At 38.9% G+C, this 68,052-nt stretch overlaps 4 protein-coding genes and 1 pseudogene across 8 annotated transcripts in view; 2 read left to right on the plus strand and 3 right to left on the minus strand.

Moving 5' to 3' along the window:
* Positions 1-1,261: 1,261 nt before the first annotated feature.
* On the minus strand, positions 1,262-13,125 carry LOC145497116 (uncharacterized; annotated as a pseudogene). The gene is made up of 10 exons (XR_014050652.1): positions 12,135-13,125; positions 9,318-9,390; positions 7,578-8,511; positions 6,395-6,535; positions 5,458-5,648; positions 4,269-4,391; positions 3,647-3,717; positions 3,270-3,310; positions 2,568-2,664; positions 1,262-1,831 (listed from the first exon to the last, which is right to left on the minus strand). The product of XR_014050652.1 is annotated as an uncharacterized LOC145497116 (transcript).
* A 7,703-nt stretch (positions 13,126-20,828) lies between these two features.
* On the plus strand, positions 20,829-26,152 carry LOC145497230 (uncharacterized). 2 transcript variants are annotated; one of them, XM_081477045.1, is made up of 5 exons: positions 20,829-21,190; positions 22,012-22,470; positions 22,892-22,939; positions 24,499-24,612; positions 25,281-26,152. In XM_081477045.1, the coding sequence occupies exons 1-5, from the start codon at positions 21,124-21,126 to the stop codon at positions 25,397-25,399; spliced, it is 807 nt and encodes a 268-aa protein (XP_081333171.1). In that variant the 5' UTR covers positions 20,829-21,123; the 3' UTR covers positions 25,400-26,152. The 2 variants fall into 2 exon arrangements, with proteins under 2 accessions (XP_081333171.1, XP_081333172.1); XM_081477046.1 differs by lacking the exon at positions 22,892-22,939.
* A 1,775-nt stretch (positions 26,153-27,927) lies between these two features.
* Positions 27,928-38,906, plus strand: LOC145497117 (uncharacterized). Of its 2 annotated transcripts, XM_081476913.1 has the most exons (6): positions 27,928-28,007; positions 29,696-30,130; positions 33,947-33,991; positions 36,210-36,269; positions 36,401-36,460; positions 37,433-38,906. In XM_081476913.1, the coding sequence occupies exons 1-6, from the start codon at positions 27,950-27,952 to the stop codon at positions 37,576-37,578; spliced, it is 804 nt and encodes a 267-aa protein (XP_081333039.1). In that variant the 5' UTR covers positions 27,928-27,949; the 3' UTR covers positions 37,579-38,906. The 2 variants fall into 2 exon arrangements, with proteins under 2 accessions (XP_081333039.1, XP_081333040.1); XM_081476914.1 differs by lacking the exon at positions 36,401-36,460 and having other exon boundaries at positions 37,448-38,906.
* Positions 38,907-48,536: 9,630 nt separating this feature from the next.
* LOC145496923 (uncharacterized) lies at positions 48,537-60,416 on the minus strand. Its single transcript, XM_081476690.1, has 14 exons — positions 60,255-60,416; positions 59,552-59,923; positions 58,776-59,033; positions 57,470-57,793; positions 56,202-56,360; positions 55,444-55,471; positions 54,760-54,832; positions 53,006-53,945; positions 52,456-52,596; positions 51,519-51,709; positions 50,330-50,452; positions 49,708-49,778; positions 49,331-49,371; positions 48,537-48,725 (listed from the first exon to the last, which is right to left on the minus strand). Exons 1-14 carry the CDS (start codon positions 60,334-60,336, stop codon positions 48,619-48,621), a joined length of 2,910 nt encoding a protein of 969 aa, XP_081332816.1. The 5' UTR covers positions 60,337-60,416; the 3' UTR covers positions 48,537-48,618.
* Positions 60,417-65,353: 4,937 nt separating this feature from the next.
* Positions 65,354-68,052, minus strand: part of LOC145496837 (uncharacterized) — a 26,526-nt gene continuing 23,827 nt past the window's right edge. For both annotated transcript variants that reach the window (XM_081476593.1, XM_081476592.1), the window contains 3 exons: positions 67,335-67,391; positions 67,165-67,221; positions 65,354-66,452 (listed from right to left, as the gene is read on the minus strand). In XM_081476593.1, coding sequence (XP_081332719.1) covers positions 67,199-67,221; positions 67,335-67,391 — 80 coding nt within the window. In that variant the 3' untranslated portion in view covers positions 65,354-66,452; positions 67,165-67,198. The remainder of the gene's footprint in view (positions 66,453-67,164; positions 67,222-67,334; positions 67,392-68,052) is intronic.

The raw sequence follows: 68,052 nt of genomic DNA on the forward strand, positions 1-68,052 counted from the left end.
ATTTACAGTTTATTATGAAGTCCTCTGTAAGAGTTTGTGTAAACAGAAGAATCCAGTGGGTGGAAAGAATGCAGTGAATCAAGAAAGCCAAGCATTATTGTTTACATTCGGTGGAAGTTGGAGTTCAAAGTTAATCAAGATGAATATCTGTATGGCCATGAAGGACAGTACGTCTGCTTTACGAACTGCTTCTTTAACCTAAGTAAATGTAACAGCTAGCGTAAAACTAATAAATAATATTTAAAAAGGGTAATTGCTCGTTGTCACCCTTTTCTTGCGTACCTTATATCGTACTCAGGAGTTCTTTTCACTTATGCCTTGTTTGCGGACATCTCTTTGTTATTCCAGCACGTAACAACAATATTTTTTCAATTTTCAAAAAAAAAAAAAAATCCTCAGAGACAACAAAAACTGCTGAAAGAAATAATCGTGTATGGGGAGCCATGGAAAAAAAATCGAGCAAGTGCTTTGCAATATATGTCTAGCCCGCGTTTTACTGTTTTGAAAAAATCCTTACATGTCACAGCTGAAAATTGCCCAACTCCCCTCCCTCAAAAGAAAAAAAAAAAAAAAAAAATGCCATGGTCCGTCCCTTTATTGTAAAATACATTACAAAGCCAATGTCATTGTTAAAAGTTTATTGTTGTGGCTTGGGCGTATGCTCTTGCCACTAGTTTATAGGTGTTATTGAGCTCAGTACCTTAATAGTCAGCCTCCACTACTTTCGATGCTATCGAACTTATTGACATTGCACGGTGAAGCGAACTCTTATTACTTTACTGCAAGTTGTGTTCCTGAAAGTATGTTTAATTTTTTACCTTTAGTAGTTTTATAATGATTTCCTTCGTTTCGACATGCCCCGAATAAAACACAATAGCCAAACACTCGCATGTAAACAAAAACAAAGGTGTGGCTGACTGGGGTCCTTTAAGGCCCCTACTGGGGACTTAAGATTGTCGTAATGATTTTGATTTTCAGTTTCATAGTTAGAGCAAACAGACGGGGAGACTAGCCGATAACCTTTAAATTAAACGACACCTGTATTTCTTCGATACGGACTGGGGTTGGCCAGACCTACCGGAAAAGTTTTTCTTCTTAGCAGAAAACAGTTCTCTAATTATCTGGCAAATCGGCTAAACTTTTAGCAAACGGTCCATCGTAATGGCATGACTAGCCTGAATTTTAACGCGTAGAGAGGTGATCAGATTGCTTCTTTATAATACACTCTTTTTTTCATAAGAATACTGTTTTTCCGGCCGAGGTTGAATGCCTTATTTTTCTGACGATTTTAGTCTGGAAATAATCTCGTAAATATTCTTAGATTATAACGTATGACATTTTTGTTTTTGAATATACTTCGTGTCTGCATGGTGTTAAAGTAATTTTGGAGCCAGTTTGCAGGCATTAAAGCCTAATATGACGCACGTAACTTCTTGTTACTAGCGTCAAACAAATGGCTATTGCTGTTTTTGATGCTTTTTGGCTAGTTTTCCCGTTTAGAGAAAGGAATAAATTTAGACACTTTTAATTGTATTTACAAGTTTTCAACATAAAAAATTATATTCTTTTTAAAATGTTAGCCTCGGCTTTGTTCTTAAAATACTCTTAAAATTTAGCGAATTTCAGCCTCGATATTGGTATAAAATATATTTTTACAAATGATAATCAATTCCACACGCTTCCGTTGAAGACCAGTCTAACAATGGGAAGCTTGGAGATCTTTTCCTGTCGTCAGTAGTCATAAGTAAGAGTTTCTATCCAATCCTCGACTGAGCTAAATGTCGGCCGCTCGGAAGGGTTCTCATGCCAGCACTGCTTCATAAGATTATACCTACCGGAAAAAAAAACAAAAAAACACTACATTACAGCAAATCACGATATTGTTGAATATAACGCAGAAAGACACTTCTTCTTACTACATCTTTTCCAAGATGATGCCCGAAGAAAATGTTGCAGTAACATGCGATGGACATACAAGATTCCCATCCCGGAAGAGTCGCTGCGCGCGAAGGAAACTAGACTTTTATAAGTTTCAGATCCAATCCAATAGAGTGAAAAGGATTTCTGGCCCCAGCAACAGCACTTTAACGAGGAGGATTGACATCAGAGGCCCCGTTCACACTACGCAAGAGGAATTGGAAAACGGTGGTTTCACTTTGAAAACACATCAAATGTTTTCCGTCCACAGTACGCCGGAGGAATGTAAAAACGCAACAATCACCGGCCATTTTGGATTTGTGTTTGAGGAAAACTCGGTCAGGGAAATCATATGATTATCGTGACGTCATCGTTTTCGAAAAGCTCCGTTTTCAAAATGTTTCCGTTCACACGAAAACGATCGAAAAGCTGGCATTTTCAAATTCCTCCGTTTAACGAGTGTTTTCGAAAACCCCTGTTTTGGTTAAGGATTAGTGTGGACGGTAGGCCTAACCGTAGAAATAAAGCTGTGTTTTCAAATTCCTCCGATCCGGCGTAGTGTGGACGCTGCCAGAGAAGTTCTTAGCAATCACAAGGTGGGATAAGTGAGAAACACTTTCGGTAAACCGGCGATAATTCATTATACATACAAGTCTGAGCTCACGGCCGGAGTCCTTGGTAGTCTGTGACCACTTGCCACAAAGGTAAAAACTTCTTCTCCGGTCATTCCATCGTAAGGATTTTCTCCTGGAAACGTTTCAAATCGCTTATTAAGGCATTGTCGACTCTGAAGATACCGAAGAAATGAGCTCAACAGGCTCATGCTAGGGGTCTAGTTCAAGAACCGAAAAGTACAGTTGTATAAACTACATTTAAATTCTGCTTTGTACAGCATCAAGTCTAGCTTTTGAATCTCCTTAACCGCTCAAAGTACAAAAAATTACAATAAACATTTGCTTAGCTTGATCGTGAAAGCCAAGCTGTCATTAGCGGTTTTACGAGTAGGAAATTGATGCAGGTGTTTTGGTCTTGTCGGTTCCAAACTGTCGAATATTGTATTTCCTGGCCACGGAACTTAGTCGTGGGCTTCGCCTAAGCATCCGGGCCTGGATTGTCTTTCTCAATAACAGTGAGACCCCGCCTTACGGCCACCCCGTGAATGCGACCAACTCATTTTTGTGGCCCTTTGGTGACCCGGGATTGACGGGGTTCCACTGTACCATAAACTGATTCCAACGGCTTTAATTTAAGCTAAGTCTTTACTAGTGCGGGGGGCGGGGGAGGGAGGGAGGGGCTTATTCGAGAATGGGTGCTAGAAATGTTTTAAGAACCGCATACAAGAAATTACTCACCGAGAGTAAAAATCTCATACAGGACAATACCGTAACTCCACCTATGAAATGAAATGAAATGAAATAACCTTTTTCAAGCGTCAAAATACTTTAGTATACATGCTAATTGATGACACAACACGGAGCGGTTTTCAATTGAGTGTTGTAAAACCAAAACCAAAGTAATCACTCTGGCTAATCACAAAGGACACAGACGATCCAATGAACCAATCAAAACTTTAAGAAAACACATGTAACTGACGCGAAACGTGAGAAAACGTGTGCGAACGAGTCACGATTGGTTTTGATTTCACTTCTGACTGGATAGAAAGGAGGCGCGAGTTTCTCAAGCCAATCGTGTAGCCTCGAAATGCCAACCTTGATCTCTTTCAACTTACACATCACTTTTTGTGGTATGGACTTGACTTGTTAATGACTCAACTGCCATCCACTTTACAGGCATCAGGCCCTTGAATTAATGACAATAACACCAAAAATAAACAAAATAAAAGATACAAATGGCTGGTGCAGATAAAACTCGAAAAACAGTGCCGCAAAAGTTCCCGTTGTGGAATGTTTGAGGCTGAACACCCTGAAAGGAACCAAAACTGATTTTTTAATCCCTAAAAGGTACGACGAACATCCCCGTCCATTTTATATAGGAGATCCCCCGGGCGTTGTTGAATACGTTAGGGCGACAGAGTCGCAAGCCGTGCAGAAGGACTTAACCTCTACAATAATGAAATTAGGAATCAATTGCGGTGAAACCAGACAGCAATACTCTCAATGATCAGCATGGTTAACGGAAGTTCCCACAGGTCCCATGTTTTGTTCCCTTTTGAATTCTCTTCTCCTTCGTCCGTTTCCCAGATCTCGCTCGCTCACTCGTGCTTCACATTCGCCAATTAGCTTTAGGGAATTTGCTGCTAACGTTCTGCATGTTCTGAGAACTGAAATAATCTTGGGAACTTTGCCACAGTTAACCAAAGAAGATAAGCACTCACCAGCATGCGTACTTACGTTAGACCTTCTGACATAAATTTCATTTCGCCCCAGATCTCTCGCCATTCCAAAATCTGTGATTTTACATCGCAGGCCTTCACCAACTAACACGTTCCTCGCGGCCAGATCTCGGTGAATGAGCTGTAGGGAGTAAAACATTTGCCACTTTAGAAAAGAGAGAAAACAATCTGGGTGAGTCTTGTATGTTCCGCAGTGGCTTGTCATCACTGAAAACAGACTATGAGAAGCCATATTGTTCCCAGTAACTGGTTCACAAGCAACCGTGAGATGATACCCACCGCAGTTTTCGTCTTGTTTCGAACGCGACGAATTGAAAAGAATGTTATCTGGCGGTTCATTTTCAGTTCAATAAAACCCTTAATATGGCCACTTCTTGCATAACCCAATCTTCTACCGCCTCAGATTGGCATGCAGTCACTGTTCCCTCCTGAGATGTGGCCAAATTAAATTTGCAAAAGTGCATTTAGCAGTTATTTATCTTTGTACGTATTTTTATCTTACCCCTGTAAATATTTATTATCATTATTAAACCTTTAAGTCCAACGTTATAGCTAGTCTGTTATACGGTTGTGAAACATGGCGTATGACTAAAAGAGATGCGACCAAGCTAGACTTATTTCTACATAAAAGTCTGAGAAGGCTTATGAAGATCTATTGGCCTATGAAAATATCAAATGAGGAGATTCGAAAGCGGGCCAACATCAGTACCATCAGTGAGCAAATCTTCCGGCGGCGCTGGAAGTTTATCGGCCACGTTCTCAGAATGGATCCAAATAAACATACCAAGACAGCATTAACATGGACCCCAGAGGGAAGAAGAAGTCGTGGCAGACCGAAAGAGACTTGGCGGAGAACCGCAGAAAAAGAAAGAACAGCATTGGGTTTTGGCTCATGGAGCGAGGCAACAGTGGCTGCTCGTGACCGTGTGACATGGCGAAGGAGAATGTCTGGCCCTATACCCACATAGGGTTATGGTCGAAGAAGAAACAACGCTATATAAGAAGTAAATTATAAGAAATAAATTATAAATGTGCGTCTGTTAAACTTTGAGTATTGAAATAAAAGCGTCACAAATATGAGAACAGTACATAAGCGAAAGAGAAATGGAAGAAACAGGGAGCAAAAACGTATGAAAGCGATATTACTAGTAACATTCGATAGCACAAATCTCTACACTACAACAGACCTTCTGAGCCGAGATGAATTCCATTCCCCGAGCGATATCAGATGCGAATTTGTAAAGTTGTTGTGTTGGTATTTTCTGTGGAACGTCCGCACCTCTTAAGTTGTAATAATCATCTGTTTCTCCTTTGCTTTTCTTTAAATATCCCAGAAGATCCCCGTGAGGAACAAACTCCAGGATGACCAGAGGCGGCCCTGTGGGTAAAGAACCATAAAGTCATCTGTTGCTTCAAACTGACGATCTAATAACAAAACAGACGTCTCTTTCCGTGCAGAGTGGTCAACTGAGCTTACAATTCAAAACTAGCGTCATCAGCATCAATTTCCCTTTTTTAAAAAGTACCCTGCGTAGCTGGTGGGATTGTTCGCGCTGGGGCAAATTTGACGGCGGGAGAGCGTCTTGGCTGCGAGGATAATGGTACGTGAGGAGCGGCTTGTGCAGTTCGATTTAACGGTTTTGTCACTCGAGCGAACAAGAACACCGCCAGTCACGCAGGCTACTTCATTGGAATAGATTAGAAAATAGCCCAAAGAAAATACGCGCGCTGATTGGTTGAGAATTTACATTTTGGTGATGAAAGTAAACAAGTTGTTTTCTTGTTTTTGTCGCGGTGGTTACTAACAGACATAGAAAACATGTTCTCCGTGTTTCTATTGGGTGATAGAAACACTGGTGAAAGTTTTGGAGAACTCGAAAAAGTCGTGGGAGCATTCGCCTGTCGACTCGTGTTGAGCATTTCTCGCTCTCCTAAACTTCCACTTGTGTTTGTATGACTCGATAGAAACGCGTATGGAACATGTTTTCTATTTTTTAAGCATTACCTAATTGTATGACCTCTCCTCAGATTTTAGCGACTTAAAATTCCTCTTTAAAAATGATGATTATGACTATTATTAACCATTATAACAGTTATAATAATTTCAATGGTTTACAAACTCACTAAATTCTTTTCTTCCTTTACATCGAATGACGTCCTTAGTAAAACAGCCCAGCCATTGAATCACGTTTGGATGAGGTTTAAGTTTCTTCAGCAAGTCCAGCTCAGACAAGAGATCCCTGAGATCTGATTTCGACGAATTTTCTGTAACAGATGTATCATAAGTGCGGACATTAATATTACTACAGTAGAACACCGCCTTACAGCCACCTCGTTAATACGGCCACCTCGCTATATAAAATAGCCACTTTATTCTGGCCCAAGCAAAAGCTCAGTTAGTCATTTTCTTATGCAAAGAATTCCTTTAAAACGGCTACACTTTACAATTTTGCTGCACGTATTGTATTGGGACTGCGTAAGTACGACCATATCTCACAAGGCATCAAATCCTTGAATTGGCTGCAGGTCAGCGATAGACTCTACATAAATGACGCTGTGATGACTTTCAAATGTATTCATAATCTTGTTCCAGACTACTTGATTGATAAATTCATTTTCCGATCTCAAATCGCTACAAGAAACACCAGACAGAGTAATGACTTAAACATTCCACGTTGCCGACTGGCTACCGGACAAAGATCATTTGCATATCGCGGAGCAAAAATCTGGAATGAGCTAAGTGACGATTTGAAAAGTTTACCTTCTGTGAAAGCTTTTAAGGGACACTTGACCAAACATATTTTAACTGTTAATAATGTAAATTCTTAATATTCAATTTTAAACTTTGTAAATTTTTAAATCTTTAATACTGTAATTAATTTTAGACTCCTTACCCAGTTTGTTTATTCATTTTAATTGACGTATTTTTATCTTTTTTATTCCTTTTGTAACTGAAAAGCCCCTTTGGGGAGTTGCAAATAAAGTATGTATGTATGTATGTATGTATACGGCTAGATTTTGTTGCCGGTTGGTGATAAAGTGACCGCTATAACGAAGTGGCCGTAAAGGGGTGACCGTAAGGCTTCGTTCCACTATTCTAGGTGATATAAATATCTTTCCTTAATTTCTCTGGAAACCATGAAATAACTAATGAATAGTTGTAAATAAACAGACATTGATTTGACAAAACTCATTACTTTAATTTTAAGTCAGTTAAAAGTTTATAACTGACTTAAATATATCTTAATATTTTATATGTCTCCGAGTTGATGCTATTTCTACAATAATTTAATGTTATCTTAGTTACCTTTTAACATTTTAACAGCTACAGCGGACCACTCTTTGTCACCCGCCACGTCAAACGCAGCGCCCTTTCACACTTGACCAAACGAACCACCGCCGATCCTTTCAAACAAGGATAGCTGATCACGTGACACTTACCAATTAGTGTTAGAGAGCACTGGCGTGTATGGTGACTTGATCCCGTCAGGACGTCGCAAGGAGTTCTGGTAAGGAGTTTCATTCTGATATCCGTGCTCCTGTATGTGACGGGTTCTCGTTTTAGGAATGACGTGATTTGATTGGTTGGCAGAGTTGAGGCTTGCGCAGTGTTGAGCTACCTCTGTGTCATGTAAGGGATTTGATTCTGAGAGTGTTCCAGTTAAAGTCGAATGCTTGCATTGAAACAAGTTGCCGGTTTCTCTTCTTCTCAAACTTTTGACTCTTGGTTTAGGTTGAGGGCGCTTGGGGGGTTGGGTTTGAGCTTTTCCATGGCGCATGCCTGTGTTAATGGTTTCGCCTTGCATATTATCAGGGTCCACTGGTTGAAGATAACCGTCCATTTCAGGTATCTGGATTTTCCTGCATTCTTGATTTACCTCTCGCACAACACCAAATGCACTAACCTCTTCCGTTTCCGTGGCAATTTTCGTCTTCGCAGGATGCCTTCTTTCGTGGATGACAGGCTTGTGGATCTTTTGATTCTGTTGACTCCTTTTACCACTCCTGTGAGGAGCAAACGTCGAGAGTGCCTCGTGAGACGTACAGTCAGGAGTTGTTGTGTTCAATTCAGATTGGGCTGCTGTTAATAAAAAGCATTCTCCTGTTCTTGATTGGTTGGAATCCCGTTGCGTGTTTCTCACTGAGGCTGTCAGTTCTTGTAAAATCGACGGTGATTCTGGGATACTTAATTTAGATTCCACTAGTGTTACGGATCCACTTTCATAGGCAGTACCTTGAATCTGCAAAACATTACGACTCCAGTCATCGGTAAGACGCTGACTGGTCTCAAAGAGGGCCAAGTGCGACACGCTTTGCATTTTAACAGAGGCGTCAAAAAAGGCGCGAAACGAGTACAAATATCCCATGCTATAATCCATCAAATATTTTCGCCCGCACGCGACTGGTCTAAACGCGTCACGTGACTGAATATGCCCCTGCTTAAATTTGGGAATATCTGAGTGGCTTTTCCCCTTTGTGGCGAAAACATTTGAAGGATAATAAACACAATAGCCCCAGTTGACTTTACTGAAAATATGCTACGATATTTGTTCTCAGACATCATCTGTTCCTCGATGCTCACAGTTTTCTTCGAGCTTCACTCGCGGAAAACTGTGAGCTTCGAGGAACATGTAAGGACAAATATCCGAGCATATTGGTTATAAATCCCGCACGAGCTCCTACCACATCTAGTGACAAATGATTAACCAGAAAGTTTTCACTTTTAAATATTACCAATCTGTAAAGTGTTGAAGTAACTAAACAAGAGCGAATGAAAGGATCAGAGAGTTGATCTCCCATACAGGCCTTATTCCCAAGGTAGTCTCTTTCAAGTTATTTTAAGACATTGCATCCAGTTCCTCCGCGGATAATGTTACCGCGCGCGTTGCGTGGATGTTTCGTCGAAGATGCAAGTACGCGCAAAGCTTCTCGGGCTGTTCACGTGACCTAATTTCACGTCACAGGATTGGCTATTTCTGGACTCTCCTGGGATTTCTAAAGCTGGGGTGTTATCTAAAAAGAACTCTTGATTTGAAACTTGACTTACCGCCACAGAAACGACATCCTCTTTTGATGTGAACGAATAAGTGTGAGGGACAGAATACATAAATGGAGTTATCCTGTGATAACAAAACAAATTCCAACTCATAATTTGCTACTTAGCTTGTATCTGTTTATGTCTGATTATTTCAAGAGGTTGGCCGAGAATTCACACCAGAGCAAAGGTCAAAAACATCTGGCTTCTATGAAATGGCACCATATTAAAAAAAATTGCTCTGAGATACCTCTCTCTACCTCAAGCGATCAACTGCTGTTGCTTTATGTGTCAACTATTGGGTTTGATTTGCTAACATGGCTACAGACTTTCCTATTAAAGAGGGTCACCTCCATCGAGATATTACACGCCTACACTACCTGAGAGGACCAATAACAGTAGTGGACAAGCTAATCAAGATTTTCAAAGTATTGGACTGGTTATGGGGATGCTACCGATCTCACATCTCCGTGGTTTGACCAAACCAGGACGGAAGAGCTGCCATTCGATGAAGTTAGGTGTGCGGATGCGTACATGAGATTTTTGGCCAAACATGTGCTCTTAAAGGAGTTACGTCACGGTTTGTGCATTTTGAAAATCTTAGCCTAAATATTTTAAGCTCGTCGTTTGTAATCCGTGTCAATTTTCTCTATCTTTAACTATCCTTGTTCTTGACGACCAGTCCATACCCTTTCACGTTTTGGTGCCCTGTTTGATCTGGAAGAAACGGACAGAAGTTATTCATTACACTTGATGTCAAACCTAGGTGGTCGCGCACGGGAGGTGGTCGCTTACGAGAACTTAGACCATACTGTCCATACTGCATGGGTCAAAATTTTGCCTCATTAGCATATATGGGAACTTTACAGACTTTCCTCATGCGTCAATGACGATCTAAAACCAGGTAATAACTCTTAGTAACCACAAAAATAAACTTTCATGGTTCGCTCCTGATAAACTACCTAATAAGGCTTACCGGTAAGGAACGATTCTCACGATACTGGTCGAGATTGCTCCACTCCTTGAACAAGTGGGCTAGCTGGATATTATATCTGTAAATTGTTTTTCCCACTTACTTTTGCATGTAATTATTTGTTATTTATTGCTGTAAGTGCAGGTCCTCATCAGCATTTGCTGCCATTTGTTGACCTGCTTTACCAAATAAAGAATGCATATATGTGGGGATTCACCGTTGAGCCAGGAGTGATCACGATTATAACAAACGCCGCCGGGCAAATTGTTTAAACAGTGTGACAAAATATTTCATTTATAAGGTGGCTCAAAACAGTTTCCACCACTGAGATTTTGATGGGTGGTTACAACCACTCTTTATCTCTAGGTGCTACAATTATGGTATCAAAACACTGCCCAGTGTGTGCCACCTTAAATGTTGGAAAATTTAAGGTGGCTCTGAACCCGACCTACAGAATTTTTTAAACTTTGCCAAAAGTTGCGTTTTATCATGCTTATTAAAAGTTGATAATATAAAAAAAATGCAGAGTTCTGTTTTTGAATTATACGACCCTAAAGCTGTAATTAAGGGTGTTTTTAGGAGGTCATGCTGGGTTGCTATGGTAACCTATTGTGTCACGAAAATGACAACAACGTGTTCACCAATGATTGGGCAGTTTTTTGATACCATGATAGTAACATCAAGTGATAAAGAGTGGTAATAACGACCCATCAAAATTTAAGTCCTGGAAACTGTTTTAAGCCACCTTATTAAGTCATCAAGAAGTACTTTTTTCCGTTGTTCAAACCCTCGTTAATTGTATTCATTGACACTTGCTCTTTTTTGATTTTGTTTCCAAAATCTATTCTACTCTGACATAAACTTTTTTATTTCCACCCTGGAAACCGCAGAAAAGAATAAGTCAATTAATTTTCACCGGAAGTATGAACTTTGGGAGCTCAGATTTTTCGGGAAAATTGTAACTCATTTTTTCATATAAACAACATGCACGCGCGATATCCGTTGTTAATTACGTTTTGCCGAAGAAAAACTGTTAAAGTTTATGTCTATTAAGGACACACACTTGGTTCTCAGTGACCTTACTTTGGCAGTCTGGTCTTTGATGATGCTGGTAAACGGGCAAACGCCTTCGTGTTGTTTCGCTGCCCGCTTGCAATCATATACGTTTGTAATAATTAACTCTTCCCATATGCAGTAGGCAACACGACAAGTACGTCTTGATCATACTTTCAACTGCTGTTTCCTGCTCCCTATTTAGTTTGAAATTTAACCAGAAATAGACTGGAACTTTGTTAAAACATCAGTAATGCGCGCACTCAACTCTTCCTCTGACTCCAAATGTGGACGACTTGTTTTTTATTGTGCGGTAAATGACCTACTCCATGGGGGTTTAATCGCCCGTTATCAAAGACTCCCCTGTCCCCGCCCCGATCGCTTCGCTCTCTGAATTCTTCTGTTTCGCGCTTGCCGAAAATTTTTTCCGTCCTCGCCGGGAGCCTGTTCGCAGGCTAGAGATCAGGGCGCCTCTTCAACAGACTGGTGAGCCTGCTCGCAGGCTAAGTTCGACTTGAGTTTAGAGAGTTAAAATTGCACGCTGTTTTCACCAGGAAAAACAAGCAATTTTCTCGCCAACATGACGGAAATTCACGCCAAATACCTCGCGATATGGCATAACTTGTCCTGGTAAATGCCGCAGCCAATCACATTGTGCGTAGTGACAAAAGCCTGCCAAAGAGTCGGGCAATAGTATTTACCAGGCGCTCGCATCGCGGTTTTGTAAATATACAAAAATTTTCGAGTTTTTAGTGTTGTGAGTGGTGTTCTCGAAAATAGGGCATGATAAAGATTGAACCCACCTTTTGACGTTTTTCCCGCAGTGAAGTGGACAGGGTACCTCTGTCAAACAGCAAGTTGTTTCCTTGTGGCTTTCTTCGTTTGCCCTTCTAAAGACGATTCCACATCCACACACCACGTCTGCCATTAGGCATGTCGCTTTGTGGGCGTCTCTATCCTTACGTTTTACGGCGATGCGGCACTGCTTGCAACTGATTTCAATTTCTTGACAAAGTTCTATATAATCTCTTGCCGAATGTAACGGGAATGTCCCCTGACACCATTTACATTGCCCGTCAACCATACTCAGAAAATTGTTGGCCAAATGGTTTTTACAAAAGGCTTTCACAGGGTCTCGACACTTCTCACATTTTATCTGCTTTCCTGAATTTTCTGACTTAAAAATGTTGACACAGAATCCACAAAAGGTATGCCCAAAAGGTATAACCAATTCAGCGTCTAACAACGGATTCCTGCTGTAAAAGGAAAAAAGAAAACATGAAATGTCGGGAAATCACTGGATACCGGCGTTCAGTTTTCTATTTCACCGATTATCCATTCTCCCTGCACCATTCGGATTTAACTTACCAAACATCACACAGGTACTGCTCTTGAATTTGTTCGTCGAAAGTGATGTGGTTGAAGACAATTTTTAACGGAGAGAGATCCATGCTTGTGCGTTTCCCAATGTCTCGACCTTTTTCAGGTTTTCTCGAAGACCGAATGTAAAATGATTCCCTGTCAATCATGTCACATTCCGTCCGATAACAGAGTGACATTTTACAGCTAGGTGTTTGTACGGAGCACTCTTTTTAGTGCCGCACTCTTTATCGCCCTGGCGCCGCCTTTTTTTTCCCGCCCAGTGCACTTTTTCTTTACCCTGGTCTGACTTTTAACCAGCGTAACTCTTTTTTTACAATTGCGTGACTTTTTTTGTTCTAACAAGAACGTTTTTTTTTTTTAAGACCTCCCTTTTGTGAACGAAATTACCGAAAGCGGCGAGGCTTTTTTTAAAATGGGTCTTATATTAATTGCTTCACGTAAAAAATGGTTGGTTTGACCGGTGGCTCCCAGCCAAATTCACTTCAGTGAAAGGGATTTTCTTGTGGTCATGAAACAAGCTGCAAGTGCATTTGTCTATAGACAAGGCATATAATATTGAAAATATAATTAAAAAGCTATTTACAATAATAATAAAACTATAAGAAAAATATAAAAAAATAGTTTCTATGGAAGGAGCAGTCCCCAACTGAAGACCAGGTACAGAGATGGTCTATGTCAAAGATAGAACTTAACAGTGAAAAATAAAAGTTGATGACAAAGGTCTTGAAAGTTGAACACTAGAAAAACAAGAAAAGGGAGCAACAGGGCAAGTCGATTGAAATAATAAGCCCGAAATTTAATCGTTTTACACAAAGTAGTTTTTGGCGTAATACTGTGGTTTTGCGTTAAGCGTGTACGCCCCTGTCTTACGAAGGTATTGTAGTCATGAATATTTAAATTTATGAGTCCTTAACGGGCCTTGCAAAAAACACTAGGTCTTTGACTTCTCTATAATAAATTTATGGTAGTAGCGTAGCGGTCAGATCGGTAACGATACTTGTAGGAGGTGTCCCTAAGGCCTGCTCCAAACGTAGTGCTACTACCGTGCCAAGCTCAAATGACTGAATTTGGCCCGACAGTGGCATGACAAAAAAACGGCAGTGGTTTCAAACTTCGAATTTAATTCAGTCGCCCCGAGGATCGGAAAAAGTTTGCTCTGCTGCAGACCATTTGAAATGCTAGAAAGTAATGGCAGATGATACAGCATATCATGCATTCAATTCGGCACGGCAAGAGCACGCCCTTTGATGTCAAGTCGCGTTACTGCCGTGCAGCACGGCAAGGCCTGCTGTGCTAAGTAGTCGTGCCGAACTCAATTCAGCCTGCCGAACTGAGTGGTTTTAAACGTCGCGCTACTGTCGTGCTTAAGTCGAATTTAATTATTGAATTTGGTTCGGCACGGCAGTAGCACGTTTGGAATAGGCCTCTGGTTTTCAAAATCCATCTTGTTGCTCGCCTTTGTACGCTCTCGATTTTGTCTTTTTTTGCTTGACATGAAAAGGAGACCACACCTGTGAGGCACAGGAAAATTTGAAACTTGACCAAGGACAGGTACAAGGAAAAAGTTGTAGGTTAAAAAAGTTAAAAGTTGTAATTTAATTAATGTGACTTTCGTTTTTTACTGACGTGTGAGTAAATTTGATCGTCTTGACGATACGTTGATTCAGTAGCTCGTCAATTCGAAATCTGAGAGATCTTTGCTGTATGGTTGAATCCTGTGATTTCAGTGCTTTCTGATCGACACCGCGTATAAGTATAATTCTCCGTTCCTTGCTTTTCTCAGTATGTATAACGCACTTTGGAATTCCTTCCCATTTAGAATGATATCAAGACATGAATGAAATATTTGGATATACGAGATTCACTTTTTCAGTTTTCAGTTTTTTTTTTTTTCTGATTGTTTAACATCATTTGTTTGAGTTTATTTTTAACTTAATATAAGATTAGATATTTTCAAAGAGTATTGCTACACTTGAAATTTGTTAATGGCGTAATATTTGTAAACATCAGTTTTAAGCTTTTGAGGTTCCAGCTTCCAGCAACACGGGATCTGTGGAAAATACGGCGGCCCGCTTGTTTTAGCCAAAATGTAAATTTTTTTTCTCTTCTTCCTCGAAATTTCAACTTGGCAGCGAGGCCTAGCGAACAAGAACAAAGGAAATTGAATGACCGATCTATTTTATCGCCTTCGCTCTACCTGCCGTGAGATGGCTTCTGTCCTTGTTTTTGGGTGAAGTTCGCAGTTTGGGAAAAAAATTGTTGAAAATGCTTCGCAGACATCTGTTCTGGAAAACTTCTTCTTTGTGACTGATGGTCTTCGTCATCCTCCAACCAATTTTAATGTGTAATAAAATGATCAAGGTGGTATGGTACCGTAAAATGGACCAAAAAGTTTGTTTAATTATGTTGAAGAAAGATCAATTGTGTGCTATTGCACTCAACAAGAGAAAATAAATTTTGAAAGTTTTACTCAAAATGGTGTTTTATAGTATTGACGCCAAAACGTCCTGCTCTTTTACATAACAAGATTTGACTGTCAAATAAGCACATCGTGCAAGTTTCTGTTTTGTTTTGTGCAATGAACCTAAATTTTGACAGTTAACTCTTACTTTCAGTGCTTTTTACAGGCTTTATTTGGAAGTAACAGTCGGTACAAAAGAAAACCGGTGAGAAAAATGCACCTTAAGTTTCTTTCACGAAAAATTAAGGATTTAACAAGTCACAAATAGCGGGGTGTGGGGGGAGGGGAGGGGAAGCAGATTGGATCTCGGGGGAGGGGGTGCAATGGTTGTTCCGCAGTTGTGGAAAATATTCCTTTTCATAAGGGAAATGAATGAGCCTGTGATGGCAATTCGAGGCAACACTTTTCACAACTAATTACACCAATCGAGTTGCACATGTCTTTAAAGTTTTTTTTCTAAATAGTTTCGTTCATATATGTTAAAAGTAATCTATATTTTTGGTCACGTTCTTATAATAAACAGCCGTTTCTATGGCCGTTGCTACGTGAAAAAAACTTATACCACTGTGTACTTTCCTTAAATTTCACACTCACCTAGAAGAAAATTCGGCAAGATCGTTTCAAAATGTTTTTGTCAAGTTCTCAAGGGTCTTAAATCTTGTATTTCCAAGAAATTGAATTTTTCAGGAACATCGCCATATCTTAGGGTACCATAGCCCCTTAAGGCGTTGTTCTTGAGTAATCTTGAAAGGTCTGATTGTGGTTTTCTGGTTGATGCTCCTCGAGCTACACGATCACCGAAGCGAGGCTAAAACCTTGCATCCCTTAAAAGTGCGAGTTTGTATTTCTTGCTCTCAATCTCCGCCGGTAGACTCCTTTAATTAAAGGTAAGTAAAGTGTTCAGCCTCTTCGATCGCTTTACAGTTCTAAGTGTTTGCTTCCCTGGTCCTGATATTTTTCCTGCGGTGCGTTTGCTCAGCAAACGACCAATTACAGATAAAGGAAATGAAAATATTATTTTACCTTCACAACTTTTGTAAGACTTATGATATTGAACTGTAATCGTTTTGTTTTAATTAGTTGGTACACGACCCCACAAGCTGAAAGCGTATCGTGTTTAAGTTAAAGCATTAGAGCACTTTTTCCGTGTTTACATAGCCTCATGTAAACACGAGGGAGGTCGAGAGAATTCGAGAGAGTTATGCAAAACCATAAGGTCATTTAACTGAGTTCATATATGGCAGGTGTCCTGCATACTGCTAGGATCAACGCTATCGAAGTCATCGTGAGTAGTGATAAGTTAATAAAGATGGTGAATTTTAAGCTCGGTAATGACATGTGCCCGGTATTCGGGAGGTCATGGGTTCGATTCCTGTCGGGGACTCAGAATTTTTCTTTGTCCCACGCTCGTGTCATGTTGATTAATTCACCTTCACATTTCATTACCGAGCTTAAAATTCACCATCTTTATTAACTTATTACTACTCACGATGACTTCGATAGCGTTGATCCTAGCAGTATGCAGGACACCTGTCATATATGAACTCAGTTAAATGACCTTGCTCTCCATGAGTTCTCGTAGCTCAGCGGATAGAGCGCCCGCCCGGTGTGCGGGAGGTCATGGGTTCGATTCCTGTCGGGGACCAGAATTCTTCTTTGTCCCACGCTCGTGTCATGTTGATTAATTCACCTTCACATTATGAAAATTATTGCTAATTATTACTATAACTGCTGATTTTTGATTAAACTAAAGCGATCTTGTCACCTGTTTCAAATATGAATTTATAAATGTATGTTGGCTAATTTTCATAATATTGACAGTGGTATACAATGTACAGAGTTGCCTTGTGACCAAGCTTTCTTTGTATCACTGCAGTGTATCAATTTTTATTTTTTGTCCTTAATTCTGTCTGAATTTATATCGAAAAATAATCAGTTTATAGCACTGTGAAATGTGGCCCATACTGCTTTAACTTCAATAGGCATATCACCACTTTTTTGATTTTCATGAACACTTGGCCATTCAATTTGACCGTCACTGACAAAGACACCCTTAATCTCTAAAGGTACACCCCCAGTTTGCAAGGAGGAAATTTGTAAATATGATACAAGGTTTTCCATGCCTTCAGTGTAAAGCAAAGTGCGCTAAGTATCGATGGTAAATAATAGCAGTAAGAGACATTCCTACACATTGCTTACCAGCATTTTCACCAAATACTTCATCTCCTTGACTGAAATCAGCAGACACAGTTCTTGTAGGGTCCACTATATTGAATATTGCAGGCCCTGGATTTTCCTCCACATCATTTGCCAACGTTAACAACAATGGTATGTAGACATTGTAGTACATAAATTGGGTAAACCAAAACACTACCTCATTCCACATTTCGCATTGTCCAACAACTTGTTTCAATGTTGGTAAATAGAAGACATTCATGTAAAACATCATTAGCATTACATTCCAAATACAATCCTTGAAATGCGACAAAGCATCTTTTCTTTTAAGGAAATTGTCATGAGAGCTAATTCTTGATCGGTGGGTCTAAAATACTGTTAGCTGGTCACTGGTCACTGGTCACTGGTAACTGGTCACTGGTAACTGGTAACTGGTGACTGGTAACTGGTGACTGGTAACTGGCAACTGGTGACTGGTGACTGAAGACTGGTGACTGGTGACTGGTAACTGGTGACTGCAGGTGACTGGTGACTGGTGACTGATAATTGTTGACTGGTAACTGTTGACTGGTGACTGGTGACTGGTGTCTGATAGATTAGATATTCTGAAATGTCCCTTACTACCGATACAGTACACTAAGCACCGATGCAATAAACTTAGTGTATCTTAGTACACTTATAGAAAAGATTATTTGTCCACACGCGCATTGTGAAGTGAAGTTAAATTTTCATCCATGATTCCTTCTTTTGTCACTCTTTCAACTTATTCTTTCAACAACAAAATTTAATATTCAAAGGTAAATGGTAGTGGGTGGCAGGTAGTGGGTGGTCATATTTCATATTCAGTTTTACTTGTTTGTTTACTGTTTATGTTAAAGTATTTCAAAATCAATAGATCACGTTTCAGATTAATCAATTTTTTATAACTAGTATAGAATTACAGGTTTACGTTTATCAACTACTGATTCTATTATACGGAATAATTTCTTAGCCCCAATAAGATATAATGTGAACTACACAATCGTTTTTAGTTATCTTAGGTTCGTTTTCACCAGCTGTGTTCTCATTCAGAGGATATCTGCTTGTCGGATGAGTAACGTCCAAATGTCAGACGTCGTGGGTCATAGTCTGGTTAATGTGAAAATATCTTGTAAGTCGTTTTAGATACATGTATTAATTGCTGTCAACGGTTGGTTGGGGTCTATTGTTATGAATTGCAAAAGAGAATGTTTATTGATTTATATTCTTTTTTGTTGGAATTAAAGTTTTTGTAAATTGATTGGCATTAATGCGTTTTGGTCCCCCTACCTAACCAAATTCCAGTGACCAGTGACCAGTCATCAGTCACCAGCTATCAGTTAATACTTAACAGTGACCAGCTACCAGTTATTAGTTACCAGTTACCAGTTACCAGTTACCAGTTACCAGTTACCCGCGATCAGCTACCAGTATTTTAGACCCGCCAATTCTCGATCGGTATTGTCCAACAGAGATTCCCATATTACTTACTTCTGACGAAATCGTGGGCTAGCAGACTCTTGTCAACGTACTGTGTGTGGATGGTTTGTCCAATTCGATTCAACAGCAACAACAGCATTAGGGCAACACAAGCACTGCAGGAGAGTCTCTTGCTTTCAAATGCGTTCAGAGGCTCTCAAATGCGTTCAGACACTTTCAGATATTCTCAGATGTTCTCAAGCAGGTCTGCTGAGCAGATTCAAGCCGTTAAATGTTGGCTTCCGAGAGTCAATAATGACTCCTAAGTTTCAATGTGGCGCATTAACCAACACCAAAGGTCCAGACCGTGAAGTGTTGGCCTGTGAGAGCACAACTCCTCGCTGTGATATCCGCACTTAGAAGACAAGCCGACTGTAGGAAAGCCGGCATGTGAAATCCAAGCAACAAAGATGAACGAATAACTAGATAAAAAACGATCTTCGACAACGTGTTACACTCATAAATACAAAATGGCCGCTGAAGCTTTGAAGCTTACTTAACTTAGCCGAACGTAGGCTACTGTATGATCCTCACAAGTGATTTTCAACCAACTGGAATTTCCATAATTAAGCTTACTTTGTTGTCTACCTGGTAAATACATGCCGAGTTCATAAACATTGAAGGTTTCACAAGCAAATCGAGGGAATTGAAATAGCAAACGGCTAGACGGCATAGTGGGTTGTCAAGCGTGACTTTCTAGGAAAAGGTTCAAAAAAGACCGTTCAAGATCATACATAATTAGCATTTTCCGGTGTTTCATTTAGCCGTCATGATTTCGAGGCTCCTCTGCAAAAATTCGATCGAGAACTCCTCGCTGAAATATCTTTTGAATCCTCTTGAACCAACTGCTGTTCAAAACTACTTGGATACTTTGTTTACATGTGGAATCAAGAGGTTCTCAAACTAACCGGCTTAACTGAGACAAGTTCAGTGTTGCGTTTCTACTCATCTTAAGACTAAATTTAGTTCCGACTGAAGCTGAAATAACGTTTGTCCATGGGACTCTTGTATCGTAGTTTCGTTGTACTCTTCGCTCTAGTGAGTAGTAACTTACCACCATCCATTTTCACCTCAGGTAAGAAAAATTCACTTTGATTATTATTTAGGGGGACATAATGGGGGTTCTGAACACCGCAAGAAAATTCGGCTTTAATACTGCATTATCGCAAATGACATCACAAAATACCGCAACACTTCAATCGGCCGGGTCAAAATTCAATGTCATACCGAAACCACTACTCTGTATGTCCCGTTTAGAGCAAATAACACGGAGATAGCGACTAGGAATTTGTAATTTTCGATTTAGACGAAATAAGCAAAATAAGTAACATCCATTCGCGTGTTTGCTAATTATTAACTAAAAATAACTTACCCTTTTCCAATGGGAAACTGGAAAAGGCATCGGAAAACGTTGAAGAACCTGGAGGATAATTTTTAATGCCGTCCAAAATGTTAAAAAACCGCATCCCGCAGGCTCGGAGAATACCGCAATACCGCAATTCAAAATTAAAATTACCGAAATACGGCAAGAAAAATTGTCGAATACCGCAATACCGCAAACCCTAATGTCGCCCTCATTGTTGACTTGGCCACTTGTCCGGGGCGGGGCGGGGGGGGAGGTACTTTGGGAATTTCTGGGTGGGGATGTGCCGCTGGGACCCTGGAACACTTAGCCTATACCAGAGCTAGTTCAGCTGAATTTTGCTACCCCGAATTTTGCGACACTGTTGAGGCTGATTTGCGTATATTTAAACTCGCCGATTTGATTTTTTTGTATTTTTGAGAGGCAATTCCTGGTTTCCTTAGTCTTGATAAAATCTTCAACCAACTGGTCAGTTCTGTGAAAAATGATACCCTATTTTAGGCCCAAACGCTCTGATTTATACACCCTATCCTAGAGTAAACTGCTTGAAAACCATACCCTTCACAGCGACACATACGTACCTGTATAGCCCGTATATGGCAGTACCCCCTCCCCCCCTCCGCGCAGGGTCACTGGGCACTTCCGCTCTCTTTACTGCAGGGCTGTTTACTGTGGCCTGTTGCAATTTGCTGAAATATTTTGCCTTCAACGTGACAATGTAATACACCTTATACATTTGTATACATCAGTATACAAAAGTCCCCTTTGTCGGTCCACGCTCCCCTACCCCCTCCCTCAGTTCCACTAACAGACACGTGCTCGGAACTCTAAAATTTTATTGGACAACATTGTTGCACAAGTACAGCACACCCACGAGCCTGCAGCACACCGAAGTGCGTGTCTACCTGCGATTATGGGAATTCAAAGATGTTTTTACCAGTTTTTTTTGGTTCTTATGGCGTGGATGTTGATCTCTAAAGGTAAGTGTTTGTAGCAACTGGAATTGAAACAGCTACAAGTAGGATGAGACGAAATAGTAGCTATGTCAGCAGTTTGTAACTTATCGAGTGACTTTTTTCACCTTACAATCGTATGCGTTTCTATGAAGTGTCATCTCTTAACCTAGACATCCCATCGTTTCCCCATGAACGTTAATTTCACTCTGACTTCATGTGAATGTGTAGCGAGGTGAAATTCGAATGTTCTGCAGCTTGTGAGTGTGATGGTTAACAGTTTCATCCAGTGAAAATAAATGAGGAACGTTTGACAGCTTGGCTTGACTACCTGTAAATAAAAAAATGTATGACGTTTAGATTTAATTCATTTTAATAAGACATATACAGTGGAAACGACTAGATTTCATACTGATGGTTCCAGATAGCGCCCGCATTTCGAGTCATCAAGACACGGGTAACATGTGTCTCGAACGAATTCTCTGAAACCAAACAAGGATCGTTAACCTCTAACAAGTGTTTCAGCTTTGTACGTTATTTTAGAAAGTCGAACCTTTTTTAAGGCCTTGTATTAAGCGGCCAATTTCCAATGTAAGTACAGGTTCGACTGTGTTAGATTTACAAGCCTAAGGTTTAGTTTTCAGTCTATACGATATGCTAATTTGTGGGGCGAATGGTGACAGTTAATTCCTACTCTTTTGAGCCTTAAATTAATCAATTTTTTTCAAAAAAAAAATTTTTATTACAATTATTTTATTTTATTTAAAAAATCATCAGGCAGTTGTGGTCTTGATCATGTATTTGAATCTTAAATTGTAGCTTGAAACTTGCTGTTTTATATCTTTCAGGTCAAGCTACAGAAGAATTGCGGGATTATGAAATTATATATGTTCCTAAAGGAACAAATTACCCTCTGATCATAAGCAGCAACACGCCACTGACCAAGACACATTGTGGCCACCTTGAAGCACATGTGCTTCTGATGAAAGAGGGGAATGTTTCTCCTAGTAGATTGGCTTCGATCCCTCTACAAGAATTGAAAACAGACTCCATTATTACAGGGGTGATAACCAACCACACCAAAGGGAAGTTTCAGCTAGGAAAGGTTTCTCTCCTGTGCATTGTGAATAGGACAAGTACAAACCATGATGAGTTCAATCTTCATTTAAAGCTTGAGATTGTGATTCCTGAAGCAGCTACAGTCCATCCATTATTTGATAAAGTTGATTTGGTGGTGAGATGCCTGAAAGGAAATAACGTCATAAGACATGAAGCTGGGCACTATCGCCTGGTGTACAATGAAACAAGTAAGTTCCAATAATCAGCAGAGCAATATCTGTTCGAGTAACATTTACTAGCTTGGTAATATCTGTAGTGACATGAGTATGTCTCTTGAACATTAAACAGTCAATCTGCATATATATACATGTAAATCGATCCTGCGGTCAGCTCAGTGGGTTGTTTTTGTTTTTTGTTTTTTTCCAGAAAGTTTACATATAATTGTAATTTCCCAGCATTCATTAGCATCCAATAGACATTTTTACCGATGTCACACAATATCAACAATTCTTCGTAATTTTCATTGAAAAAAATCAATCTCTTGCATAAAAGATTAGCCCTAATCTCCATTATCTACAGATGGGGTAAAAATTGCCTGTAGTGAGCAGTTTAGTCCTTAAAGCTTTTAAAATAATGACTAAATATTAATTATACTTAAATCTCTCGCAGAAAAGATCAGTCCCACTGAAAGGCTTACCAAATCTCCATTATCTACAGGTGGGGCAACAAATTTCTGCTTTCTTAAGTATATGTCAGTTAATCATCAGTTGGTAGTATTATATTCTTGATCATGCAGTATTTGTATACATTTGCAAATCTAATCTCCTAGAAAATGGGGACAGTCTTGACTACTCTTAACTTTGCTGCAATTTATGCATTTGTTTTAACTGGCTTGATTAGTAGAGTGAGACATTTAATCTACGTCCACGAGAAACATCCACCAAAGCTGCAGCAATTGGCTTGCTGGCAAAGCAAAATTTTTAATTCATTGTTCCAAAATAGCATGTATTTCAAGCAGTGCATATTTATTATTTAAACTAATTTTAACCATTAAAGATAATTAGCATGAAATCTTTTTCCTTAATTTAGTCCTAGTTTTAGTTTTTAATTTTTATTACCTTACTTGAGGCCATTCTGTAAACCACTTTGTGATGTTGTTGCAAGGCTTCTTCATTTAAAGAGTAATTCATTATTGCTATTATTTCTCTCTGTCTGTCACGTTTGTGGGATATTTTAAACAGGTGTAAGTCCCTTTGATCAAGTCCCAGTGTAACCAAATGAAAATAAACTGATCTTACATGGGTAACAATTCAGTAATTACTCTCATGTAGTGGAATCATGGGACACAAACAAGGTCACGTGACAGAGCACATGGAACTAAGTCGAGATCGAACGAGAGAACCGAGATCTTCTTCATGCGTTCCACGAGTATCGAGTATTGTCAGAACTTCCTGTTTATTGTTCAGAATATAAGTTGCGTTTCTTGACATTTTGTCTTTATGTCAGCTAATTCCCCCAACAACGTAATGTCTGCACTCGGAGGGGGGGGGGGGGGGGGGGCTGGCTACTCCCTTTCATAGGTTATATAGGCATGTGTGGTCCTAAAGGGTATGGTTTTTCAGCTGTTTTAGTCATCAATAGGTTATCGATTTTGGTCATAAATACAGTATGGTTTTTGTACTTTAGTTTTGAAAGGGTATGTTCTTAAGAAGAAGCTACTTTTACATCATTATTAAAAAGAATATCAACAATTAAATTAAGGAAGCCCTTCACAGATTATGTTAAACGACAATTTAACATTGATCTGAACTAGCTAGGGAACTAATTATAAGGCAGTTATGAAACACTGTTTTTTATTTAAGGGTCACTCACTTACTCAATCCTGCAATGCCCAGTGGCACATAGGGTATCAAATTTTTGGGTGGGGAAAATCACAGATTTTGGTCATAAATAGGGTAAGGATTTTGGGAAGCGGGCCACCCACCCTCACCCAATTTTTATGGGAGTAATTTTTTTGTGCTAATATATTAATTTATGACAGGAAATAATGACCTGCTGAACGAAATACCAATGATTAAGAATTAGTAATCTGAAACCCATCTAAATGGACACTGATAAACTTGCACTCAGTTAACATAATTATACCAATTGCTAGTAAATTAGGATCAAAACACCTTAAATTGGACATGTTGGCTTTTCTCAACTCTAAATATTCAACTAATAATAGATACAGTACATGCTGAGAACAAATGTTAAAATATACATTTCATTTGTAGGTCAGAGTTCACCTTTAAATAGCATTGGCTTTACACAGGCATCACAAAGTCTTGGCTTGCCAGCAACTCCAAGTCCTGACACAGGTCCTTCACAGGAGAAGGAAAATCTTCCAGGTACAGATCATGTACAAAAATAATGTTTTGTCTTGTGGAATGTATTGATCAACTGTCCTACACTGCAGCTTGGATCATCATTTTAAAGTCAAACTTTAAAATAAAAAGTTGTCCATTGCTATAGCTTATTTGCCAAGTTTTGCCAAGTTTCGGGTTTTAATTCATTTTTCAAAATCTTTGATGATACATACATATCACTGTTATAACTGGCCTCCAGGCAACTCAAAGACATTTTCTATTAGGAGGAATACCTGTCACAATTGTCATGGATCAAAACTCACTAACTCCCTAGCTAATAACTCAGGGCACACAAAACTCACTCACAAAATTAATTCCCTAGCTACGGAAACAACTACAACTATTGAACTTTTGACTCACATGTGATCAATATGTAAATAGTGTACCCAATTAGTTTTTTTTAAGTTAAATACTATTGATGCTTAAACAAAGTCTTTCATTCATCCATTCATCCATCCATCCAATTCCATCCATCCACCCACCCACCCATCCTTGGTGTTTGGGTGTGCGGGCACACATGCAGTGTGCTGTATTTAGCGCGATTTATGTAGCTGGCGAAACGCTACTGAGAAAAAGCATTATTTACCTTAATACAGTATATAATATATAAGTGCAATTCAGTTTTAATCTGTATTTCAATCTTTTCATAGATGGGAAGAGAAAAACGGATGGACGTCTTGCCTTGTATTTTGTCCTCGCAGCTGTATTTATAAGCTTGATGTGGCTTAGTATTCGACTAATATTATCAATGAGGTCTGCAGTCAGTTAATTGCCACATGACTACTTCTGTAAAAGAAATTACATTTTCTTGCTGAATCCTACAGGTAAAGAAAAATATTTTTCTATCAAAGCGCAAGATGTTTCAATTTGACGTCAACTTTCTTTATAAGACAGTGTTCAGTACGTATAGGCTGCTATTTTTCATAATTTGTGATTTTTGGAAACTTGAGGATTCTCAACCAAGCTAAATTTCATATTGTTTTTCAACATGTTCTCAGACTTAACCAACACTTTGCCTGTCGTTTCACTTGTAATTTGTTTTGAAAACCCAGGCATTTTAAAGAAAAAATGGAAAACAATTGCTGAGCAACTGGGACTGTTGATGGCCAGTTTTACATGTAACAAAACTAGAGATTACATTTTGTTGTGGATTTTATAATTAAGCTTTTAAAGTTATTCTCTTATTTATTAAAGTTTGAAGCAACTGTTTGGCAGTTGAGTAATTAAAAAAAAATAAGACATGTCAGTATTTCATTTCATTCAGATAGGAATACTAGTTGTATTAATTGCAGTTAAGTCATCTTAATTGAATTGTGAAACAAGCACTCGTGAAAAAGTACCTAAGTTATGTATATTAATTATGGCGGTTGAACGGGTTCTATTTATACTTCAAGCATTCTGCTTTTCTATAGAATATGCTTTTAAAACCTTCATAATAAGTTTGTACTGTAATTAAAATTAAAGATTCTGTAAAATAGAAACTATTTTAAAATATATCATATGCAGTTTTCATAAACTGCGAGTCTCACAGCTTTTGTTGTGTCATCACAATGTGACATTTGCTTCATGTGGTACCACATATCTGACCCTATTCGCTTAAAAATGCCCACAGACAGCTCAAAAACAGTCCCAGCATTCTGACCACCCCCCTGGCTAGGAGATTGGCCATCACGTATGCACGTGGCACATGCCTCTCCAGCAGCTAGGGTGCCATGTGAATACAGAACCCTCAAACAAGGTTCAACAACTGAGCAAAGTGCCCAGCAACACAGTCAATTTCAAGGTTATTTGGCATGTTAAAGTCTAGATTGTGTGAAGTGAAGGTCTCAGTAAAAGACACCCTCCACTCCACCCTGCAATTGACCGCTGGCCGCCAGCAAACCACCAGCAGATAGACCAGTGCCTCAGCGCCATGTCCTCAGCCCAGCCTTAATGGAGGCCTCCCGGTCCAGCTCCCTCCCCCCCCCCCCCACCCTCCCCCTCCTCTCCCGCTAGGTTTAGAGTCACTGGACTTCCTGCTTTAAGCTGGCATGTTCTTGTGAAATCGCTCAGATATGTATGTTCAAGATCAATCAATAACTTTATTAAGTAAATCACTTTATTAAAGCAAAGACCCTCTACAAATTGAGGACACTTAACCCTTTACCCCCTAAGGCAAACCGCAGTTTTTCCCAAATCGGCAAATGAAGACACTCTGCCTGTGTACAATATGCCATTTGAAAGCCACTAATCAGCTTATTTAAGAATTGACATCAGCAATTATGAAGGAGGTGGACATTTTGAGAGAGATTGCTTTAAAATGGGAAAATGAACGACTTCAAAAATGTATCAATCTTCTACTATATTAGGTATACCCCTGAACTATAGCTTATTTAGCAGCTCTTTAATTCGCTGTTCGCTATTCGCGACTATTCGCTATTCGCTCTTCAGGTTTTCCAGGCACCCGAAGCGCTAGCTCCCGGGAAAGCTTCATTGAAGACTTGCCTATATCCAAGTGTTTTTTTTTTGTTTTTTTTTTTTAATGTAAAAAATACTTAACGCCCTCAAACCAGAGTTGGACACTACCCTAATTGCATTGTGGGTTAAAAGTTGAAGTAGGAGCATATCATCGATCTACCTCTGTTCGAAGTCAATACCTTTTCATGAATTTTAACCGGGAAAAATCCAGATACAAAGAGCTCCGTGACCTGGAAATTTTGTCTTCTGTTCGTTATCGGGTCGTTAGCTGGTGACCTTTCCCCAGATCGTTTGATTTCCGATGGAAGTAGCTCATTCGCAATGGGTTCCAAGGGTCCTTTACAGGTTTACTCAAAGAAATCTACAGAATCATGAAACTCGAGTCGGGCATTTCGCAGCTCCGTGATTCTAACCTGGGTTTGGATATCCCTTGTCTACTGTACAAAGGAGCTTACGGTTGTGCAGAAAAGCTTTACCGTGTTGTTCAAACAACCAGGTAAGTATTTCTTTATTTCGTTCTGGCGTACATGCATTGCCATCGGAAGTGACTCGAGGTGAGAAAAAAACGTTTTCTAAATTCTTGTTCTCGTTTTCTACATGTTTATAATTTACTTGAAATAATTTCCCAGCGCCCAAACCATGGTGTCAAGCTAGTGATGGTGTTCGATGAATTAAACTGGAAGCCGAATATTCATATTCACGAACGAAAGTTGAATATCGAAAGCCATATGCAGGAAAAGGAGAGAGAGAGACTGGGATCGGGGCGGCGAGGTTACCAGCTCTACAAGACGTTCACGTGGTTGGACTCGCGAGGACTGATACGCATAATATTCAGAACTCTGATGCGTTAGGAGTCTTCAAGATGGAGCTCTCCTGTTTTTTCACTGGCACACTTACCATGGCGCTAACGATTTGTGCAGGTAGGGCAATTGTTTTTGGGTAGCTACTGCAATTGAAATAATTGATCTTTACACTACGGGATTAAACTCGTGAACATGTCAGCTTGTTACATGTACAAGCGGGTGTGTACAAACTGTAGTCTTTGCATGTAGAATAGGAAAACCTTCTACACCACATGCATTTACATCGACCGAAAAAACGGTTTAAAACGTATTCATAGTTTTGATGTAAGTTATCAAGTATTTTATTTACCTGAAAATTGTATCTTTTTCTGTGAGATTTCTATTCTGAACTAATCATACCTACAAAATTTTCAGGTGCAAACTTCATGTGTATTCAAATGACAGGTTATTTCATTTAGTGCACACCTTGGCTTGACTACAAGTAAATCATAAATTTTGAACATTGTACTGTACTGTCTTTGTACTGCAAAACAGTAAAAAAAGACTATTGTTATATAGCTGGCATTTTTCCCGCTACAGTGCGCCCATTCATTGGTTAGTTCATGGTCACATGACATCTGACAATGAACTGTTTCCTGCCAAATGCCACAAGCGGGTAACAGTGCGAAACCTATGCCGTCAAACGGTGAACAGTTCACTGTTGCCTGTGAGTTATTGACCACTGTTGCACGTCATTTGTCAATAAAGTGATTATTTGTTTTCCACCGGTTTGACCCATTTTTTTTGCTTATAACAAATCACTTAATGACTGGTCCCTTGGCAAACAGTGAATTATGTTTCCCTCCATACGTGTGCGGGCACTTGCGGACTTGGGGGGCAGTGACCTTCTTGCCCGAAACATTTATGCAATGCCCGAATGCATAAAAGTACCTTCACAATTCCAACATCTAATGAAACTGCTATAATTCCAAAAATAATTATATTTAAAACTTGCATACTCACTCAATCAATTATACTCTATCAACAGTCTTAATCCCAGGAAAATCTCAGTAAAACTTATTAAAAGAAAAAGTTCTGTAAAATATAACTGAATAGAAATTTTATTTACCAGTTTTGGAAATCACGCCAACATCTTTATTTTGGAATGTTTTCTCTTAAGTGTTGTTGCCCAAATCATAAGGCGTTTTGTCTGAATAATCACATAATTTTCAAAGCTGGGGCATCTGCAGTCCCCCTTGCCCTCCCCCCCCCTCTCCTCCAGCTTGTACGCCTATGTTTCCTTCAAATCTCAATGTTTGAGACTCTCAGGAAACAAAATTCACTGTGCCCCTCGGGACCAGACATTAAGAGTTAAATATTTTACTGAACACATCTTCTCAGTCTGTACTGGAATATCCTCTTATTTCTCTTTGATTCATGACCCATGTGAAAAAAAAACTTTGTCCCACAGTACAGACCTATAAATCATTTGACTAAGACTTACCTAATTATGTAATTTTGTAAATGATTTCCAGAAAATTGTATCAATTTCACTTGGAGAGGAAATTCCAAGGTAGTGGGGGATCACAATAATTTTTGATGTCTACGTGTTTACATGATATTAAAATGAATTAAGTTTATTAATTTCTCGAAAAAATTAAAAATCAGTGAAAATGTTCCGTCAACAATGTAAAGCATTAATCAATTTTTTTTAAGTGTTAAATTGTAGCTAAATTAATTAGCTTACAGCTTTTTTAAGTAACTGCAAGGTCCTTAAAGGAACCAACTGTAATTATATTTAATACTTGCTGTTTTCTAACTTTCAGGTGAACTAATGGCAGAAGTCCTGTTGTTTCGAGGAAACAAATTCACAGCCTCAAACAACTTCACTCTACCAGGAGATAGACCAAACTGTAGTCAGGAGATTAAGATCTTTTCTAACCTGACTGGCAACTTGCCTCGACGGCTAGTGTCTTGTCCCGATTCAAAGTTATGGACAACTGATGTTTATAGTAGTGGAATAATTAACTCTGAAACAGAGATGAACTACAGTTTAGAACATGTCTCCTTGAACTGTAGCCACCGGATTATTTCTGGCTATAATCACCAGTCTGAGATTGAATGGCAGGCCAGTTTGCAAATTACTGCACTTATGGCTGATCCTGGACCACCATTTGATGAGATTCGTTTCGAAATAATATGTTCGTGTATGGACTGCAGTGGGCTCAAATTCAGGCAAGCTGAGGTGTATCTCGTAAAACGTAAGTTCTAAATATTACTGAAGAGTAGAAATCAAACAATTTATTAGCCAGTTTGGTTAACATTTGCTGCTAACTGCTACTGACAAAAATTGATATTGTAGCAATGTATGAATATCTCATCTCAGGCTAGTAGGCTAATTATATATCAGTTATAATCCATCAAATATTTTGCTTGCATGCGATAATGGTCTAAACGCACCACATGATCATGACTGCTTATGCCCCAGCTAAGACTAAAGAATATCTGAGTGATAATCCCCAGTTTTCATGTTGTGATAAATATTTGAAGGATAATAAAGACATTAGCCTCCATTTGACTTTAAAATATGCACCGATATTTGTCCTTGGAGATTATCTGTTCCTTGGAGATTATCTGTTCTTTAGAGCTCACATTTTTCCTTGAACTCCGCTCTCGGAAAACTGTTTGCTTCGCTGAACAGACAACATCTGTGGACAAATATCCAAACTTCTTTTCGTGCCAAATGGAGGTTATTGTTTACATATGTGTGCATATTCCAGAGATCAGACTTTCATCATCAATAGGCAGTTTTTAAGGCTAATCTTAAGACTTATCTTTTTAAGCGCGCATTTGATTTGTAGTTTTTACTTTTTATTTGTAGCCTAATTGTATTATATAGCGTATTTAATTCTTAGGATTTTAACTTTTAGGATTTAACATTTTAGGTTTTTAAAGGATTAGGATTTTAATTTTAGGATTTTAAACTTAGGATTTTAATTTTAAAGTATTGTAAAGCGCCATGGACAATTAGTGGAAAATGGTGCTAAATAAATGTATGTTTATTTATTTATTTATTTATTTATTTATGTATTTATTTATTTATTTATTTATATCACCATAACCTGCCCACCTCATGCAATGCTATGAAAAACGATGCAGATTGACATGGGGCAGGGATTGGCAAGGGAAAACAGGCAAATGAGCCTATGGCCCATAGGATTGGAAAGTTATGGGCCATTTATAAGAAGTTTGGGTCATTAGGGTAAATAAATTGGCCATAAAAAAATTTGGCAAACTATACGTATTTCTTGATTACAGTTGTTTTATACTTTTTACTTGTACAGTCACAGAATATGGGTAACCCTAAAACACTGACCCCTGGTCCGTGGACCCCCACTATGGACCGGGTCTGCGGACTGCCTATAGACCAGTCCACGGACTACCCCTACAGACCCCCTCTACGGACCACCCCCAAAATAGTATAAAAATAAGAAATAAATACTTCATTTATGGGTTGTCTAATAGGATACTCATGTCAGCAAAATTTCGAGTATTACACTGTGCAAATGTAATTAACACCCTTCACCCCGCCCCCCCCCCCAAAAAAAAAACCACAGCCTAAAAGCTTTTTTCAGCGTAAGGAGATGCCAATGGCAAAAGAAGGAAAATTGTTACCTTCCATTCGTGGCTCAATCTGGCCAGGCAAGATGTGTTTTTAGGTTGTTCAAGCTTGCTTGTATCTGTAATTATGAAGCCTGGAACGAGCTCACAAATCCACAGGAGAATGGACTGAACAAAATGGTGGAGGGGAAAGAGCACAAACTTCGAGGCTTCCCAGAGGCTTCCTGGAGGCTTCCTGGAAGCTTCCATGGTCATTCATATACGATATGGCCACAGCAAAGGGAATGGCAACGTGTAATGATATAACTTGCGCCCAACTTAGCCTGAAACTAAGAATGTTACATTTGCAAAATGCAATGCTCGGAATTTCGCTGACACGGTCTATTAGACAACCCATTACTGAAATATTGATTTCTTATTTTTATTCTATTTGGGGGGGGGGGGGGATCCGTAGAGGGGGTCTGTAGGGGTAGTCCGTGGGCCGGTCCATAGGTAGTCCGTGGACGTGGTCTGTAGTGGGAGTCCGCGGACCGGGGGTGAGTGTTTTGGGATTACCCCACAGAATATAGCTAATACAAATTATGTAACCTTTCATTGAGGTTAAACTATACATTCTGAACTGGAACTGATTAGACCTGACACACCGAGTCTGACATTAACATCACTCAGACAAGCTCAATTTTAGATTTTAAGGGTGACAAGTAAAGTTGCCTTTACAGTTGAAGGCTTTTGTGCAAAAAGGGTGTATATAGCTTTTTGGGCCAATTTTTGTTTTTTGCAGCATTGCGCTAATTTTTCGCAGACCGACTTGTTTTGACATGGAAAGCATCGTTGCATAATTGTTTTTGTTGATTTGCACTTTGTTTTTGAGAAATAACATATGCAAAAAACTCAGTTTTCCAGCAGCATCTTTTGCAGCAAATCTTTCGAGGGTGGATTTCAATGCGACGCAAACTTAAACAGTTACTTTTAGCAGCCTCAACAGCACGTTTTTTTAAAATCCTATTTAGGTGTTTTATTTTTGAAAGAAGTAGAGACACAGACCAGAAAAAAAGTTCAACCGATCTTGTATCGAACCGGTGTCACAACAAAACAAACTTGTATCCGGCCCGTTCAGCTCCATATTTGCTTGCGCTAATGAATCAACAGCAACAGATTAGTGTAATTATATGAATAATAAAACTTGTATCAGTTCGAACAACTAGCAGCAAATGCCAGGCTTTGGTGACTTTATCATTTAGCAAAACAAAAGGTTTCTTTTGTTTTTTGTTCAACAAATTAAATATCTCCAAAGATGCTCTTGGAAAACTGAGTTTTTTGCATAGTATATTATGTTATTTCTCAAAAATCTGGGGACAAAAACAGAACAAATGCTTTTATAACCTCGATTAAAGAGCAAAGGCATCGTGATTTCTTGCATGTTTATTTGTCATTACAATGAAAATTTCACAAATCATGAAAATCCTTTTCACAAAGTAGTGTATTTTTACAAGCTGTTTCGCAGCTAGGGCACATCGCAAGCCCGGTAGGTGCTTTCAGAATGTGTCATTTCGTAGCCTTATGCGCCACATGCACATGGCACACAGCCTTTCCAATCCCTGTGGGGGGTAGATTGTTAGTTGCCACATCAGGGCTATAGCCAGAAAGAAATTAGGACTTAAGGCAATGTCCATGAAAAAACTGTGACTGAGACAATGATGTCCATGGTTTAATTCTCTTTGTGGGTATTTAGGATCTTAATGATGTCTAATATGTAAACAACAAACATGAAGAAAGGCTGAGGTTAAATTGCCTCCTCGACTGGTTTGCCTGTTACTACTGAGAGCTTAAAAACAAGCAAAAAGAGAAGGAATCTCATGTCTTGCTGCAGGATAACAGTCCCACGGGGAGACTCCCTTATAAAAAAAAGGGACGGGAGTACTTGTTGGAAATTTTGAAAAGATCCCCTCAGAGGTACCAAGATCCTGTTTTGCAGTCCTAAGAGGCCTAGGTATCATTTGTAAATCAACACATTTTCCTAACTTTGAGTGATAAAGATGATCATAATGCTTCTAATACCTTTTACTTGTAAAGTTGATTGTCAAAATTAATACCTCCTGTCATTTTTTTTTTTTCTGGCTCACTGCCCTTAATTAAGGTAGCGCAAAGGCTCCCGCTATGCCCTTTTGAGGCTGAACACCCTGAGAGGTACCAAAACCACTTTTTTAACTCCTAGAAGGTACATCGAGCACCCCTGACCTTTTTAAATGGAATTCCCTTCTCCCCTGGGGGTAACACCCACCCCACCCATCTGGAAATTTGCACATGACATCTCATGCAGTTAAGTTTCACACTTTCCCCCTACCCACTGGAATTTCAAATAACCCTCTGGGAGATGGCTTATGGTTATTGCTTGGAACCACTCATTCCAGAAGATTCAATACTCAGTACATATTTTGCCTTAAATTACTTGACAGAGGCTGAGTCAAACAAGACTTCATCAACTCAGAAACCCGCAACAGGTAATGACTTCTCATGTTTTAATCCTTCAGGTTTTTTTTGAATCAAACAGTTTTTATTTCAGTTGTAATCCCTAATGCAATGAATCATACAGCACCTTCTGTATATATTATAATTTTCTATCAGCTGTAGGCTACGTTCGTTTGTTATTTTATTGGAACTTGTCTTAACTTAAGTTTTTATCTAATTTCAGACAGCTTCAATGTAAATCAGTGCCGTTTAACTGTTTGAATTCTGTGGTTAAAAGAGTTCATTCATTCAGTCACTCACTCACCTCACTCACCTCACTCACTCATTTCATTCGTTCAAACAAGTAGCGCTCACTCTGATCACCGTAAAAGAAATTCATGATCAAAATTTCTAAACTCAAAAGTAAAAAAGCACCTGGTATGGACACTCTTCTAAATGAAATGATCAAACATGGACGGTATTATCTCATACCTTCTCTAGAAACACTGTTCAATGACATCTTCGAAACTGGCACCTTCCCAACTGAATGGAACATAGGTGTCAAAAAACCAAAAAATTAATATACAAAAAGGAAGGTGACAAGAAATGCCCAGCCAATTACAGAGGAATCACTTTGACCAGCTGCTCAGGAAAACTGCATAGTTTATTTATTCTCTGCTAACTATAATCCACATACACCAAACAGCACAAAAAGCTTTATGTTGGTTTCAGTGATTATGAAAGAACTTTTGATAGTGTATGGCAATGCAAAATGATCCATAAATTTAACACTGCATGGTAAAATATGAAATTTGTTAAGTACTAATTGTCGTCATCATCAAATTACATCAATTTGATCATAGGGTCGGTAGTTGACTGACTTATTAGGTGTCTTTATCATATTCATATTCTTGGTATTGGACTGGAACTACATTGTAGCTAATGCAATGGAGGCTCAATCAGGGAATTATCATTAAAAAGAGATTAATGTAGTAGTACATCTAGAAGAAGGACTTTATTGACATTGATAAAATTAATGTCATTTAAGCATTTGACAAGAGTCCCGCATATAAACCTCAGTTGCAGCAAGCAGTTCATGTCCAATACCGAGAATACAAATATACCTGCCTTTCTCTCTTCCAACTTGTGGCCTAATTGTCCCTAAGATGTTCTTCAATGGTGGAAAGTGTCAATCTAGTTATTATAGCTAGAGAAGAAAAGAATTCTTGAGGCCTTGGAAATTCTGTGCCAGTCCCCATGGATTCATGGGTCGGGGACATGGATCGGGATTCTTTTAATTGATTTCATATTTTCATTTAAATCCTCATTATACTATGCATATAGATTTTGTTTCATTTCTTAAAGGTCAGATTTTGAGAGAATATCAAAATATTGAAAAATTCGTAAATATTTTTCTGAAAAAAAGCATGATTTCAAAAAAGGAATGCATAGCTATGTTTCCAACGTTGGCTTTAATTGAAATTAGTCGAAAAAGGCTGGATTGAATGAAAAACCGCATTTCCTTTGGCATTTAAAGGAACCGGAAGTGTGCCAGATATATTTTGGAAGTTACCCTATCAGAGCGTGCACAATTTACACTACCAGCGCATTTCGGTAAGATCAAACAAGGCCACATGGAGTTTTTCTTTTTCTATTGCTCTTGTTTTTCTGTCTTTCTCTTATTTTGTCTTTGCCTGTACTTTTTTCACTTTGCATTTTGTGAAAAACAAAGAACAACATCTAAAATTCAAGCAAATTTGCAAGTTATTGAGTTGTTTTTATTTTTTGCTCTCAGGCTGACCTAAATAACCGGAAGTGAAATTTCACCTCCCTAGTAACATGCGTGAGCTCACGCATACATGTAGATCGGTTAATGGGTCCTTAAGCTCCTTAAGTATCAATAATATATGTAAATGATAACCAGTCAAAACTAGTTCGTAATGCTTGTAACAAGCATTTTCATTAATCATTTTCTAAATAGTTGAATAGTAAGCTTATTGCATATTAATTTAATAATATAAATATAGATGTGGCCCACCTTAAGATTGGTCTAGACTGCCTGCGGGTTCATCTGTCATTATATTTAAGTTTCTTACTTAATTATTTTTAATAATAAAGTATAGATGTAACACAACTCATTAACCTAAAATTCATTTAAATTATTGAAAAGGGAATAATTAAAAGTTTTGTTGTTGTGTTGTTGTTGTGAAATAAGAATTTTGCCACCTTTAATAAATAAATGTTGATTCCATTCCACCATATCAATTTCAGCTGGTATAACAGCACCAACAAATTCAACTGTGACATCAAGGTTAAAGCCAGATCCTGATGGTGAGTTCATTAGCGCTGGCACTGTAACTAATTAAAAAAGATATCATTATAATGACATTTAGGTAAGTGAGAGTTTTAGGGATGAGCTAGTCACCACTAACATAATGTTGCTAATTTAAAATCAATTTCAGTTGGTACACCTTCAAATTCAACTGTGGCACCAATTGCAAGTTTGAAGCCATATCCTGATGGTTAGTACATAAATACTGTTGGCAGTAACTTAAATTAATATAGATTTAGCCAAGCCCAAAAGCAGAGGTACTGATTACAATAAATTAACCTTGCTTGAGCCTGCAATCCAATTGAAAACCAGTGCTTACTCAGTGGTAAACTTACAAAAAATTATGTGATGTCCATGAGGTCATGACCTATAGTTATCTGTCTTTGAAGGGATGCATAAACAAAAAGCACCTAAGTGACCACTGATATACTGCTACATGTACATTATGTACACTCTCTGTGTAAATTTTAAATATTGCCTTAATGTGCAAATCGACCTTCTATGAAAAAAGGAGAATTTATCATGGGTTCAACCCCGGGGGATGGGGGTGGGGGGGTGGGGGGTACTCCCAGAAAAGTTGGGTGGGGATATGTGCAGCCCACTTCTCAAAACCCTTACCCTATTTATGACCAAAATCTGTGATTTTCCTACCCTATCTACATGTATGACCTGGCCAAAAATTCAATACCCTATTTATGACCGTTGTGGCTGGCGCAGTTGCCTTAAACTTAAGTTATGAAGGGCTTTTGTTGAAGTTGTTATTGAAAACGAACAAAAAGTAGCTTCTTGTAAGAAACATACCCAATTAAAGACTAGAGTGCTAAAACCATACTCTATTTATAACCAAAATGGCCAAAATCGATACCCTATTATATTTATGACTAAAATGGCTGAAAAACCCTACCCTGTGAGGTTGCACATACCTAAGTACATAGCCCATATAAGGGAGTACCCCTCCCCCCCCTCCGGGGTTCAACAGAAATAGAGGAGAGAAAATCTCTGGAATCAGGGTAACCTCCAGAAAAGAAACTTCATTTGTAATAGGTAACCCTGAAGTCAGAGATGTTAATTTTGTTTTCTTATATATACTTTTTTTAAACACTGCAATTTTGTAGAATTTAATTAACTCAAAGATTTGTTTTAATATCATATGTTCTTTCAGCTGGCAAACTTGAAGTGGGCTTGATCGTCAGTCTTGTGGTGGGTATCCTGCTGGCACTAGTACTGATCGCAGCTCTGTTTGCTTACCTGTACAAAAAAAGAGCGAGAAGGACAGCCACTGAACAACAGTTGCCAACCCAGCCATGACAATACCTGTAATGGGAGTAATGAGATTAGGACAAAAGAAACTGCTATGTAGAGAATGCATCCTCTGATGTCCTGGATTGTGCAATAATTTTCTTGCTTTTGGTAGACAATAGTTTTTATTGTCAAAGGTCATGTGAACTTGGAGTAGCCAAAGTACTCAGCATTAATATGCTAGTTTTTAAAGTTTTCAAGACGGTTTTCTCTAGCTTTTACCAACCTGAAAATTGAATGCCCAGGATTTTTTTACACAGAAATAATTTTACATAATTAGTTATGTATGTATTTACAATCTATCAAATATTTTCCCTCATATGCGATTGGTCTAAATGTGTCACATGACTAAATATGCCCCAGCTAAAATTGGGGAATGTTTAAGTGATTAGTAAATATAAAATTCCCCAATTTTCAAAACTGTGCATGTGTGTTGCGAAAAATATTTGACGGATAATAAACACAATAGCCTCCAGTTAGCTTGAAAATATACTCGGATATTTGTCCTTGGACATTCTCTGTTCCTAATGAACCTCAGAGATTTCCTCGAGCTATGCTCTCGGCAAACTGTTCGCTTCTCAGAACACATGTCTCTGGACAAATATCTGAGCATATTTTTGCACCAAATGGAGGCCATAAAGTTTATAATAATATATTTATTATTTTTCTCGATCCCAACTATTTAAATAATCAGTGTAGGTAATCACATGAATGTGAGGACAATTAAGGATTTACACTATGAGGGATATCTGAAAAATCTCTTAAAATTGCACCTTAACAGGCCAATGTAATTTGAAAGATTTCCTTATATAATGTGAGTAGTGAAAATCCATTATTGTTCGTCTGAGTTTTCATATGATTACTCACATACTATGACTGAGAAAATTACACTGCTGTGTTTAAAACTTGCTGACAAATTAGCCTCCTCTCAGCAAATCACTAAGTAATTTTTTCATTCATATAATACTTTTTTTATCCAGTTTGCTTAATTAGTTGTTGTTAATATGTGCATATTAGTGTTCCAGAAAATGCAAGTACCCACTTCACAGAGCAGTTATCAACGGCCAAAATTATGGTAGGAAAGTAAGAGATGTAATTGGAATTGGGCTGGGTTGGGGTTGAAAAACCGAAAACCCTCTCTGTGGGGAAATATAGGTATTTTCTGGAGCAAAAAAATTTCCCCTAGAGTCAGTGTTTTCGGGTTACCCCATGAATTGAACTTTTATACATGAAGTAGACTACTTTTCATTGACTTCAGAACTGCTTGTTTCTTGGTCATGCTCGGATGAGTTTTCGTCACATGACATCGTTTTGCATACTAAATGAGACGTAAAGGCGTCTCCCCCCTGCGAAATAAATTCCCAGTAGTCTGGGAATTCCTAGGAATTCCAAGTTATTCCAAGACATGCAAATTGTGCTTTATCCAAGACCTTGGAATTTCTGGGAATATTTGGGAATAGTGGAAGTATGACTGGGAATTATTGGGAATTCCTGGGGATTCCAAGTTATTCCAAGCCATGCAAATTATGCTTAATCCAAGACCTTGGAATTTCTGGGAATATTTGGGAATAGTGAAAAGTATGACTGGGAATTATTGGGAATAATCCTTGGAACTCCTATTATTTCCCAGAGTGCTTTAAAAAATGTGTTTGGAATATCTAGGAGTTTTGGGGAATAGCTAAAACACATGAAATATTGTTGGAAATTTCTATAACTTTCCAAAGTGTCAAAATTAAAGATGAACTCAGTGCATGAATCAATTTCCGTACATTAGTAAAAATCAACACGATCATTTCTCTGTAGTTCCATCCTTTTTTATTGTTGTCAAGCTCCAAGGTAATTATTTCCAAAGAAATGTACATTAATTCCAGTTTAAGTCTGACAACTCAACATAAAACTATAGCACTGATAACATTGCTTTTTAGATCCAACATGATTTGTTAGTGTATATGTGCCCATATGGACCCTTAAATCAAACACCCAGAGTTTAACTGATAGAAAAATGGATGCTCTTAGATTTGATAAATAGATTAAGCAAAAAATTCCTGTCAGCATAAATGAATATATATTATTTACAATTCCAATAAAACCAAATGTATATATATGCATGTATATATTTAATATAATTGTAGATTCACACACATACCCATCACAGCCCACTGTTGAACAATTTTTGACTTGATCCTTTTTGAATTTAGGAAAAAGAGGAAGACATCTCTCTCAGATGTCATAAATGAAAAGCTCACAGTTTCCACACACCTGCTGTACATTTGTAAAACTGTACTGTGACATTCTCTGGACAAATTACCCGTAGTTTCATTAAAACAAGGATATCTCTAGCAGCCTCTCATTGTCATACAATGTCTTGAAATTAAGGCCAGAATAGCCGTACAGGCATATTCTTTGGCAGAAAATGTCTTTTTCTTAGGAACCATTAGTTTCACTTTCATCAGGGGAGTCAAGTGAATGGCCATCAGTGTCAGAGTTCTCAAATTCTTCAGAGGAGTCAGAACTAGAAACTTCAACATCATTATCTGAATCACTGTCTGTGGACAAATCTGAGTTGTTGTGTATTACATCAGTTGGTATTTCTGTAGTCTTTTCAGGTATATGCAACTCCATTTCATCAAATGCTTCTGTGAAGCTTCAATTCTTGCATAAAGGTTGACTCCACAATCCATCAAAGTCATCCACAACATTTTTGCCAACAGCCATCTCACTCAGGTGAGCCGAAGACTCTGAGGTGTTCTGTTCATGGTGCTGGAAATGATCTCCAGCAAAAAGTGATGCAAGAGAGGGAGATGACATCAACAGGCTTGTGAAGACTGCTTTAAGCAATTTTTGTGGTCGAATCTTGTAGATTTTGGTATGGGCATAGTGGGATCATCAATATGTTTCTTGTATTTTCTTGTCCTTGCGGTCACTTTAATTCATAACACAACAAAATCAAACGAATCAAAAAGATTGAGTCAGTGGGAAACAAATAAATAACTGACACAAATAAATGACAATGCAAATAAAAAAAACCTACATCTTGATGTATTGAAAAGACTATAGATCTCATATCATGTTAATCCTTATAAATAATTGAAAGGAAAAAATGACAAGCATTGCAAATTTATACTTGCTGCATTGTGCTGACTGGGTGTTGAAACATGTGGGCTCTCAAAATAGATTTGGTGGACTAATACAACAAGCTTAAGCTTATTTCGCAGAATTTATCTCGTTTCCTTAAGTCGATTTGAAACTTTTCAGGTGAATTTCGGCTTTTGGGGTTTTTAAATAGCACACAATGCATCGCTTAGTTTGATTTATTTACAATTATAGCTTATCATAACAGAAAATCCCTATAAAATTGGATTCCTTACCTTTGCAGTGAACTTGATTTAAGTGCCTCACGATCCTTTGTTATCTTGACAACCGTCGAGAACAGATCAACCAGTTAAAGTACGTTCCATTTTCCTCCTTGATTTCTTCGTAAAAAGTCTGTGTAGTTTTTTCCTTTTGAAGCAAGACCCATCTTTCAAAAGACCACCAAAATCGCGTGGAAAGGGAAACAGACTTGCCATCGAAAGCGACTGGTCCGGCAGCCTCGTTGCCAGTCTCTCTCTCCTTCTTCTCCAGTTCCATTCTCTCCTCAACTGATCAACGGAACCAATCACAGCACGCCAATTTTCACCTGACTATCCTCGTGACTGAACCTGACAAAGATCGCGTTATTCATTCTCTTTTGGCGCCCATCTTTGAATTCAGCGTTAACGGTTGATCGCTCGTGCGTTTTAGTAGATTTCACTTCCAAAATTATATCAAAATGGTTTTTGCTGCGGTCCTGTGACCAGAAGAAAACAGGGTGAGTGTCATTAACGAAAAACAAGTTATTATTGGCGAAGATTTGGAGCTAAAGGAAAGTCTTACTGTGGATGTTTCAACGGGGAAAAATTCAAAGGGCAGATTAGCCGTATACAAAATTATTTGGTGAGTAATCGAATTCAAGTAACCTTATATTATACAAAGTAAATTCTTGTATTTAGACAGAAGCTTTTCAATGAACTTTTTCATCACGAATCATACACGAGTGGGTCACTCAGTCATGGTATGAAATTAATTCTGGCTAAAGCAAAGTTGAAACAATTTAGGTTGCCCAGTCAGTGGGTGCCTAAACAATTTGATTTGCGAATAACAAGTAGTTTCTCTCGCCACACTTGTTCAAACGAAACAAATATAGCAGTTCTCTCTGATCCCAGTCAAAGTTCTTCACAAAAACTCCCGACGAGGCAGCCACATTGTGCATGAGTTTGATACGTGTCTCCTGTGTGTTTCAGCCTGACTGTATGGCAATCCGTGTTGATCTTCAATTTTTGTCCATCCGTATATTCCTTTGTGTTTACTCTATTATTTAAATGTTCCTTTAATGTTTTAAGTGTCTTTTTTAATATTTCTAATGTCTAAATTTGGCTAAAAACCGTGGTATATATATCCTCCAATTCGAGAGTTGTTGATACACTGACAGAAGAAGGAAAACCTTTATTTAATCAACTGTGAGCTCAAGATTTATGTAACATATTTATCAATAGTATACAAGCACCTTCACAATTATCAAGTCTTCTCTTTTAACATTTCAACCAGCTTACAGTCAGGTCTTAATTAGCTGCATGTATTAAACTGTGAGCACATAAACATTTGGATCTCAGTCTTACAGTACCTCATATATATCGCAATGTAATGTATTTTTTTGTTAATTTGTTTTAGGTGTCATACAACAAAGATGACGATTAAGAGGCTAGCTGTTGACACCCTAATTAGAGGGCAACAAAAGAAGCTGCAGAATCAACAGAAATAACTGAACAGCAGCTAAGTTTGCCCAAACTCAGCCTTTTTTAATTTTAAGGAGTGTTTCAGTTTTGTTCTTACCATTGATTCCTTACAATCATGAAAATCCAGATTTGTTCCACATAATAACAATAATTTAAGCTACAATCTTGTGAATGGAAAATTGTTGGATTTCTAAACCAAAAAAGTAAGTAAATTATCTGAAAGAGTTCTCTTTTTATCAAACATGTAAAAGTTTGACCATCATATCTGTTTTCAGTTTTGCTTTTGATTCTTGATGTAATGAAAAAGAAACAGGATAGTTAATCTTATGTATAAATTCATGAAAGCAAATGTAATAAACCATTGATTTAAAACCTGTTTGATGTGATATCAGTGACTTTATTTGTTATTTTAATGTCGGGCATTAATCATCAAAATTTTGTCTGACCTACAAATGATACAAAATTCCCAGTTTTTCTCAGATTTTCCAAAAAATTCCAACCTATTCTCAAAAAATCCTACAAATTCCAAGTTATTCTCAGAAATTCCTAGGAATTTTTGGGAATTTTAAGGAATTTTCAAGGTGAGTATATTTCAGTTAGAATTCCTAGGAATTCCTAGGAATTCCAAGTCAGCTCTATGTAAACTTGGAATTCCTAGGAATTCCTAGGAATTCCGAGTCCGAATTACCGTGAAAATTCACACCTTAGATTCCTAGGAATTCTTAGGAAATTCCTAGGAATTCCTAGGAATTCTTAAAGTTACCTCACAAGGGCCGGTTCCGCTATACCAAAATCTAAAATTTTAGGCGAAAAACTGAGGATTTTAAAAGTGATTTAATAAATAGTGGTAATTGAACTTCGTGGAGTGCAATTTTGGTCTGAAATTATACTTGTGATTTCAAATCGAACTCGCGCTGCGCGTTCGTTTGATTTTGAAATCATGCATATGATTTCAGACCAAATTGTACTCCACTCTGTTCAATTACCATTATATATTGTTATAATATGAATGTAAGAAGCATCAGTAATGGTATTATATCGTAAGTAGTGTAAGTATTAGTATCGTAAGTTAGGAAATTAATCGTATTGTTTTGTAGAGTAAGTTGTGCACATCTGTAATTGCATCATATTGGTAAGTGGTATAAGTAGTGTAAGTAGTTGTATGACTGTTGTAAATAGTTATCACTGTTGTAATTAGTAGTTGTATTACAGTGTTGTAAGTAGTGTGAATCACAATTAAAGTATTAAAAACAAACAAACAAAAAAACAGACAGACAGATAGTGGCCAGAAATGTTCTAACCACCCCCTGGCTAGGAGATTGTCCATTGCGTATGCAATTGGCATGGGCCTATCCAGCAGCGTGCCATGTCAACACACAACCCTCAAACAATGTTCAATAGCTGAGCCAAGTGCCCAGCAACACAGTCAATAGCAAGGTTATTTGGCATTGAAAAGTTTAGCTAAGTGAAGATGTCAGTAAGACACCCTCCCCTTTCCCCTGCCCTCGACAGCCCCCCACCCCCTCCTCCCTAGGTTTATGGCCACTGGCTAGACCTGGACGGCCTGGGTTCGGGCTTCGTCCGAATCCAGGCGAAAACCTAGCAAGCAATTGCTTTTGCGAAATCGCTCAGATATATATGTACAAGATCAATCAATAACTTTATTGAAGTGTGGAGCCCATCTAACCGAGGGTAAAGACCCTCTACTAATTAAGGACATTTGAAGAAAAAAAAGAAATTACAAAAATGATATTGAAACACTGGTACCTAATTATCAATTAAATCTAGAAATTCAGCAGTGCAATTCCAGTTTTCTGATTGTCTCACGACTCCCGGCTTGTAGCCGAGAATTGAACGTCATCGAAATTGGACGGGCGATTCATCGATTTTTGCGACCTGTAATTTTACACTGAAAAGATTGATAAAAAGCATGAAGTCATTGAATGTAAAAAACATTTTCCTCTATCAACTATAGTACAAAAAAGCATTAAAAGCAAACCAAACTTAATTAAACAAAACCTTCTAGACCCAAAAACCTACCCAAAGTGACTGGAACCTGATTTACGGCTCAGGACCCATTAAGCTTGTTACTTGGTGTAACACTGGATTCCACCGGGGTAGGACTTCCAAACCAGCGGCATTTTGTCACCGTATTTGTCCTTCGTTCAGCGACGTTATCGGTTATGAGCTCAATGTCTTGTCAAGCTTTTAAAATTCTTGGTCAATTTGACTCCTTACGGGAATATGATGTCAGGGTGACGCTCCGCACCAGGGGGGACTTCCAAATAAAAAGAACGGGGGTGCTCGTCGTACCTATTAGGAGTTTAAAAGGATTTTGGTACCTCTTAGGGTGTTCAACCCTCAAAATTTCCACAGTGGAAGCTTTTGCGGTACCTTTTAGGGTATTGAGCCGAAAAAATATGACAGGACATAGTGTGTTAGTTTAGAAATGAGTACCACTTAGCGGGGGGGGGGGGGGGGATTTCAAGCCACGCCCACAAAACAGGATCTTAGTACCTCTTTTAGGGGTTCTCTTCAAAATTTCCGACGAGCACCCCCGCACCGGCCTCTTGTCAGATAGTCGTTTTTGGTTTGTCGTAACTTTCTTGATACTGAGCGAAATCTATTATTAACTTATTTTCTCTCGCTTGCTTTCTTCGCGTGTTCCACTTAACTTCCACAGAGAACAACGCTCCGACGATTTGCCGTCCTTTAACGCAATCGCTTTGTTTAGGTGGAGCTGAATAGTCTGCATCATCTGTAGGAGGGCTAAGTTAATGTTCGCGACAATGAATAACTAAAACAATTATTCATTCGCACTTGTTGGATATGAGGTGATTTTATTTTTATAGCAATGTACATGGGCAGTGCGCTGAAAAAGGAATCCTCAATTCACTTTTATCGCAGGAGTATCTCAATGGTGTCCGGGGATGCATCCCCCTTCCATAGAAACGACGAGGGTACTCGTTGTTCCTAATTTCCATGGTATATAGCCTGCGAACAGGCTCCCCGGCGAGGGCGAGAAAAAAATGCGACGAGAGGAAGCGAGCGGGGCGTAACGGGGGAGACCTTGGACATTCTCTTAATACCGCCTTTCCATGATACCAGAAGTGATATCATGATCCGATTGGCTAAATCGCTGATTGTGACAGCTTTGAGTTAAATGTTCGACAGATCTTAACGACGGCTTGTAAATTTGCATATGATTTTTGCCGTTACCGAGAAAGGTACCGTCTGCTTTGAGAAATTCTTTACAATGTTATGAGGATCAGAATTACTTTTAGTGTATCTGTCACGCAATCCCAGACTTTTCTAGAATTATCTTACAATCTGCAATATTCCAGAAATTTCTTTGATGTGACTCAGCAGTTTCCACAAATAGTACACCTTGTAACAAATTATAGATAACAACAGAACAGTCTAGATGCTTAGAGTAAAAGAAAGAATAAAAGCAGGCTTGTAAGTAATACAAGATACACTCTCTCCTTATTTGCCCGAGAGCTTACCCTCGTGGCCGCTTGTGATTCAACTTTATGCTGTGGATACGATACTGTGAGGAAGCTATAATCAACTGCGATCACTATGGTGAAGCTATGACTTCGATAATTCTGCCCTTGCTATATCCGAGGAGAAGAAAGAGAAGCAAGAGATGGTAGCCGAAAAGGGAAAAAGACATAGAATTTACAGTTTATTATGAAGTCCTCTGTAAGAGTTTGTGTAAACAGAAGAATCCAGTGGGTGGAAAGAATGCAGTGAATCAAGAAAGCCAAGCATTATTGTTTACATTCGGTGGAAGTTGGAGTTCAAAGTTAATCAAGATGAATATCTGTATGGCCATGAAGGACAGTACGTCTGCTTTACGAACTGCTTCTTTAACCGAAGTAAATGTAACAGCTAGCGTAAAACTAATAAATAATATTTAAAAAGGGTAATTGCTCGTTGTCACCCTTTTCTTGCGTACCTTATATCGTACTCAGGAGTTCTTTTCACTTATGCCTTGTTTGCGGACATCTCTTTGTTATTCCAGCACGTAACAACAATATTTTTTCAATTTTCAAAAAAAAAAAAAAATCCTCAGAGACAACAAAAACTGCTGAAAGAAATAATCGTGTATGGGGAGCCATGGAAAAAAAATCGAGCAAGTGCTTTGCAATATATGTCTAGCCCGCGTTTTACTGTTTTGAAAAAATCCTTACATGTCACAGCTGAAAATTGCCCAACTCCCCTCCCTCAAAAGAAAAAAAAAAAAAAAAATGCCATGGTCCGTCCCTTTATTGTAAAATACATTACAAAGCCAATGTCATTGTTAAAAGTTTATTGTTGTGGCTTGGGCGTATGCTCTTGCCACTAGTTTATAGGTGTTATTGAGCTCAGTACCTTAATAGTCAGCCTCCACTACTTTCGATGCTATCGAACTTATTGACATTGCACGGTGAAGCGAACTCTTATTACTTTACTGCAAGTTGTGTTCCTGAAAGTATGTTTAATTTTTTACCTTTAGTAGTTTTATAATGATTTCCTTCGTTTCGACATGCTCCGAATAAAACACAATAGCCAAACACTCGCATGTAAACAAAAACAAAGGTGTGGCTGACTGGGGTCCTTTAAGGCCCCTACTGGGGACTTAAGATTGTCGTAATGATTTTGATTTTCAGTTTCATAGTTAGAGCAAACAGACGGGGAGACTAGCCGATAACCTTTAAATTAAACGACACCTGTATTTCTTCGATACGGACTGGGGTTGGCCAGACCTACCGGAAAAGTTTTTCTTCTTAGCAGAAAACAGTTCTCTAATTATCTGGCAAATCGGCTAAACTTTTAGCAAACGGTCCATCGTAATGGCATGACTAGCCTGAATTTTAACGCGTAGAGAGGTGATCAGATTGCTTCTTTGTAATACACTCTTTTTTTCATAAGAATACTGTTTTTCCGGCCGAGGTTGAATGCCTTATTTTTCTGACGATTTTAGTCTGGAAATAATCTCGTAAATATTCTTAGATTATAACGTATGACATTTTTGTTTTTGAATATACTTCGTGTCTGCATGGTGTTAAAGTAATTTTGGAGCCAGTTTGCAGGCATTAAAGCCTAATATGACGCACGTAACTTCTTGTTACTAGCGTCAAACAAATGGCTATTGCTGTTTTTGATGCTTTTTGGCTAGTTTTCCCGTTTAGAGAAAGGAATAAATTTAGACACTTTTAATTGTATTTACAAGTTTTCAACATAAAAAATTATATTCTTTTTAAAATGTTAGCCTCGGCTTTGTTCTTAAAATACTCTTAAAATTTAGCGAATTTCAGCCTCGATATTGGTATAAAATATATTTTTACAAATGATAATCAATTCCACACGCTTCCGTTGAAGACCAGTCTAACAATGGGAAGCTTGGAGATCTTTTCCCGTCGTCAGTAGTCATAAGTAAGAGTTTCTATCCAATCCTCGACTGAGCTAAATGTCGGCCGCTCGGAAGGGTTCTCATGCCAGCACTGCTTCATAAGATTATACCTACCGGAAAAAAAAAACAAAAAAACACTACATTACAGCAAATCACGATATTGTTGAATATAACGCAGAAAGACACTTCTTCTTACTACATCTTCTCCAAGATGATGCCCGAAGAAAATGTTGCAGTAACATGCGATGGACATACAAGATTCCCATCCCGGAAGAGTCGCTGCGCGCGAAGGAAACTAGACTTTTATAAGTTTCAGATCCAATCCAATAGAGTGAAAAGGATTTCTGGCCCCAGCAACAGCACTTTAACGAGGAGGATTGACATCAGAGGCCCCGTTCACACTACGCAAGAGGAATTGGAAAACGGTGGTTTCACTTTGAAAACACATCAAATGTTTTCCGTCCACAGTACGCCGGAGGAATGTAAAAACGCAACAATCACCGGCCATTTTGGATTTGTGTTTGAGGAAAACTCGGTCGGGGAAATCATATGATTATCGTGACGTCATCGTTTTCGAAAAGCTCCGTTTTCAAAATGTTTCCGTTCACACGAAAACGATCGAAAAGCTGGCATTTTCAAATTCCTCCGTTTAACGAGTGTTTTCGAAAACCCCTGTTTTGGTTAAGGATTAGTGTGGACGGTAGGCCTAACCGTAGAAATAAAGCTGTGTTTTCAAATTCCTCCGATCCGGCGTAGTGTGGACGCTGCCAGAGAAGTTCTTAGCAATCACAAGGTGGGATAAGTGAGAAACACTTTCGGTAAACCGGCGATAATTCATTATACATACAAGTCTGAGCTCACGGCCGGAGTCCTTGGTAGTCTGTGACCACTTGCCACAAAGGTAAAAACTTCTTCTCCGGTCATTCCATCGTAAGGATTTTCTCCTGGAAACGTTTCAAATCGCTTATTAAGGCATTGTCGACTCTGAAGATACAGAAGAAATGAGCTCAACAGGCTCATGCTAGGGGTCTAGTTCAAGAACCGAAAAGTACAGTTGTATAAACTACATTTAAATTCTGCTTTGTACAGCATCAAGTCTAGCTTTTGAACCTCCTTAACCGCTCAAAGTACAAAAAATTACAATAAACATTTGCTTAGCTTGATCGTGAAAGCCAAGCTGTCATTAGCGGTTTTACGAGTAGGAAATTGATGCAGATGTTTTGGTCTTGTCGGTTCCAAACTGTCGAATATTGTATTTCCTGGCCACGGAACTTAGTCGTGGGCTTCGCCTAAGCATCCGGGGCTGGATTGTCTTTCTCAATAACAGTGAGACCCCGCCTTACGGCCACCCCGTGAATGCGACCAACTCATTTTTGTGGCCCTTTGGTGACCCGGGATTGACGGGGTTCCACTGTACCATAAACTGATTCCAACGGCTTTAATTTAAGCTAAGTCTTTACTAGTGCGGGGGGCGGGGGAGGGAGGGAGGGGCTTATTCGAGAATGGGTGCTAGAAATGTTTTAAGAACCGCATACAAGAAATTACTCACCGAGAGTAAAAATCTCATACAGGACAATACCGTAACTCCACCTATGAAATGAAATGAAATGAAATAACCTTTTTCAAGCGTCAAAATACTTTAGTATACATGCTAATTGATGACACAACACGGAGCGGTTTTCAATTGAGTGTTGTAAAACCAAAACCAAAGTAATCACTCTGGCTAATCACAAAGGACACAGACGATCCAATGAACCAATCAAAACTTTAAGAAAACACATGTAACTGACGCGAAACGTGAGAAAACGTGTGCGAACGAGTCACGATTGGTTTTGATTTCACTTCTGACTGGATAGAAAGGAGGCGCGAGTTTCTCAAGCCAATCGTGTAGCCTCGAAATGCCAACCTTGATCTCTTTCAACTTACACATCACTTTTTGTGGTATGGACTTGACTTGTTAATGACTCAACTGCCATCCACTTTACAGGCATCAGGCCCTTGAATTAATGACAATAACACCAAAAATAAACAAAATAAAAGATACAAATGGCTGGTGCAGATAAAACTCGAAAAACAGTGCCGCAAAAGTTCCCGTTGTGGAATGTTTGAGGCTGAACACCCTGAGAGGAACCAAAACTGATTTTTTAATCCCTAAAAGGTACGACGAACATCCCCGTCCATTTTATATAGGAGATCCCCCGGGCGTTGTTGAATACGTTAGGGCGACAGAGTCGCAAGCCGTGCAGAAGGACTTAACCTCTACAATAATGAAATTAGGAATCAATTGCGGTGAAACCAGACAGCAATACTCTCAATGATCAGCATGGTTAACGGAAGTTCCCACAGGTCCCATGTTTTGTTCCCTTTTGAATTCTCTTCTCCTTCGTCCGTTTCCCAGATCTCGCTCGCTCACTCGTGCTTCACATTCGCCAATTAGCTTTAGGGAATTTGCTGCTAACGTTCTGCATGTTCTGAGAACTGAAATAATCTTGGGAACTTTGCCACAGTTAACCAAAGAAGATAAGCACTCACCAGCATGCGTACTTACGTTAGACCTTCTGACATAAATTTCATTTCGCCCCAGATCTCTCGCCATTCCAAAATCTGTGATTTTACATCGCAGGCCTTCACCAACTAACACGTTCCTCGCGGCCAGATCTCGGTGAATGAGCTGTAGGGAGTAAAACATTTGCCACTTTAGAAAAGAGAGAAAACAATCTGGGTGAGTCTTGTATGTTCCGCAGTGGCTTGTCATCACTGAAAACAGACTATGAGAAGCCATATTGTTCCCAGTAACTGGTTCACAAGCAACCGTGAGATGATACCCACCGCAGTTTTCGTCTTGTTTCGAACGCGACGAATTGAAAAGAATGTTATCTGGCGGTTCATTTTCAGTTCAATAAAACCCTTAATATGGCCACTTCTTGCATAACCCAATCTTCTACCGCCTCAGATTGGCATGCAGTCACTGTTCCCTCCTGAGATGTGGCCAAATTAAATTTGCAAAAGTACATTTAGCAGTTATTTATCTTTGTACGTATTTTTATCTTACCCCTGTAAATATTTATTATCATTATTAAACCTTTAAGTCCAACGTTATAGCTAGTCTGTTATACGGTTGTGAAACATGGCGTATGACTAAAAGAGATGCGACCAAGCTAGACTTATTTCTACATAAAAGTCTGAGAAGGCTTATGAAGATCTATTGGCCTATGAAAATATCAAATGAGGAGATTCGAAAGCGGGCCAACATCAGTACCATCAGTGAGCAAATCTTCCGGCGGCGCTGGAAGTTTATCGGCCACGTTCTCAGAATGGATCCAAATAAACATACCAAGACAGCATTAACATGGACCCCAGAGGGAAGAAGAAGTCGTGGCAGAACGAAAGAGACTTGGCGGAGAACCGCAGAAAAAGAAAGAACAGCATTGGGTTTTGGCTCATGGAGCGAGGCAACAGTGGCTGCTCGTGACCGTGTGACATGGCGAAGGAGAATGTCTGGCCCTATACCCACATAGGGTTATGGTCGAAGAAGAAACAACGCTATATAAGAAGTAAATTATAAGAAATAAATTATAAATGTGCGTCTGTTAAACTTTGAGTATTGAAATAAATGCGTCACAAATATGAGAACAGTACATAAGCGAAAGAGAAATGGAAGAAACAGGGAGCAAAAACGTATGAAAGCGATATTACTAGTAACATTCGATAGCACAAATCTCTACACTACAATAGACCTTCTGAGCCGAGATGAATTCCATCCCCCGAGCGATATCAGATGCGAATTTGTAAAGTTGTTGTGTTGGTATTTTCTGTGGAACGTCCGCACCTCTTAAGTTGTAATAATCATCTGTTTCTCCTTTGCTTTTCTTTAAATATCCCAGAAGATCCCCGTGAGGAACAAACTCCAGGATGACCAGAGGCGGCCCTGTGGGTAAAGAACTATAAAGTCATCTGTTGCTTCAAACTGACGATCTAATAACAAAACAGACGTCTCTTTCCGTGCAGGGAGGTCAACTGAGCTTACAATTCAAAAGTAGCGTCATCACCATCAATTTCCCTTTTTTTAAAGTACCCTGCGTAGCTGGTGGGATTGTTCGCGCTGGGGCAAATTTGGCGGCGGGAGAGCGTCTTGGCTGCGAGGATAATGGTACGTGAGGAGCGGCTTGTGCAGCTCGATTTAACGGTTTTGTCACTCGAGCGAACAAGAACACTGCCAGTCACGCAGGCTACTTCATTGGAATAGATTAGAAAATAGCCCAAAGAAAATACGCGCTCTGATTGGTTGAGAATTTACATTTTGGAGATGAAAGTAAACAAGTTGTTTTCTTGTTTTCGTCGCGGTGGTTACTAACAGACATAGAAAACATGTTCTCCGTGTTTCTATTGGGTGACAGAAACACTAGTGAAAGTTTTGGAGAACTCGAAAAAGTCGTGGGAGCATTCGCCTGTCGACTTGTGTTGAGCATTTCTCGCTCTCCTAAACTTCCACTTGTGTTTGTATGACTCGATAGAAACGCGTACGGAACATGTTTTCTATTTTTTTAAGTATTACCTAATTGTATGACCTCTCCTCAGATTTTAGCGACTTAAAATTTCTCTTTAAAAATGATGATTATGACTATTATTGACCATTATAACCGTTATAATAATTTCAATGGTTTACAAACTCACTAAATTCTTTTCTTCCTTTATATCGAATGACGTCCTTAGTAAAACAGCCCAGCAATTGAATCACGTTTGGATGAGGTTTAAGTTTCTTCAGCAAGTCCAGTTCAGACAAGAGATCCCTGAGATCTGATTTCGACGAATTTTCTGTAACAGATGTATCATAAGTGCGGACATTAATATTACCACAGTAGAACACCGCCTTACAGCCACCTCGTTATATATAACAGCCACTTTATTCTGGCCCAAGCAAAAGCTCAGTTAGTCATTGTAGCTGGTTGGTGATAAAGTGACCGCTATAACGAAGTGGGGTAAAGGGGTGACCGTAAGGCTGCGTTTCACTATTCTAGGTGATATAAATATTTTCCCTTAATTTCTCTGGAAACCATGAAATAACTAATGAATAGTTGTAAATAAACAGACATTGATTTGACAAAACGCATTACTTTAATTTTAAGTCAGTTAAAAGTTTATAACTGAGTTAAATATATCTTAATATTTTATATGTCTCCGAGTTGATGCTATTTCTACAATAATTTAATGTTATTTTAGTTACCTTTTAACATTTTAACAGCTACAGCGGACCACTCTTTGTCACCCGCCATGTCAAACGCAGCGCCCTTCCACACTTGACCAAACGAACCACCACCGATCCTTTCAAATAAGGATAGCTGATCACGTGACACTTCCCAATTGGTGTCAGAGAGCACTGGCGTGTATGGTGACTTGATCTCGCCAGGGGGCCGCAATGAGTTCTGGTAAGAAGTTTCATTCTGATATCCGTGCTCCTGTAAGTGACGGGTTCTCGTTTTAGGAATGACGTGATTTGATTGGTCAGCAGGGTTGACGCTTGCGCAGTGTTGAGCTACCTCTTTGTCATGTAAGGGATTTGAGAGTGTATCTGAGAGTGTTCCAGTTAACGTCGAATGCTTGCATTGAAACAAGTTGCCGGTTTCTCCTCTTCTCAAACTTTTGACTCTTGGTTTAGGTTGAGGGCGCTTGGGGGGTTGGGTTTGAGCTTTTCCATGGCGCATGCCTGTGTTAATGGTTTCGCCTTGTATGTTATCAGGGTCCGCTGGTTGAAGATAACCGTCCGTTTCAGGTATCTGGATTTTCCTGCATTCTTGATTTACCTCTCGCACAACACCAAGTGCACTAACCTCTTCCGTTTCCATGGCAATTTTCGTCTTTGCAGGATACCTTCTTTCGTAGATTACAGGCTTGTGGATCTTTTGATTCTGTTGACTCCTTTTACCACTCCTGTGAGGAGTAAACGTCGAGAGTGCCTCGTGAGACCTACAGTCAGGAGTTGTTGTGTTTAATTCAGATTGGGCTGCTGTTAATAAAAAGCATTCTCCTGTTCTTGATTGGTTGGAACCCCGTTGCGTGTTTCTCACTGATGCTGTCAGTTCTTGTAAAATCGAAGGTGATTCTGGGATACTTAATTTAGATTCCACTAGTGTTACGGATCCACTTTCATAGGCAGTACCTTGAATCTGCAAAAAATTACGACTCCAGTCAGCGGTAAGACGCTGACTGGTCTGAAAGAGGGCCACGCGCGACACGCTTTGCATTTTAACAGAGGCGTCAAAAAAGACGCGAAACGAGTACAAATATCCCACGTTATAATCCATCAAATATTTTCGCCCGCACGCGATTGGTCTAAACGCGTCACGTGACTGAATGTGCCCCAGCTTAAATTTGGGAATATCTGAGTGGCTTTTCCCCTTTGTGGCGAAAACATTTGAAGGATAATAAACACAATAGCCTCAGTTGACTTTACTGAAAATATGCTACGATATTTGTTCTCGGACATCATCTGTTCCTCGATGCTCACAGTTTTCTTCGAGCTTCACTCACGGAAAACTGTGAGCTTCGAGGAACATATAAGGTCCAAGGACAAATATCCGAGTATATTGGTTATAAATCCCGCACGAGCTCCTACCACATCTAGTGACAAATGATTAACCAGAAAGTTTTCACTTTTAAATATTACCAATCTGTAAAGTGTTGAAGTAACTAAACAAGAGCGAATGAAAGGATCAGAGAGTTGATCTCCCATACAGGCCTTATTCCCAAGGTAGTCTCTTTCAAGTTATTTTAAGACATTGCATCCAGTTCCTCCGCGGAAAATGTTACCGCGCGCGTTGCGTGGATGTTTTCGTCGAAGATGCAAGTACGCGCAAAGCTTCTCGGGCTGTTCACGTGACCAAATTTCACGTCACAGGATTGGCTATTTCTGGACTCTCCTGGGATTTCTAAAGCTGTGGTGTTATCTAAAAAGAACTCTTGATTTGAAACTTGACTTACCGCCACAGAAACGACATCCTCTTCTGATGTGAACGAATAAGTGTGAGGGGCAGAATACATAAATGGAGTTATCCTGTGATAACAAAACAAATTCCAACTCATAATTTGCTACTTAGCTTATATCTGTTTATGTCTGATTATTTCAAGAGGTTCGCCGAGAATTCACACCAGAGCAAAAGTCAAAAACATCTGGCTTCTATGAAATGGCAGCATATTAAAAAAATTGTTCTGAGATACCTCTCTCTACCTCAAGCGATCGACTGGCTGTTGCTTTATGTGTCAGCAATTGGGTTTGATTTGCTAACATGGCTACAGACTTTCCTATTAAAGAGGCGTACCTCCATCCAGATATTACACGCCCAAACTACCTGAGAGGACCAATGACAGTAATGGACAAGCTAATTAAGATTTCAAAGTATTGGACTGGTTATGGCGATGCCACCGATCTCACATCTCCGTGGTTTGACCAAACCAGGACGACACAGCTGCCATTCGATAAAGTTAGGTGTGCACATGCGCACATGAGATTTTTGGCCAAATTTGTGTGACCATTGCTTTTAAAGGAGCTACGTCATGGTTTGGGCATCTTGAAAATCTTAGCCTAAATTTTTTAAGTTCGTCGTTTGTAATCCGTGTAAATTTTCTCCATCTTAACCATCTTTGCATTTGACGAACAGTACATACCCTTTTACGTTTTGGTGCCCTGTTTGATCTGGAAGAAACGGACAAAAGTTATTGATTACACTTCATGTCAAGCCTAGGTGGTCGCGCACGGGAGGTGGTCGCTTACGAGAACTTAGACCATACCGTCCATACTGAAGGGGTCAAAAGTTTGCCTCATAAGCAAATGGTAACTGTACAGACTTACTTCATGCATCAATGCCCATCTAAAACCATTTAACAGCTCTTATTAGCCACAAAAATAAGCTTTCATTTGTTCGCTCCTGATAAACTACTTAATAAGGTTTACCGGTAAGGAACAATTCTCACGATACTGGTTGAGATTGCTCCACTCTTTGAACAAGTGGGCTAGCTGGATATTACATCTGTAAACTGTTTTTCCCACTTACTTTTGCGTGTAGTTATTTGTTATGTACTGTTGTTAGAGCAAGTCCTCATCAGCATTTGCTGCCATTTATTGACCTGCTTTACCAAATAAAGAATGCATGTATGTAGTGGTTCACCGTTGAGCCAGGAGTGATCAGGATTATAACGAACGCTGCCGGGCAAATTGTTTACACAGTGTGACAAAATATTTCATTTAAGTAATCAAGAAGTAACTTTTTCCGTTGTCCAGACCCTCGTTAATAGTATTCATTGACAATTGCTCTTTTTTGATTTGTTTCCAAAATCTATTCTACTCTGACGTTAACGGGAAAATATCCAAAGACGGTTCTCCTATGGCATTACAGATATTTACTTACTCAAATATTTTCCCTTACTTCTTTTACGTTGTCTTCGTACAAAATGAATCACCACCACTGACATCAGTATGCACAAAAACGCACTAACGGCTCCCCAGATGATGACTTCCTTCCCTGTGAAATCAGACTTTTGGTTGCTGTCAAACGGTGTGACTGAAGGTCTATGCTCAGTCGAAACTGTAAACAAAAACGAAAGTGTCCTGAATAAAAGAAAAAAGCAGCATGTCTCACCACTATATTCTAGTGAGACATTACATCTTTCCCACTCCCCTGAGGCAATTTGGCAATGTTACTGATTCTAAAGCCCGAAACGTTACCTAACCTGGGGTGGGTGGGTATGGAGGGTCACCCTCTACCTCGGGCATCGCTTGCATCTATTGGATGTATGTGAAATGAGCGAGGAGCAGGCTATAGAGAAAACTTAAGATGAAAAGTTGAGAAGTTTCCACTTTTCGGTCGTCATATTACTAACTATAACGATATACGATCGACAGTTTTTTAAAACGATCGATTTTTTACTTGCATCACTAAGATGTGAATATTTGTAGGTACATATGCACATGTAGATCTTTGTTTTACCAAATCCTTGTTAAGTTAATATTGAATGATTTTTACGTTCTTGAATTGAGTCGAGAGTAATCATACACATAGCTCTTGCTAACCGAGTTCGAGGTCCGTATTTGTAAGTTACGGACTAAGTGTTTTCCTCATCGATTTATGACTGATGCAAGCGCGAAGCGCGCGGATATCATAAATCGAAGGGGAAAAACGAGGATCCTTAACTTACAGTGTGGACCGAGAAGACGAGGTTAGTACGATATTTATTATATCTCTACTGTGTGTCTGACGGGTTTGGGAACGATTTCTATTTACGCGGAACGGCTTTAAATTTCTGACGCACCTCGAAAGCAAAGCAAGTCAATTTTAAATCGTTTTTAAGTTGTTAGCACGCTTTAATACACAACGTAGAGGAAAGTTTTGAACTTTTACTTGCTATAAAAGTTAAGAGCACTTGGCGATAAATCACGAAACAGTTGGGAAACAAAACAACAAAACAAAATTAACTTTCAAATTTTAGCGGGCCGTACAGGAGAATACGGCCCGCTAAATTGACCAATCACAGCGAGCGTACTAACTAAGAGATATAACAATAAGAATGAAGTTTTCTCTCATTACTTTTCTCGTTATCTGAGGAGTTAATTCCTCTTGATTTTTTATGCGTCTTGGACGTGGCAAACGGTCAGTAAACGTTAAACATTGAAACATAGAGAACAATGGTATCCTACCAGCGCTATCTGGAAAATCGGTTGATATGGACAACATTTTGTCTCTTTCCAACAAACTCTCCCCCCATCGATTCCAAGCTGTTACAGCGAACAAGTAAGACCTGTCAGTGGTAAGTTCTTTGCGGTACACAAGACCAGTAACATTCTCGCGTAACCATGGTTTCTCACGTGCCACTCTGTCCTTGGTCACGTGCTCAACTCGGTGCCAGACTGTGTATAACGTCACCCAGACTCCTATACTGTAAACCGCTGACCATTGTAGCGTCCAGTTGGCGTAGCGAACAACCTTGTTTGTGTTCAGTATTGTTGGGCTCTCGGGGAGAACTTAACGGTAAAAAAGGAAGTTACAATGAAGTTCGTCTAAAGTAAATTGAATGAAATTCCATCTAATTTTGTTTTAATCATATCGAAATGTTTTCTTTTTCATTTACAGAAACGTCAGACAAAGCTCGACCCATTTTCTTTTACTTCAGTTATTTCATTATATTTACTCATTTCAATTACACAGATTGAAGTGATAATAGTAATAAAAAGATAAAATTTACAACTGAATAATTACAGAGGTTTGTACGGAATCTATTGCCTCTATCGACAAGTTGGTCGAGGGAAAGCACGCCATTTACCAAAGCATACATTTCTCGGGAGGCCTACTTATTTTTATTAAAAACTGGATCATTGAATAATGTAATTCCGGAGTTTTCATTGACTTAGCCATCATAGGTTATGAGCCAGTATGCCACGCTCTACAAATATACACCTTATTCCAAAATGGCCGCCATTTTAGTATTCTTTTGTTTACTTGAAAACGAGCCCTTGTTGCCTCGTTTAAGGGAAATATTCTTTTGAATTTCGAGTTTTTAAAAGAACGAGGTAAAAAGGGTTAATTTGCAAGTAAACGAAAGAATACTTAAATGGCGGCCATTTTGGAATAACGTGTATGGAAAGCGTACGCGTGATCTTTTTGAGGCGTTGTTATTTCTGTTTCCTTTTAGTTTTCTATATTTTGGGGGCGTGTTTAATAAAACAATTATTCCACTCTCGCTTGTTGGATATGAGATGATTATAATCAATTCGGCGTTACGTGCCTCATTGGCTCTCTACCATCTCATATCCAACGCGTGCTCGTGGAATAATTGTATAATTATACTTAAAATTTGCGAGGAAAACCTAGAGTATACATAATTATGTATTTTCTTACAAGGGATTATTGCTCGCATTGGCTTCTTCCTGTTTAAGGGGTGGATTACAGCAACAAGATTCCAGGACTCAAGGATAGAGAACAAACGTAGTCAACGTAGCAACGTACCTTTGAGGACAACAGTCTTCTCATCTTTTCCTGCAGAATTATTAGCGACACAGAAGAACTCGCCCCAGTCCTTATCTGTGATGTTCTTCAGTGTCAACACCGATTCGGAAATACCATTAGTCAAGACTTTGTTCCCCTTGTACCACGTGACGTTAACAGGAGAAATACTACTGGCCGTGCAATTAAGGCTGACATTTTGTCCCATCCCGACCAGGGGTGGAGTAGTAACATAGGTGATTCTCGGAAGATCCACAATGGCTAAAAACCAAATTTTTAAAAGCTTGAATTTCGTATATTCGATTAACTATTTTTAATCAGTCAATATAATTTTTTTATTTTCTAGTCTGGTTCTCCGACAAAGAAGTTCGGCCATTTTCTGCTGAGTATACGGAAGTCCTAGCCAAATAAGATTTCTCTTTCCAGTGGAGTCTCTACCACGTGAAAGAATTGAACTTTCTCCGTAAATTAAAGAGGCCCTATCAGGGGGTGGGGAGCGGGGGGAAGGGGTCTGAGTATCCCACATCTTGTTAATTTTTGACCTAAATATCCTGTGTCCTGTTAATTCCAGCTGCAAAAATTAGCGGTTTTCCTACTCGATATCCCGTTTTAACCCGTGATCTAAATATCAAATATCCCAATAATTTTGCCCCAAATACCCTGTATCCCGTACGTTTTTTTTACCTCATATCCCGTATCCCGAATACCCCTAACAGGGCCTCGCTACAATGTGAGGCTACAATTATTACAAGCTGACCGGGGTGATTTACACTACTTACGTTTGGCCTCGACTTGAAGCCGCACTATGTCGGTCAGCATGTCATACTCGTACCCAAAATCTACTTGTATGCCAAATGTTTTCTTGCCGTCTGCGGGTTGCACGTTGTAAAGCACAAACACGGCAAGGGAAGCTGTCAAGTTTCCTGCCCAACCCAGTGATAAACCATAGTCTTTTCTCACCCTAGGAACGCCATTTTTATTGACCTCCGCTAGTTCCGTCTTCAGATAGCCAGGTCTTTTAAAAATACCAAATAACACGTGGCGTAGTGTAAGATGACTCGGCTGATAGTAGCGCCATGTTAAAGAAACATTATCGCCAATGAAGACCTTGGTCGGCTTATCTGGTGTAGAAATGATTTTCTGCCGATCTCCTGTTGGATAAAGCTCGGAAAACTAAGCTTTTACAAAGCGAAAGTAAAGTCAAGGAAGTTGGAACTATAGCCTTTCCGAAATAAAACTGACCAAGAACAAAATAAATTGAGAAGGGAAGCTCACTTACAGCTTTGTATACTAATGTATACAAATGTATAAGCTTAATTACATCGTCACATTGAGGGCAAAATATTTCAACGAAAATACGTCGGGCCGCAGTAAACAACCCTGCAGTACAGAAAGCGGAAGTGCTCAGTTTCCAAGTGTTTTATCAATGTTTAAATCTAGCGCTGGTTTAAGTCAATAATAATCAAAGTAAATTATTCTTACCTGAGGTAAAAATGGATGATGGGAAGTTACTACTCACAACTAGAGCTAAGACTACAACGAAACTACGATACCAGAGTCCCATGGACAAATGTTATTTCGGCTTCAGTTGGAACTAAATTTAGTCTTGCAGTGAGTAGAAACGCTACACTGAACTTGTCTCAATTAGGCTGGTTTTTAAACAGTTTGAGAGCCTCTTGATTCCAAATGTAAACAAAGTATCCAAGTAGTAGAAACTAAGTAGTTCGAGCAGTTGGTGCACAGAAGATTCAATAGATATTTCAGCGAGGAGCTCTCGATCGATTTTTTGCAGAGGAAATCGGCTGACGGCTAACTGAAACACCGGAAAATGCTGCATATTTATGAGCTTGTAACGATCTTTTTTGAACCTTTTCCTAGAAAGTCACGCTTGACAACCCACTGTACCGTCTAGCTGTTTGCTGTTTCGATTCCTCGATTTGCTTTCGAAACCTTCGATGTTTATGTACTCCGCAGGTATTTAGACAACAAAGTATGGAAATTTCAGTTGAAAACCACTGATGAGGATCAGACAATAGCCCTTTTCACCGTTAGATTTTGTTTTTCATTTGCATTTTTAATAGTGTAACCCAACGTGAATGCGAGGCAATTCTGTTCGGGATAAAACTTGTTATAAAATACCCGAAATTGCTTCACATCCATGCTAGATTATAATGTGTTGCAAATGAGAAAAGTTCCGGAAAATCCGTTCGGAAATTTCAGCTGCACCATCTTTAGAGGTATACTTTGTTTTCCTACCGGAACAGAACGTTATTAATGGTGGTCGCTGAACGACCGAAACATGATGACGTCAAATGTGTTGCGTTAACAGTTTATCTGTGTACCAAAAGCAAAAGCCAAAAGAAATACTCTTACATTAGACTTCTACCATTCCATTGGCAATTAACAACTTATCACTCACGATCAGTACATTAGGTATCTGCTGTAAAGAAAGTAAACGATCCCTGATTTTACCATGCAACAACAAAGTCTCACCTGAACTTCTAAGCTCACGCTTCTTCGCTACAAGAAGAAACAGAATAAGGAAGGCGCCCTTTGACCACCAGCCCATATTCACGGCCGAGATTTACTTCCAAGGACTTCTATGAGTTTAGTAGGCAGACACTAATGGCTTCATCGCGGCTCGAATATGACCACAAGTGACTTGACGGTGCAACAGGGAGAGTTTTGGCAGCTAGCTCATGAGTCATTCGCGTTAAAATCTTGCTCAGGCAGTAGTTTTTGAAACGCAAAACGCACAGAAAATGTGTCCAGTCTGTCCCATCGAGAAGTTAGGCACGTGAAATTCCCGTCTTTGCATATATGGCAAAGAACGGTTTTTAAAACCAATATTAGTTTAATTGAAGTGTCTAAATCAAAATAGCACAAAGAATCAAATTACTCTTGATCTCATGCCCTTGATTGTCTTAATTGACAAAAATCTGACGGAGAAGATATTCATTTCACAAACTGTTTATTTTCTTAGAACGCTTTTAGGTCATAATCTTTCACAAATTAATAATTCAATATGTTGAGGGATACAGTTTATTGCTTTCAAGCTCGCGGTTTCAGTAAAGTCTAGTCTGGCATTAAACTGACGGTAGTTGTAGTAGTTTAACTGAAATTGTTTTTGAGTCCTGTGAATGCTGCTGGTTTCATGACTGCAGTGTACGACTTTAGCTGGGGTACCAATCATGAGTGTAAAAGTGTTGCATACTCATGTACGTAGTTAAGCTCCATTTGGGATGGCACAAAGTATGAGCCACTTGCCGAGGTCATGCCTGTACCGTGCTAGTCATTTCCCTTGTAGCTCAAATAACACTGCTTAGCCGAAATAACACTTAAGACGGGATGGCTCACTTGCTGGTTAGCCCAAATAACTATTCGGCTAGGCTAAATAGCATTTTAGTTAGCCGAAAGTTATCTTATACTTTGCTTGAGGTTGCCATCCCCATAATGTTTCGTCAGTTCCCATTGCCTTCTCCCTCGTAACAGTGAGTCGGGCGTCGGTTAAAAGTATATACATGAGGCTAGGGGTGCCCATATTCAGGCTGGAGTTGGAAGGGTATTATGAACAGACACAATAAAAGACCCAGACCTAATTCATCAAAAAAAATGTAGTGGGTCTACCGTAGGGATCACATTTTTGAGGAAAGTATATCAAAAAGTACCCTTTTCTAACAAAAAGGGAAATAGGGTAAAAGGGGAAGGCCAAGAGGGTATATAACGAACTCTAGGCAGATCCTGCCCGAGTAAAATTTTGTTAGGTCTCTCCCGATGTAGCGATATGGAGAAAATTAAAGTGAAAAGGGTAACAAATTTGCGCTTTTTTGGTGTAGGATTGGGTAGGGGTTTCTAGACAGCAGTGAAGTATCCCATGGTTGTATTTGATTGACTGGCTGTGCACGAGCCAAACAGTTCCCTGTCCGAGAGTGGAACTGTTCTCAAAACACCGCGCTGCCAGCCGAAGCGCCGAGGTCCATACCATGGTCGACCACCGATTGCGGGATCTTCAGAATGGTGTTTGATTTGTATGGAGCTGCTCAAATTTCCTGACGAAACAAGGTATGTACAATTTAATTTTACAAAAATGCGGTTCAACTCTTGCCCTGTGAGAAAGAGAAAGTAGAGTGGCAGCGGAAGCCGCTTTGATCAAAGACTGGACACTCATGTTGGGGTCAGGCGTTTATTACATATAAGCTCAATCCTACGTTACAACACTACGGAAAATAATGGAAAACTATAATAAATAGAACAGTAGCGGCCCTTCGTTCTAGATTCCGTAAAGGGAATCCTACATACAATACTATATCATCCAAAAACATTATTATATACAATACTAACGACAAGGTTACACACAGAGAATCAGCTGGGTGGGTGGGAAGCTAGCTATAAACTACAGTAACTATAAAACTTGATTTGTAAATATTTTAAGGAAAACGACCAATTTTTTAAGTTTGCAAGACATGTTTCGACAGAGCTTCTGTCATCTTCAGTTGAATGAATGGTTACAAAGCAAGTTGAATAATAAGTAGGCAAAAATGCTAATTAAGACAAATAGTAACAACAAGAACGTGAAAAGGTGTAAGTTAAAAGGATAATTTTAGATTTACATGGTGTAATTGCTGATTGAGGGAAGGTAGTTCTTTTTGAATATGAATAGCCTCCTTTATCTTGAGTTGAAAGCTGGTAGTGGCGTGATCTAAAATATGAAAGCAGTCTATTGAACACAATGAGCGACAACGTTCAGAATTCTGAAGATGTTTGAAGATGTGAGAGGCCCTATCAACGGCTAAGTGCTCACGTACGCGTGTGGAAAAATGTCGGGAGGTTTCGCCGACATAACAGGCATTACAGCCCGCACATGTAAACTTATAAACCACACGTGAACGAAGCCCGTCGGGGATAGGGTCTTTCACACCAAAAAGGTTACCTATCTTGAAGGAAGAAAAAACTAATTTGATGTCTAAATCATTACAATAGTGCTTGATTAAGTGTCGAATCTTCTTCTGAGTGATGACAGAAAAATGGCCTATGTATGGCAGCTTAAAGTAAAACGTGGGCGAGGTGGTAAGGGGGTGGCCCCGGGGACAATGATTGCTATGGGTCCCAGTGATGTAACGGTTAACCACTTTTTCAATTAAATGGGCAGGGAAAAGGTTCTTTTTGAGAATTTCAGTAAGCTTGGTTATATCCTCGTGTAACCCCCACCCAAGTGTTGTTGATCTTGTAGGCCCTGTCAACAAGAGTCCTAATGAGACCTACTTTGTATGAGTACGAGGTGAAGCTAAAATAATTAGTTAATAACCCAGTAAAGGTTTTCTTACGGTAAACCCTAGTTAGGAAGGAATTAGTGTCACTATTATCAATAAGAACATCTAGAAACATCTAGAGACGGGCTTCGTTCACGTGCGGTTTATAAGTTTACATGTGCGGGCTGTAATGCCTGTTATGTCGGTGAAACCTCCCGACATTTTTCCACACGCGTACGTGAGCACTTAGCCGTTGATAGGGCCTCTCACATCTTCAAACATCTTCAGAATTCTGAACGTTGTCGCTCATTGTGTTCAATAGACTGCTTTCATATTTTAGATCACGCCACTATCAGCTTTCAACTCAAGATAAAGGAGGCTATTCATATTCAAAAAGAACTACCTTCCCTCAATCAGCAATTACACCATGTGAATCTAAAATTATCCTTTTAACTTACACCTTTTCACGTTCTTGTTGTTACTATTTGTCTTAATTAGCATTTTTGCCTACTTATTATTCACCTTGCTTTGTAATCATTCAGTCAACTGAAGATGACAGAAGCTCTGTCGAAACATGTCTTGCAAACTTAAAAAATTGGTCGTTTTCCTTAAAATATTTACATGTCTGCTGCTATCTAGACCTTTTGAAAACTTGATTTGCTATATTTGCTATTGCTCTGGTAAAATTGCTGTGATGTCTCTTATGTACACGATTTTCTATAGTCGAACAACAGATATCAAAGATTAGGTAATACATAGTGAATTACTGGGATCTCATTGGCACTCAATAAATCCTGTTACAGACTGTACCTGCATGCTGCAAAATTGCACACTTGAACTAGACTCTGGCCCTGCCCTGCCCCAAATAAATATAACAGCTCTTGTGCGGAGCTATGTTTAGATTCATTTACTCACTTTTAATTTTCTCTCACTGACCGCAGTAAAATTGTGACTGCACGAATCTTTTAAATTCTCTAGGTAAAATTTTGTTGCTCCAGAAAATATCTAGTATATTCCCCCACAGAGAGGGTTTTTTGTTTTTCAACCCCCACCCACCCCAATTCCAATTACGTCTCTTACTTTCCTACCATAATTTTGGCCGTTGATAACCGTCCTGTGAAGTGGGTATTTGCATTTTCTTGAACACTTATGCATATATTAACAACAGCTAATAAAGCAAACTGGATAAAAAAAGAATTATTATAATGACTGAAAAAATTACTTAATTGTGATTGGCTGAGAGCAGGCCAATTTGTCATTAATTTTTAAACACAGTAGTGTAATTTTCTCAGTCATAGTAAGTGAGTAACCATATGAAAGCTCAGATGAGCAGTAATGGATTTTCACTACTAGCACTATATAAGAAAATTCTTTCAAATTCCATTGGCCTATTAAGATGCATTTTAAGAGATTTTTCAGATATCCCTCATAGTGTAGATCCTTAATTGCACTCGCATTCATATGATTACCTATACTGATTAAATAGTTAAGATCAAGAAAAATTATTATAATAAATATATTATTATAAACATTATGGCCTCCATTTGGTGAGAAAATGTGCTCGGATATTTGTCCACAGACATAATATATATGTGTTCTGAGAAGCGAACAGTTTGCCGAACGCATATAGCTCAAGGAAATCTCTGAGCTTCATTAGGAACAGATAATGTCCAAGTACAAATAACCGAGCATATTTTCATGCCGATTGGATTATTTGTGTGTGAAAAATTCCTGGGCCTGCGATTCTCAGGTTGGTAAAAGCTAGAGAAAAGTTAGAGAAAACTGTCTTGAAAACTTTAACGACTAGTCAAGAATATTAATGCAGTGCTTTGGCTACTCTAAGTTCACATGACATCTGACAATAAAAACTACATGCATTGCCTGCCAAAAGCAAGCAAAATCCAGGACATCAGAGGGTAACACGTATTGGTGCATTGTTTCCTGGGAATGTTCACTGACAACCTCATGAAATTTCTAATTATGTCTGTGTTGACTGCTTTATATAACAAATATCATAATGACTGGTCCCACGGCAAAAAATTGAGTTTGTCGTGAAACAAAAGTAACTGTTTCCCTCAGGACTAATCATCAAGACCAGTGTTAAATAATTTCAAAAGTGTCAGGCGTGATCTTCATGGTTGATTTAGAAGAGTGTAATTGATCAAGCTAGCTTCTACATGTATTTAATAAACTGCACCCATACTGCTGATGCAAAATAATGATGTTGGCCTTAAAAGTGCATTCTTGCTATAAAAGAGTCTCTACATTAGCTGTTTCTTCTGCCCTAATCCCGTAACTCCCATTACTGTTAAGTGCTTTTCTTTCTTTTGCTCTGTTTTTGTACAGGTAAGCAAACAGAGCTATGATCAGTACTAGTACCGCAGGATACCCACCACAGGACTGACGATCAAGCCCAATTCAAGTTTGCCAGCTGAAAGAACATATGATATAAAAACAAATCTTTGAGTTAATTAAATTCTACAAAATTGCAGTGTTTTGGAAAAGTATATAATTATATGCAAACCCTTTTCTGGAGGTTACCCTGATTCCAGAGATTTTCAATCCTCTATTTCTCTTGAACCCATGAGAAATTCTCCTTTTTTCATAGAAGGTTGAAGCATAAGGCAATATTTAAAATTTGCATGGAGAATGTACATGTACATAAAAATGTTCGGTGTGTAACCAGGCATGTTAAAAATTGGTAAAAAAGGAAAGGAATTAAATGGTTGTCACTCATTTAGTTTTATCACACATCTATTACATATTCTAGCAGGACGCCGTTTAACATTTGCATTTTCCATCTTTTGCTGAAGAAGGCAACAGTAGTGGCCGAAACGTCCGATAACCATATTTTTAGCCAGTGACAACCATTTAATTCCTTTCCTTTTTTACCAATTTTTTTTGTACATGTACATGTAGCATTACATCAGTGGTCACTTACTGTAGGTGCTTTTTGTAATTAAGCTTAGCATCTCTTCAATTATGAGATAGATAACTAGGTGATGTAAGGTAGGTGTAAAGGTTAATGACTGCATAATAAAACGCAGCAAAGTTAAGTGTATTAGTTCAGTGACTTCATCTCAACAACCCTCCTAGTTAGAAGGTTTCTATTTAAATAACTATGCAAGTATTTATGAACTAACCATTAGGATCTGGCTTCAAACTTGGTGTCACAGTCTAATAATTTGTAGGTGTACCAGCTGAAATTGATATTTAAAGCAAAATAATGTAAGTGGTGACGACCTCATCCCTTAACAACTCTCTCTTACCTAAATGTCATAATGATGTCTATTTTTTTATTTTATGTACTAACCATCAGGATCTGGCTTCAAACTTGGTATACTCACAGTCAAATTTGTAGGTTTACCAACTGAAATTGATATTTAAAACAATATGAGTGGTGACGACCTCATCCCTAACTCTATCTTACCTAAATGTCATGATGTTTTCTATTATTAGCGGAGCTCTGATGGTTGGAAGGGCCGCATCCAAGTGAAGCGCCATAACTATGGGAACAGAACCTCATGCATGCATAGAAATAGAAAATCATGCAACTCTTTTTCCACGGTCAACAGGGCAAGCAGCATGGATGGTGGGGCACATGTGCCCTATGCTGATGAAAAACGATGACATTGCACAACATGGTGGCCATGCATGTACTCCTGCTAATAGGAGTCGGACCAAGGCATGCAGCCTTGGCTTGGGATCTAATTCAGCTGGACACAAAAATTTTGCTTTTATTTACTGCCGTTTACTTTCGGTTAGCATTTATATACTGTGTTTGCTTACGGTTAGCATTTATTTGCTGCTGTTTGTTTGCGGTTAGCATTTATTTACTGCTGTTTGCTTGCGGTTAGCATTTATTTGCTGCTGTTTGTTTGTTGTTAGCATTTATTTACTGCTGTCATTTTGTGGTTAGCATTTATTTACTGCTGTTTGCTTGCGGTTAGCATTTTATTCACTGCTGTTTGCTTGTGGTTAGCATTTATTTACTGCTGTTTGCTTGTAGTTAGCATTTTATTCACTGCTGT

The sequence above is a fragment of the Orbicella franksi genome, chromosome 9 (assembly GCF_964199315.1).
Source record: "Orbicella franksi chromosome 9, jaOrbFran1.1, whole genome shotgun sequence".
In the NCBI taxonomy this organism is placed as follows: Eukaryota; Metazoa; Cnidaria; class Anthozoa; order Scleractinia; family Merulinidae; genus Orbicella; species Orbicella franksi.

Bases quoted from the DNA above. Each gene is read 5' to 3' on its own strand.
- LOC145497230 (XM_081477045.1), top strand. From the start codon at position 21,124: ATGGGAATTCAAAGATGTTTTTACCAGTTTTTTTTGGTTCTTATGGCG. The intron at 22,940-24,498 runs GTGGGGCAACAA...TTTCATTTGTAG, and splicing joins CAAATCTCCATTATCTACAG to GTCAGAGTTCACCTTTAAAT. The intron at 24,613-25,280 runs GTACAGATCATG...ATCTTTTCATAG, and splicing joins GGAGAAGGAAAATCTTCCAG to ATGGGAAGAGAAAAACGGAT.
- LOC145497117 (XM_081476913.1), top strand. From the start codon at position 27,950: ATGGAGCTCTCCTGTTTTTTCACTGGCACACTTACCATGGCGCTAACG. The intron at 33,992-36,209 runs GTAATGACTTCT...TATCAATTTCAG, and splicing joins AACTCAGAAACCCGCAACAG to CTGGTATAACAGCACCAACA. The intron at 36,270-36,400 runs GTGAGTTCATTA...AATCAATTTCAG, and splicing joins GTTAAAGCCAGATCCTGATG to TTGGTACACCTTCAAATTCA.
- LOC145496923 (XM_081476690.1), bottom strand. From the start codon at position 60,336: ATGGGACTCTGGTATCGTAGTTTCGTTGTAGTCTTAGCTCTAGTTGTG. The intron at 52,597-53,005 runs GTAACTAAAATA...CATCTGTTACAG, and splicing joins AGCTGTTAAAATGTTAAAAG to AAAATTCGTCGAAATCAGAT. The intron at 51,710-52,455 runs GTGAGTTTGTAA...CTTTACCCACAG, and splicing joins TAAAGGAAGAAAAGAATTTA to GGCCGCCTCTGGTCATCCTG.